We start from the raw sequence: 72,089 nt of genomic DNA, 5'->3' as shown, positions 1-72,089 counted from the left end.
GCTTGTCTGAAAGGGTAAGTTATCTGCGGTTAATGATCTGGACATGTATATATATGGTGTGGATGAATTGAGAATTACAGTTGAGAATGATCTTGAAAGAACTGAAATCTGGTTAGAGAATATTATCGGGATTGTAAATGAATTATTCTGATCATCGATTAAATGTTAGAAGGGTATGATATTCCTGTTAAAAGATTCAGCTTACCAATGGTAGAAAACATTGATTATGTTGTGATTAAGAAAGGGTTATTTGAAAGTTTTCTGAGATGAGTTCTGAAAGAAATATATATATATCAGTCAGAGATTTCTTGATCAGAAACGTATAGAATTCTTGAAGCTTAAACAGGATCATATAACTGCAACTGTGTATGAAGGGAATTTGTTTGATTAAATAAATATATCAGAGGGTATATTCCGATAGAAACTGTATGATACAAGTGGTTTGAAGATGGTTTAAAATGAAAATATAAAGTCGAAGAATGTAGAAAAAAGAGCAAAATATGAGTTAGATTTGATTCTTCTGATCATTATCTTAGTGATTGATTGAAGAGAGTTGAAAAATATATTATTTAAATTTCAAGGCAGAATACTACAGTTATTAGAGGTAGATTACTCTGTAACCCAGAAATGCGAGTGGTAGTTGAAGTGTGATAAAGGATTTCACTATAAAATCTGGAGAATGAATATCAGTCAGGGCATATGTTAATTGTATATAAGAAGATGTTTCTCTACCGGATATCATTATAGGTATTTCCTTCTTTATCGACACTAATATGATTATTTTAAATTGATATTGGTTTGACTATTCCTAAGATTACATAAGTTCAGTATCTATTAAAGATTTGCCTGTTGGGTTTGCTGAAATTTTTGGGTTGAAGCATTAAAATTTTCAAATTAGTATTTATGGGCTGATAAGATCTACAAGAACTGTTTGATAATGAAACTACTGTTTTCTGATCGATTTGATGTTCTTACTGTTTGATATAATCTCAATAATGGAATGGTTAATTCTGCATGATATGGTGGTAAATTATAAGCAAAAGTACATTATACTGCAAGGATAGATTGATGAAATGTTTTGTTAAATCAGAGAAAATTGAGCTAATTGTCTATTGTGATATTGAACATGCCAACACAGATATATGCCGGAAAGGGGTCATAATATTTACCTTGTTTATGTATTGAAAATTAAAGTATTTAAGTTAAGGTTTAAATCAGTGGCAATAGTGCAAGAGAATTCTAATGTGTTTCCAGAAGAATTGCCTGAACTACTGTTGATTGAAGAAGTTGAATATGCTATAGATTTTGTAACTGAAATGATAGTGAAAATATATTTGAAATCAGAGGTTTTCTAAAACTAGTCAGTTATTACAGAAAGATGTGGAATTGGAATGATCTGATAGACGTTAGCAAGGTTTTGATTAGTTGAAAGCTCAGTTAATTGAAGTATTTGTTCTGGTTTAGTCAGAAATCCGATGAAGACACTTGTGATTTACAGGGATAGCAGTGTTTTGATGCAAGAAAGAAAACTAATGAATCATGTTTTGGAGAGTTAGAATTACATGAGAAGAATTATTTGATGCATGTTGTCTTTGCACTAAGAGATCATGATTTGATAATTGAATATCATCCAGGAAAAAGCAAATGGAGTTATGAATACTCAGCATTGAAAGTTTTGCTTTGTGTTATGAACTATGAACACTCTATTGTCATTATCTGATGATCGCTCAATTCTAGTCGAAATAAAGGTTAAACTTATTTCTCTACAACAGGTCTGCAAAGTTCAGAAATGTGGTAATGAGTTATCGGTTAAATGGATATACTATACAAATGATTTCTGATTAAAAATATTTTGGATTGGATATGATAGTTGTTTGCAATTTAGAAATAAAAGCTAAACAGAGAGATTCAGAACATATACAGGAGAATTTGCATGAAATTATAGTAGTACTATGTCTATGCATTCTGGAAGAATAAGATGTACAGTGATTGGAGACAGATGTATTGAAGACTGGGAAAAGAAAAGCAATACTTTGAATTTACATATAAATGTTTATATCAAATACAAATATCTTCAAAACTGTTACAGCTAGAAAGGATATCATAATGGAAGTGGGATATAATTTCTATGGGTTTGAATTAGAATTATCTCGATCTTTAAAAAAAGAAAGACGGTATTTGAATAATCGTCGAAGGTATGGTAAAGTCTGCAAATTCTATTCAGGTATGAATAAATTTCTTAATAATTGTCTGAAATATAGGTTTCTGAGATTATCAGATTTCATGGTATGGTGGTTTCTATTATTTTTTTTATTGAGATACGCGGTTTATACTCTGATTATAGAACAAGTATAAAAAGTTCTGGGTACGTAATAACAGTTTTCAGCATTGTATGAAGTTCTGAATGATTATGATGTAAAACTGCATGAGATCTGATTAAATACAGTGAGAAAAAGAATATGCGGAATTGTTTAATTTGTGAAATTGAAGAAAAGTGGAAGTGATTCGAGATAGATTGAAAGCATTTTTGAGTTTTGACAGACAGGAATTATATGTGGACTTGAAACGTTAGGATATCGAGTATTTTGTTAGTGATATGATATTTCTTAAAGATTCAGTTTGGAAGAAAATTTTGAAGATCGGGTTGAAAAAGAAGTTGAGTTCTTGTTCTATTGGGCCATGTAAAATTTCAAAAAAAAAAAAGAGTCAGTTGAGATATTAGCTTGAATGGTAAAGTCATATCATCGAGGAAGCAACATGGGAACCGAAAGAAACAGTGAGATCACTAAACCCCCACCTCTCTTTTAGGCAAATTTCAAGGACGAAATTTCTTAAGGGGGAGAGAATCGTAATAACCCGAATTTTACCGTTACCGAAACAGTATATTTTCGGGTCTCCGTTTCTGAAAAACAGATTCGTAAATATTTATTAAAAATATTTACGAAGTAAAATGAGTGGTTAATTAAAGTTTAATTAAGTAAATTTAGCTTAATTAAGAGTAATTAGGAAAAATGACTAAATTGAATAAAGGATGAAAGTTAAATTGTAGATTAAAAGAAAATGAGGAGGACCAAAATGGCAATTATGCCATTTGTCCTAAGTGAGGCGGTATAAACATAAAAATCTAAGATTTTTATGTGTTAAAATATATATTAAATTATTATTATTATTTATTATAGTTTTATATTTAATTATTATTGTTATTGTTATTATTATTTAAATTGATATTATATTATAAAATGAATAAAAGTAAGACAAGTGTGTGGTAAAAAAAAATTTATATGTGTACCAATGATATACATACACTTGTAATACACATATATGTTTGCTTATTATATAAGTAGATTATATATTATTAAAAGTAAAGTAAATAAAAAGGAGAGAAACAGAATGAAAAGAAACAGAATGTGGAAACGAAACAGAGAAGAAACAGGGGAGAAGAAAAGAAAGAAAAAGAAAAAGGAAAATTTGGAGTTTCAAGGTTCAAAGTTAATTTGGTAAGTCAATTTAGCCCATTTTCTTGTAAATTTTGAGTTTATGGAATCCTAGAGATGAATACTACTTGATTTAAGTGAAAATTTTGAAAGTTGTTAGCTTTTTAGATATTGTTCTTTTTGAATAAAAAGATGAATTAATGGCTAAATTGATAGAAATTCAAGTTAGAAATGAAATAAGGATTAAATTATAAAGTGATTCATAAGTTTTATGCTTTAAGGACTAAATTAAAAGAATTTCAAAATTATGGTTTTATGATGAAAAATAGATAATTATGTCTAAGTTTGGTTAAAAATTGAATAGAAATGAAGTATGAATTGAGATAGAAAAAGTAAGTGAATCTAGTTAAGATTAAATTGAAATTAAAGTGGAAATTGAATAAAAATTGTATTAATTAGATATAAATTAGTAGTGAATTAATGAATATGAATTGTTTTAATTCCCGTAGCTAATGTTGTCTCGAGAAGTTTCGGCTAAGTAAGGAAATAGCAAAGTCGACGAGGAAAAGCTTGGAAAAGCTCAGAAAATACGGTTTGTATTTTTATAATCTGAACCTAGTTATTATTTGTTATATTTATATACATATGACAATTGTTAGTGTTAGAATTATGATGTTTTACTATTGAAATGGATTGATTTTGGTATGTGATGAATTTATCAAATATATATTGATTGAAATCATTTTGATTGAATTTATATTGATTGAATTTATAATATATATAATATATATATGATTTATGTAAAAATTTGAATATTGAATGAATGTTGTATTAAAAAATTATATTGATTGGAAATATGAGGGAATTGATATGAATATATGATATTTGTGATAATTGAATATTTGATATTGAAAAGTGAATTGAGTTGTATTGGATTATAAATTAATGTGAATAATTGAAATATATTTGTTGAATTGAATGAAAATGTATGAAATTGTGAAAATGTGTGAAAATATGTGATTATTAGAATGGTATATTGATGAAAGATTTATTAAATTGAGAAAGTAAATCAAATACTCTATTAACAGTATCGGACTAGATTGGATACAAATGGCATGCCATTGGATTTGTCATGTGATGAGGAGATTTGTAGTTCGGCCGAGAAGATGTTTCTGTTATTATATACTTCGGTTTATCCGAAGAGGCATTTAATTCCTTATTGGTGTGTTTGGGAGGATATGATATACTGGTGTGTTTGGAGGATTTATAATATTCCGAGTGTGTTTGGGTTGGATATTCTAGTGTGTTTGGGAGGAATCCACGTATCTATCAGAGTCCGAGTCTTGTTAATAGGGGTAAATAAGTGAAAAGATAAATCGGGTGAATTTGATTGATTGAGCTATTGGAATGAAATGATAAATTGAATTGAGAATTGAAATTGAGATATGAGATTGAAAATATGAACCAAAAGGTTCATGAAATGAGTGAAGTTCAAATGGATGATAATTGATGCCACTTGATGAATTGAAATGTGAATTGAGATATATGAATTGTATGTATTTAGTGAAAGCTATCTAGAATAGCACGTTGATATGTTATAAATGATAATGATTGATGTTAGAATGAATTAAAATGGTATATTGTTTAAGAAGTGAATTGTGAATATATTGTATAGAATTTATACGGTAAGTAAATGAAAAGAATTGAACAAATATGTTATTGTGTTTGTTATATGACTTGTATAGAATTTTTATAGTAAGTAAATGAAATTTATCTATAAAACAAATAAATGAATAGTTATAATTGTTATTGTGATTTTAAGTTTAATTGTTATATTATTAAGTGTTCGGATTATAGAAATACCACTGAGTATACCATACTCAGCGTACGGTTTGTTTCCGTGCGCAGGATTAGTAAAGATAGAACGTTGAATCAGCATCTCAGTTCGATCCCGAATTCATTAAGGTAAAGTGTGTTAATTATTGGTAATGGCATGTACCTAGGATGTCTTACGTGTGTGTCATTTTGAAATTGTAAATGTAAGGATGAAATGATATTGTATGGATTTAGTGAATAATAGTGGTAAATGAATAAATATGGCCTTCAGTAGTGTAACTTTTGAAATTCACCATAAATTGTGAAAATTGAATTAAGGGATGAATAAAATATGAGATTAAAGCCTGATGAGTCTAGTTTCATATAGAGGAAACGTGCATGCAATTGGATTTTATGTTATGAGATATTTAAATTGTTGTAAGACAGAGTCTGAATGACTTCGAGATCCTCTGTTCTAATTTTAGAAAATCATTAGAAATTATACAAAAGTAATTATGAGTTTTAATTTATATAGTTAAAATCCTTATCGAGTCTATTTTCAAGAGGGATAGATAGGAACATCATTCGTGTCTTGAATTATGAGATAAATAATTTTTAGTGAAGAGAGGTCAAAACTGGTGGACAGCAAAATAGGGGAAACTTTTAGAAATAAACTGTACTAATTGGCTATATCAAAAATTCTGAAAATTTTATGGTAGAAAGGTATATGAGACTAGTTTTAAGGAAAATTAACGGAACTTAATTTGGAGTTTTGTAGCTCCAGATATAAATATTTTAGTGACTGTTGCTCAAGAAGACAGTTTTGACATGAACATAAGAAAATAATGGAATTATGTGTAATTATTCTGTAAACTCCGGTAATGCTCCATAACCCTCTTCCGGGATGGTTTGGGGTTAGGGGGTTAGGGGGTGTTACACCAATATTTTTGGTCAAAACACAATGACACATATAACAGAATGTCCAGGTTCCTATACATGCCATAACTCAAAATACTTGAATTTATCAATACCTAAAATGATAGCTTGATAGTGTGATAGGATCTCCGGCAATCTCCAACTCGAGCAGGCTTCACGGCACTATAAAACATGGGAAAGGAAGGGGGTAAGCTATATAGCTTAGTAAGTTTGCATGTAAATAATAAGCAATTCTTACCAATCATTTACCAAGTTTAACAATATAAACACAAGGTAATATAAATTGTTATAGTCCTCACAATTATAATTTATTCAATCACATAGTTTGCTCTATCAATTTGCAAACATAGTTTAACATATTTTGACATTAGCCTATCAGCAGTAATCTCTCCATTAACACAGATATCCATAGTCAACCAATCATTTCTAACCTTATAATAAACATGCACATTACTCATTAGTATTCATCTCTCAAGCATATATTTAATATCTTTCACATGTTTAAAACTTATATCTCCTCATACTTCTATAATAGTCTTAATAGGAATTTATACCAATCTTTTCTTTTTCTCATATCTGATAAATCACATTTTGTGCGAATAAAACTTACTATGTCATAACTTAATTTTGGCCCAAAAGCCAATTACACATTTGCCAACCGAATTTACCATATATTTCGTACATCACAAGAATAGACCAATAATCACAAGGCTTTCACAAAAACATTCTTACGGAAACCATGAACTCAGCATATCATGAAATCAATGCTTATAAACTTATGTACATACCTATACAAATTCGTAACATAGTCACATACTTTGTCATCTTTGACATAATTTTTGGATTACCAGTTGAACACTTGGAATACTATCAGATACATGGAAAGTCTTGCACATAAGTGCTACATATGTAGCTAATGCTACCTCATATCTCATAACACATAGGGCTCACACACGAGCTAATCAATGGCCTGCTCACACAAGTTTTCAGTCAAGACGTAGCTACACGGGCTGCTCACACAAGCTGTCAGGCATCCGCAACACATGCCGGACTACCCAGCCACTGGTAGGATGTACATGACCAGCACCCGGATTCTCATAGATCACATAACACATGGTTTCCTAGTGACATATCACTTGTATCCTAAACTATTCCTAAGGTTCAACCGGGATTTTCTCATTGTCGAAATTTCGTTGAATATTTCCATAGAAATAATCGTACAATTTATGCAATATTAAGTAGTAAAAACATAATACAACGTTGCGTTATTTACACAAAAACTTACCTCGACATAAAAATGGCGAGAAAGAACCTAATCGTCAAATACTCGTTTTTTTCCCGTTCTAGTTCCAAACCTCGTTTTTTTATATAATATCACATTTAACTTATTTATTAATCACATTACTCAATTTAGTCCAAAAATCAACTTATGGAAAAATTACATTTTTACTCCTAAACTTTGACATATTTACATTTTAGTCCCTAGGCTCGTAAAATGAAATGTACTCAATTTTTTCAATACTCAAGCCTAGCCAAACCTTATACATGCTCGTAGCAGCCCATATTTTCCTTTTATTCACACATTTATACACATTTTCATAACTTTTACAAACAAGTCCTTTTGACATTTTTACTGAAAATCACTAAGCAAAAGTCGTTTATCTAAAATCTAACATTCATTTTCTACCATTAAACATCAAAATACACAAATATACAACATGGGTAAAATTTTAGACCTTGATTATATCTTAAATTAGTGGTAGAAATAACTAGATCATGTTACAAGGATTTCAAAATTGTAAAAATCATTAAAAACGGGGCTAGAACGGACTTACAATCGAGCTTGGAAGCTTGAAAAACCCTAGCCATGGTTTCTTCACGTGAATTTCGGCCAAGGGAGGAAGATGAACAAATTTTGGCCTTTAATTTGGCTTTTTAATTCATTTTAATTACCAAATTACTAAAATGCCTTTAATGAAAAACTTTGAAATTTTATCTCACCATGTCCATTTTTGTCCAAAAACTTAATCATTGGTCTAATTACCATTTAAGGACCTCCAATTTAAAATTTCATAACAATTAGACACCTCTAGCATGTAAAACTCAACTTTTTTACTTTTTACAATTTAGTCATTTTAACCAAATTGAGTGCCCAAACGCCAAAATTTTCAAACAAAATTTTCATGAAATCATTCCGTAAAATAGTAGCCCATAAAAATATAATAAAAATAAATTTTTCTTAGTCAGATTTGTGGTCTCGAAACCACTGTTCCGATTATACCCAAAATCGGGTTGTTACATGAAAACCATCCACATGGTGAATGAATGAGCCGATATTCATTTAAAAAATGCAATAAATTTTATCTCAAATTTAGTTAGTGAGTTTCTAACAATCAATTTTCATTAAGAACAAGCAACAAATGAGAATTCTTTAAATTAAAGAATCTTCTGATTCTTTAATGAATGTTCATAAGAATTCTCAATTAATTTTCGCATCATATATGATCCAAAATGGTCTAGCTGGTCATACCAAGTAGTAAATGTACTTGTATCAGTAAACTTCTTATTTACTTTAATATGTGTTTCAATTGTACTAATTTGTAACAAATTGATAATTTTACTACCATTCCTTTTACTTTGTATCAACATATAAGTACTATTGTGACATTTACTACTGGAAATGTCTAAATCAATGTGAAGTCTATAATACCACTAAGTCAATAATTATAATTTTTAAATAATTTTATGCAATATTCGCTTCAGGGAATATGCCAAAATCTTCAAATGCAAGGCATTTGGTCTAGTGGTATGATTCTCACTTTGGGTGCGAGAGGTCCCGAGTTCGATTCAAAATACTTTAAAAACCCTTTTAATAAGAGTTTTGCATAATCAATCAACTATCAAGAATGACTGCCTAGGTCATGTATAAAAATAAGCCTATATTAAATATATCAATAAAAGTCACATCTCAAATATAAAAATATGACACAATGAAAAACTAGCAATTTTTTTTCATAACCATCATCACAAACATGCATGAAATTTAATTCAAAACTCTACCATTCGTACTTATATAAATTTTCATTTAAAATTGCTCATGTCATTTCTCAAAATAATTAACAAATGGAATAATATAAAACGTATGAACTACTACTTTTAACAATTCTTTGAACTAAATCAAATTCGAGTAACCATAAAATTCATTGGTTTATTAACATAAATTTGCATGCTAGATATATTTTAATAAAATATATTATTCAATTATAAAACCTACTATAGCGACATAAATAAATTAGTTAATAATCATTTTCATGAACAAATGAGATGCTTAAAACAATATGTAACTCCTGTAATCAAAACTTAAAAATATGACCATCTCAAATATTTAAAACCATATATCAATTTGATTTAATATTTAAATATGTACCTTATTTTTTCTACATTGAGTCTTGATGATTTTATTAAGAAGTGAGAAAATTAAACTCTAGTAGTAGACTTTGAATCCAATCTAAATCTGTTAATAGCAAACTTTGAGAGTGGATCTTATTTTCCAGGTGTATAATATGTACATAACCAATAACTTTTCATACATAAGTTTCTCTATTACAAGTTCTCATCAGTAATATTTTTCTACGTAATTTTAATTGAGAACTTATTCTTAATCCTGTAGAGTTATACACATAATTTTTTTAAAAAAAAATTCAACTTCAGGTGCATCCAACTATAACGAGTTTTAGATAGAATTAGCATATTCTATTGCTCATAAGTAGATCTTTCATGGTCAAATATTTTGCTTTCAACCCTTTCACGGGGATGATGACAAAAGATCACAAAGATAGTCACAATTAATTCAATTTAATAAATAGAGTAATCAATAACTCGATCCTCCCTTTTTTCATCATTTCAAAATAGATATTTATAACAATAGTGATTCATATGAAATATAATCTTTCTTCATTTGCAATCTCAATATAATATCCATTATAATGAATATCTTTTAAAACTAATGCATTAACCATCACAAATTTTGTGCTTTTTAGATATTGATATATTAGCTCTTCTGGTGCTTTCAACTAATTTTTTATTATCAAATGTTGGAATAATATTTGTTTGTTTCAGTACCAAATAAGATAAATATTTTCTATTTGTAATGATAGAATTCATTATTACATTCTCAAGTCCTTCATCAAAGAATATTAACAAAAACAAAATATTTGGCATATACCACATATGTGGCCAATAATATTTCATATCACATTGATAACATAAGTTATCTTTACCATTTGAAGAGTTATCTTGAGAATTCTCATTGTTATCTTATTTATAACTATTTTCCCGCTTTTAGTGGTTCATGATTATTTCTTTTATTTTCTTTATATTTGCATTCACTTCGAGGAATACAACAAATCTAGTAAGACAGACTTCTAAATATCTCCATTAATTCTTTATTTCATAATCACCATCGCAAACATTCATGGATTTCAAATCAAAATCTATCTATTCATATTTGTCATGATTAGTCTCCAATTATAAAAATATGATATAAGAAATTAATCATAGTAAAATATACCTGAAGATCTTTAACATCATCGTCGTCACTTTGGTTATTATCACGAGGACTATTACAAGTACTAAAATAACCATGCTTTCATAAGAACATCCTACATATAAGTTATAGAATCTTATGCTAAAGCGGACCAATATAACAAAAACTTATATTTTGAGTCGATAATCAATGTAACATCCCGAAATAAGGCCTAGTCAGAAAGTGGTTTTGGGACCACAAATCCAACATCAAATATTTATTTTATGGTTATTATGAGGCCTAGAATATGACTATATGCATTTGTTAAAGTTTCATGAAGAAATTCTAAGTATAAGATGTCCAATTGGAAATTAGGGACTAAATTGAATAAATCAAAAAACTTGGTTTCCAGAAGCAATTTGTATGAAATTGCTTTAGATTATGAATTAGAAGGTCTTGGAGAGCAATTTGCCCAAATTCTAAATTTTTGGACAAAAATGGGCTTGCATGGATGAAAATTTAAAGAAAGGGCATAAAGGCATTTTGGTCATTAAGCATTTTAATGAAATAAAAAAGAGAAAAATGGAGCAAAAATATGCTCATCTTCTTCCCATAGCTACCGAAATTTGGAGGACACCATACCTAGGGTTTCTTCAATTTTCAAGCTCAATAGTAAGTGCTCCCGAGCCCCGTTTTTCATGTTCTTTGTATTTTTGAAATCCCAGTAGCTTGATCTCTCCATTTCTACCCATATTTCATGCTAGGGTTCATGTTTAAAAATTTACCCATGCATGAGTTGGTTTTGTTTTGATGGACTATAGAGGAATATGAAAGATTAATGTGTGTTAAACATATTTTTCTAGTTGATTTTCATGAGAAACCCTTATAAGGACCATTTTGCAAAAGATGTAAATGTGTGGTAGAAATGAGAAAATAATGGATAATGTGGGCTACCATAAGAAGGAAAAGTGTTCGGTTAGGCTTGGGTAAGATAGAAACTGCATGTGTTTCATTATCCGAGCCTAGGGACTAAATCGTAAAAAAAATGAAAGGTTAGGGGAAAAACGGTCATTTGGACCAGGGGTAGATATAAACTTGAAATGAATAATGTAGTGTATTAATGAGTTAATTTTGCTATTATAGACCCCGAAGAACAAATTTCGGAGGTCAATCGTGGTAAACGCAAGGTTTCGGAATAACCGAAACACAATCCTGAAAAGAATACCAGGTAAGTTCGGATAACTCAAATTAAACCCCTAATATACATAATTGTATGATTTATGAATGCATGATATTTGCATTTATTGATGGTATGAAAATGCATGAAATGCACTTTTGGTAATGACTTATTGATAACTGTCTCGATTGAGGTTAAAAAGGGAATTCGATGGATAAACCATGTTTACATGTGAACTGAGATCTTGCCTATGTTTTAGTAAGGATTTATCCTGGACGGGTAATCCGTGATCTCAAATATGGAAAGGAATCTAGCTTGGACGGGTGTTCCTTGAATGATCAAGCCTCCCGAAGAATATGTGTGCATTATGGATTTAGCCCGGACGGGTAATCCAATTAGGGTCTGAATTTAACCTGGACTGGTAATTCAGATCCGAACTCATTAAGCGTGTTTGTCGCTATAAGGGATTTAGCCTGGATTGGTAACCTCGACATCACCTTACGAGTTCATGATATGGAGGATTTAGCCTGGACTGGTAATCCTGCCATGGGATGTGAGGTTCGCGGGAGTGCATATATGTGAAATGATCATTCATAAGAATTGACGGATAATGGGTACTCCATCGAGATTTCCTAGAAACTCAACGGGATAATATGATGTATGTTAACAAGATGATGAACGATGAGCTCATCTATATAAATTACATGATGCTTTGTTATGTGACTAACTCATTGATTGAGTGCATGTGATAGGAAATCATTTCATGATTTAGATATGGATGTATGCTAATTACTCGGTAAGTTTACTTTCTGGTTATTCGAGCTTACTAAGCATGTGAATGCTTACCCCTCTCTTTTTCCCTGTCTCACAGAGCTCGAGGACTCAAAAGGATTGGAGGATAATTGGAGAGTCAACACACTATCAACTAAACAAGCTTTGGTATAAAGACTTTGTTTATTTTGTTAAATGGCATGTATAGTACTTTTGAGTATTTTATTATATGTGTCAGTTGATTTGCCAAGTAAAGGTATGTAGAAATATGTTTATCTCTTTGTATATGGCCATGAAAATTGGCTTAATTTAAGTAGGCTATGACCTACGATTTTATGCAAGCTTTTAATTACTAATGATGGGTTGCTATCAATTGGCAATGAGTCATATGAATGAGCCAATTTCGGATGGATTAATGTAACATGGGAACCCGTGATACTAAAGAGGAAATAACCATTTATGCATGAAACCAATGATATGAGGCTTCCATACAACTATTTTCATTAAGGTTATTTACAAGCGTAAAATTATGTTTTCTCTCAAACTTGGTAACTACTAAACACAAGTAGTAGAAAATGGTGACTAAAGGCTTGGAAAATAGCCTAATAAAGTCCACATGGTTGGACACACAGGTGTGTGTTTAGGCCGTGTATGACACACAGTTCCCTCCCATAGGTGTGTGCTATGGTCGTGTGTCCTCTGCACTTAAAATTTTAGCTCAAAGTTGTACACGGGTAGGCCACACGGGCGTGCATCATGGCCGTGTTAAAATGACAGTTTCGTCCACGGGCAAGCAGCACGGGCGTGTTCCCATGGCCGTGTTGATAAGTCAGTGTTGCCCACAGTTGAAGGGCATGGGCGTGTGAGTCCACACGGCCCAATCTACACGGGAGTGTGTCCCTTTATGTTAAGAAAAATTTTCTGAGAAGCCCAAGGTTAATCGAACGTGCCCGTATTTGTCCCGGATTACCTTTCAATATGTTGTAGGTCTCGAAGTCCTATACAAGAGACGTGATGTTCATGATTGAAAAGTTTTAAATTTAAATGAAATTTTGTGACCTGAATTAGTATACTGAAAGTGTAAAGTTCCGGTAATGTCTCGAGCCTTGTCCCGATGTTGGATACGGGTTAGGGGTGTTACGATTAATATATATTTAAACAATCATTTAAAAATAATATATTATAAAGTTTTATTAGTAAAACTTATGAACCCATCAATATTCAATAATATAAGTTAATAATTTGGTTAGACTTAAAACAAATAAATAATAATCATACCTCAAAAAAAAATGAAGCTCCTTACCAATTTAAATTGTGCTCTATAAATCCAAAATTCACGCTGGGAGGTCAAATTTTTTTTCGCCATCCAAAGCAACAGACTGCAGTGTCCATCTTGGTGTTGAGCCTCTTAGTGTATACTCAAACCTTCCATTCGGAGTAATATTCTTTTACGAACTATAATAAGAAGTAAAACAAGTTAATTAAAATAATCTCAAATTAATTTAATTTAATTGAAAACTAATCTAGATATAAAACACTAAATAGATGAAAACTTCATGCAAAGAGTTGCAAACAACAGTAGGCTAAAGACAACAAGTAATGGAGAATCAGGGAAGTAAGCACTCAATTTGAATAGCAACCGGCAGCAATAAATAGCCATTTGAAGAAGCAAATGAGGCAACGAAACAGAAAAGTAAGAGTAATTTTAGTGGTTAGAGGCTGAATTTTGGTATTATGGACGAGCTTAATGGTTCGCAAAGTTGCCGTTGGTTTAATCCATAATTAAGATAATTAAAAGAGAATCGTGCTAATAACGTGTTATAAAATAAAAGACGGAGAATAAAGAACAAAGAGAATGAGAGAGCAAAGAGAGAGCGTATTTTTATTAATCAATCGAGATATTTACAAAACTTTTCCAAAGTCTCTATTTATATGCATAAGAAGTATAAATGAAGTAGAAATCTATTTCTAATGACTATTAGAATTTAAAGTATATCAAAGCTTATCTTGATTTTGATAGACATCCACTTAATAAGATATTCATAACAATTTCTTCTTATTTCAAAATTTAAATGATTATTGTAAAATGGTGAGAAGGATAATATTTAGGGTTGAATAGTATTTTTGTTTTTTAATTAAACCATTAATACTTAGACTTATATAGTATTGAATTTATATAGGTAAAGTGCATCATGTTAAAAAATTCTTTTCAATATCAATATTGAGTAAATTGAGGTTTTTTAAAAAATAAAAAAATAGCTCTTTTAAGTTTCAAAAAGCGAGCAATTAAAGATAATTAATCATGATTTTCACATTTTTCATCAATTTATTCTATTTTTCATTGGTATAATAGTCATCAATGTTTACACATTTTATCAAAAAAATTTCTAATTCTAAAAAATTAAACAAATATAGCTCTCAACATTAGCACATTTTATAAAGTTGATCTTGATTTTATTTTATTTTATCCGGTGAGAGTAAATTTATTAAATTGTTAAAATCATGACCAAAATGATAAAATTTATAAATATTGAAGGTTAAATTTATTATTATACCAATTAAAACTAGGGTAAATTGGTGTAGGGATTAATTACTTAGACACTCGGCATTAGTCAAAACAAAACTCACCAAACTTGATATACGAAGTCTTGCTAGGTTTTTCTTTTATGACTTAGAATCCAAAACTTGATGTAAAGGAAGATAGGAATTCAATAAACTTGAGTTCTTTCCAACATAAAATTTGTACTTTTCCATTGGGGATTTGTTGAGAGGCCCAATACTATAGAAAGGCCAAGGCCTTGCACAATATTAATTAGCAAAGCGGAACCTTTTCATTTTCAGCTGAGATTTTTATAGTGTTGTTTATTCTTCGAGGGTTTTAGGATTGGCTACCTCAAACCAATTTGATCAATCGAATTTTCATCTCTCTCTTTCTTCTATCCTGCAAACCCTATAGAAATTTCCTCAAGGTAACCTAACCCCTACTCTCTATCATCTCCTCCGTCTATAATTTCGATTCCTTCGATAATTTTCTGCAAAACCCCTAATTTTTCTATGATGTCTCTATAACGAGCTTTGATGGCTATTCAAAATCATTAGATTTTCCGTTTTGTGATTTTATTCACTTTTCCTAATTAATTTATTATTGTTTAAGGTGTGCAGTGATTTTACGAGAATGTCTCGGGTCTATGTTGGGAATTTGGATCCTCGGGTCACTGAGAGGGATCTCGAAGACGAGTTTAGGATTTTCGGCGTTCTCCGCAGGTATTTTTATTTTTATTTTTTGTGAATGAAGGGGAAAAATTGTATTTTGATAGGGACCTGGGTTTTTTTTTTGGATTAAATTTATTTGCCACTCTGAAGATTGTCAGGTTTTGCTAGCTTTAATTGATTATTTAGTTTGTTCGTCAATATCATACAAGATAAAGTCTTGCTTTCTTCCATTTGAAACAAGCTTTAAAATAATTAAAAAAAATGCTGATTGTGCTATTGATTGATTTATGTTTTGATGAAATGAATCCAGTGTATGGGTAGCTCGAAGGCCTCCTGGTTATGCGTTTATTGAGTTTGATGATCGCAGGGATGCTATTGATGCAATTCGTGAACTGGATGGTGTGTATACTCTTTTTTCTAGTGTTTATTTCTTTCATTTGTTGTATTACTCTTACATGCTTGAATTATGGTGGTTCTCTACTCGAATACCCTTATATAAGTTGCCATATTCATTAGTTTTTGCTTGATTATTTATGTTGCCTTCACTTATTTGCTGCATATGCTTCTAATTTGGTGAGCGTTGAGCTTTTCATTTGAATGTTAGAGAGGTCTCCTAGCCGGTTTAAGTAGTTTAATGATTTTCTTTTATATTTCAAGAAGTTGCTATTGTTTCCTGGTTGTCTGCAGCCAGTTGCTTTAGTGGTTTGATGCAATCTGATTTTTTATTCCAAAAAAATAATTCTAAGTTTGCGCATTTGGCTCTTAGTTCTTTTGTTTCCTTAGATTCAAATAACATTTCTGATCTATGTTGCTTTATTGATCATTTCTAGAATTTTCTAACCATATCTTTTTTCTCACTTAAGGAAAAAATGGTTGGCGAGTGGAACTTTCTCATAATTCAAAAGGTGGTGGAGGCCGTGGTGGGCGCCGTGGTGGGGGTGAGGATTTAAAGTGTTATGAGTGTGGTGAACCTGGTCACTTTGCTCGCGAATGCCGCTCGCATTATGGATCACGAGGCCTGGGAAGTGGCCGGCGTCGAAGCCCCAGTCCTCGTCGCCGTAGGAGTCCAAGTTATGGGTATGGGCGCAGGTGGGTTTAAGGATTCCTTTTCTTTCTCTCTCGTTATTGGAGTGTGTAGAGGAGGCTAGCTCCTACTGTGATCTTTTTTGTAAAGGAGCCTATACAAAGTGATGGTACATTATATATCATGCCTTTTCCTATGCTATTCAAAAAACCCCATTCCCCCTTTTTGAAATTTAGTGGCTAGAATTGATATTTATGCAAAAACAATGTCTGACAATTTAGGACTGTGTTTACCTATATGTCCAACTGGTTTTTTATTATACTGACAAGAAGCATATATCTTTTTATTTGAATGGATTTGATGAAGGCTTTTTATTTTAATTAAACTTGATTTGGCTTCTACTGATTGGTCCTCTCAACAAGAATATGCAGACTACTCAGAAAAAATTACTTGCTATTTTATGTGGCACATAAATTCTTTTAATCTTGTGGCAGGAGCTATAGTCCACGTGGAGGAAGATCTCCTCGGCGCCGCAGCATAACACCTCGCGGTGGTCGGAGTTACAGCAGGTCGCCTCCATATCGTTATTCTCGTCGTGATTCACCTTATGCAAATGGGTAAAGTCGTGTGAACTTAATTACTTGAACAGTCAGGAATCTCATTTATGATACTTTCAGTGTTTATCCAGTCTGATATGCATTTGCTTAAATTCCTTTGCAGAGATTAAAGTGGGAACTGAAGCAAAATCTGAAATGACAGCACCTATGGCAAACAAATATTCAAATACTATAGTTTCAAATAGGTTCAGTGAGCAAAAAAGGATTTAGGTTACTTGTGTTCGTTTTGTGACGGTTAGGTTGTTAGAGCTTGTGGTTTTGCACGGCTTCCACTCTGCAAAGTGTTAGGGTTCCTTGGACCCCCTTCTGCGGTAGCTTGCTTACTGTCTTCAGCGTATGAAACTTGGAGGTCCTGTTTCTTACTTTATATGGTTATCTACTTATTATATTGTTAACTGTTATGTTTAAAATTTAGCTCAGTTACTTTGCTATTGTAAGCTTATTTATCTGAAGGATTTTAATGTTTTGTGTTGAGGTGTGAGATTTGGAAGTAAGGGCAGAGCATCCAATCCTTTGGCCATTTTAATGCATCTTAGTGCACCACTTGAATCAGTTGATCTACTTAGTCATCGCTCCCTGCATATTGTAGAAGCTTGAGTTACATGTTGAATTCGCATCGCATCGTATCGAATCGCTAGTAGTAACTATCGGATTTTGGTTGCCACCTTGTGTTGGTGCATGTATCTGCAACAAAGCTCTTCTAATTTCTTTTGCAGATGAAGCCAGATAGTTTTTTGGTTACACACCAGAAAACAAAAATAGAAGCATTGCCATCAAAGTTTTTTTATATTGTTTCTCTGACCTTGATTTTAACTATCTTTGTTTTTGATTTGATAAGAGGTTGGTTGGTTAGGGAATATGAATTTTTTTTTTTAAAATTTAAAAGATTTTTGAAATGAAGTTATTTAATATACTTCAATTCAAAAAATTCAATGTTTGTAATTGTGTAGGTAAATGTTTCTTAGAATTATTTTTTTTTTTCTATTGGCTTTAACAGTGTATAATTTTATTTAGACATTTTTCATTTTTTTAATATTTTCCCCCAAAATTACCTATTTTGAGATAATTTTTTGGAAATATTTTTGAAATATGAAACGACTATTCATGAGGTATTGATCTTTAGTCTGATGTGATATTTGAGAGGTTAGATAAAAATTAGCTTGAAAAATAAGTGAGGATAAGAGAATTAGGTATATTGAAAGTATTGTTTGGGCTGCTTCAGGTTCTTGCTCAATTTAGTTTAGCACATTTTTAGCATTTCAATATATTATTTTAACTTTGTATGTTATCTAATTCATCTCACATGAAAATATTATAATAATATATAGTAGTTGAATGTAAACATTAATAAGAACTTTAATCAAATAAAATAGATAAATATTATTAAAATTTATGTTCTTAAATTTTCTTTCAAGAATATAGGCATGCCTAAGCTGAATTGAGTTTGGTCAAGTAACATGATTTAACATGATTTGACCTAAATTTAATTGAGCTCAACTCATAAACACCTCAATGTTTAATTTATGCAAATTTGGTCAAGTAACATAATTTGACCTAAATTCAATTGAACTAAGCTCATAAACACTTCAATATTTAATTTATGCTCATAAAATGATTGCCCTTAATTCGATTTTGCTATTCAATTCTTGCATTTCACTAGTGACATGTTTTATGCATTTTTATTTAGACATTTTATCTTATTATCTTTTAATTTGGGATAAACGGCACCATTAGTTACTTAAAATAAGATTGTTTTTATTTTGTTATTTTTTTTTATTGTTTTCATTTTGTTATTTTTTTTGTCAAATTAGTCATTCTTTTAGAAAAATTTCTCAAAGTGTACACTCAACCGTTATCTTCATAACAAAAAGTTGATTAGACATATCATATCAACATTTCTTTTCACCTATTTTCCACATAAATTAAACAATTTTTCTTTTAAAATGACCCAAACTTATCTGTAGGATCGCCTTATTCGGCGTTGTGACCGGTTCTTCTCTGGCCAAATGCACAGTGCTGTCGTGCCCGTTGGTGGTGCGCTCTCCTCTCCACCATACAACTTATCGTTTTCGTTTTTATTTTCTTTCTAAAAGCTTAGGCATTTCCTTCCAAACAACCGCTGCCACTGGTACCGTAGGTGCCAATCATCGTATAAAATTTTCTCAGCCAGCTGATTTGACCATGTAATCATAAGGTTCTTTAATTTTTCTGGTCTTGGTAAACCAGACCCTAAAAGATATGCTTTTCAAATCATGCATACGCAAAACATATATATTAGGATTATGGGGTCAATTATATTTAATATATGCAAAAGATATATTTTTCATAAAAAATTTTGAAGTTATTAAATTTTGTATCTAAAATGCAGGTAATGAGTATATATTTGGTTTCAGTGATACTTTTTAGGTTGATTAAGTAATATGTATTTATTTTTTGTTTCTTAAGTTTGCATATGATATGTTTATAGTAGAATTTTGGAATATGCATACTTTTTATTTTTGTGATTTTTAGTTTAATGATTTTAATTTTTGGTAAAAGAATTTTAATAGCACATAATTTTATTTTTATGATATACATAAAAATTAATTAAAGATTAAAATTTTTAATTTTTGATGCGCCATTTAAATTATCTTATTTTAAGTTATTTAAAAAATTTTAGCGTAATAGATTTTCTTTTGACATTTTAAGCTATTAAAATTTTAAATTTGAATATTAATATAATTTAAAATAACTTAATTGAAACAATAAGTTATCAAAGTGACTTATGTGTGAGCTATTTTATTTTAAAACATAACAAGTTTTTTACATGTAACTTAAGTCATGTTAATATTGGTCGGCCCAAAGGAAGGTTAATATTTAACAAAATTATATGTGCATTTATGATAATAACCATGTGATAGTATTTGATTTTACGTGTGAGTAATAAATTGATCTAAATAAATATTAATTATTTGATATGGTTTTATTGTCAGTGTTAGATTACTACATCAAAAAATCACTTACAAGTTAATATTTTTATCCAAAGATGAAGTATAATGGAGTCTGATATCTTGATATATGATTTACCTTTATCCATAGGGTTAAATATAAAATTAACAACTGAACTTATTCATTTCACCTATATTGATAATTTTTTTTGTCCTAAAATAGTACTCAAATTTTTTTTCCGCCCACTAATTTGATGCTTGAAACTATGTGTTACTTTTTTTTGACGTGACAGCGCTGACCAATACTATTTGGCCTTCTTTTTGTTTTTATTTATTTATTTATTTTCCCTCTTATTTTTTCTTTTTTTTTTCTTTTTTCTCGGCGTGCCTCTTCATCTCCCATTTCTTGTCTTCAACTTTTTCCTGTCTTCTTCATCTTTCTTCTTCACTGCCTCTTCATCTCCTATTTCTGAGCTTCATGGCCACCACACCATTTTCTTTCACTTTCCTCCCATCCAAACACCGACCACTTCATTACCACTTTCAATGTCATGAGTACACGAACTTAGACACCTTTTATAATTTTGTTAAATATTAACCAGCACTGACCAATTCGCTGCAAACAGCAACTGATTCATACAAGTCCCTTCAACTGTATAAACATCTTTTCCTTTCAATCCTTTCCTAATTGCCTCGAACTTTTTATCGTTCAGCTCATTTTTCGGCGAAAACATGCCGATAAAAAATCCATCAGAACCTTTATAGACAACCCTTTCATTCTCTCTTCACTACCAACATAATTCAACCGATTATCAACACTGATTCTGTTATTCACACTGAAGATTTGAACCGTACCATTCCAATCACTATCCTTACCATTCAATGGGGCAATCAATTCGATTTTTTTTCTTTTATCATTAGACACTCCCCAACAACTTTCAAGATCTTTTGCTGCTTTCTTAATGCCTAATTCAAGAGGTGAAAATGCTTCTTTTATGAACCGAATCCAATTCAGATTCGATTCAAGCAGATCAATTTTCGACATCATTGTCTCTATAAACACACAAAAAAAAAACATAAAAATCAAGAGCCAAAATGACAGATTATGTACCAAAAAATATAATTGACAAACACCAAACCTTCAGCCAATTCAAAGGGTAAAGATAGCTTCTTTTACAACACAAAGGTAAAACAAAGCCTAGAGCATCCAAACCCAAATAATAATAAACAAAAATGGGGTTAAAGGGAAAACCCAAGTTTCGAAAATTCAACGGTATAAACAAAAATGGGGGCTAAAGGGAAAATCCAAGTTGAAGAAGACAAGAAATGGGAGATGAAGAGGCAAGCCCAGAAAAAGAAAAAGAAAAATAAGAAAAGAAGAATGAAAAATGAAAAAAACAAGAGGGAAAATAAAAATAACAAAACAAAAAGAAGGCCAAATAGGATGCCATGTGGCTACACGTGATTGGTCAATATTACCACATCAACAAAAAAGTAACTATGTTAGTCTCAGGTACCAAATTAGTAGACGGAAGAAAAATTCGAGTACCAATCTGAGAGAAGTGAACAAGTTCGAATACTAATTTTATATTTAACTCTTATTCAAATTATTTTAATTCAGAATTGAAATTTTATGTGAGCTTGTTTTCATTGATTTAGCTAGTACAATATTTTCCAACAGCATTGCATACTTTGAAACATTCATGGACACCATGTGCCACGATTAAGGAACTAATAGTCAACACTGAAAAAATGTTTACAAACAATGAAAAGGTTGAAATTAATATCTTCTTAACAAATTTAATTTCAACGAGGTATATAAAGAAAAATAAAAAAGAAAAGTTACATATACCACGTTACAAAAGAAACCATGAAATGAATTAACTAAGGATGATTGTTTCTTTTGTGGTGTAACAAGTATACTTCTTATTTTTGCTTGTTCTTAGGTTAATTTGATTTCAGTACCTAGATACACTTGGTGGATAGATTTTAGTGCAATAACTCACATTAGTGTGTTTATGCAAGGTTGTCAGAACTACCAAAAGCCTAATAATGGTGAAAGATACATCTATGTAGGCTACAGTAATTCCATAGAACTTGAAGCAATAAGGACTTTAGATTATTATTGTTAAAAACTAAATTTTCTTTGGATTTGAATGAGACTTTTTTTGTACCGTCTTTTTGGCAGAACTTGATTTCCATTTCAACATTGAACAAAGTTGATTATTCTTGTTCATTTGGAAATGGAAAATTTACTCTTTTTCATAATCCAAAATTAGTTGGTAGTTCTCTAATAGGTTATGATAATATATATTTATTTGATACTATTGCTTAATTTAATGAATCCTTACATACTACCATAATAGGTAAGAGATATAAATTTACCACCAAGAATTCAACTTCGTTGTGATACAAAAGATTAGGTTATATCTTCAAAAAGAGAATTGAGAGATTTGAGTCCGATGATATTCCTAATTCCTTTGGTTTTTAGGATACCCTAAAAGATTTAATGATTACAAATTTTATGATACCACTACTAAGGCTATTTTTAAGATGGGTGATGTCAATTCTTTGTGGATGTTAAGTTTGGGAAGGGGCCGGAGAAAGAACTAATGCCATTGTCTTTGAAGAAGAATATGTTGATATTCCTCAACACATTCTTTTAATTGTTATTGATAAACACTAGGAACAATTTATTATGTTTGATAATGTTTAAATAACAGCTTTGGATCTAGACAATGTCGTAGAATCTCATAATCAAGTAGCAAATTTTACAATCTCAAGAACTAATACTATTAAGAAGGTCCACTAAAGAAAGAATTATAATGATTTTAGTGGCATATTTTGACCTTGAACTACATTAAATGGATGTCAAGACTATGTTTTCAATGGTAACATTGATGAGACAATTTATATGGTGCAACCAGAAAACTGTGTTCAGTGATACAAAGTCAATGGTTTGCAAATTAAAGAAATCCATTTATGGGCTTAAACAGACATCCAAAGTCAATGATTGTATATAGTACAAGATCAACAGGAGTAAGAATAGTTTCAATCAATGCCCCAATAATGATTTTGAAATTACGAAAATGCATAAAATTTCCTACATTTCAGAAGTGGGAAATCTAATGTATGTTCAAGTTTGTCCGCGTTTGAGTATTGCGTAAATTATTGGGATGTTGTGCAAATATTTGAGCAATTCGGGTATGGATCATTGGAAAACAACTAAATGATTCATACATTATCTTTAGAAAACAAAAATATTACATGCTCACATACTAAAGGTTTGATAAGTTAAAGATCGTCATGTATACAGACTCTAATTTTTATGGAATATAGATACAAAATTTTGTCACTAAGATATGATAACAAATTGCAACCCTTTAGTCGAACAATAACAAGAACACATTAAAGAGACACAGTTTTTAAATTCTTAATTGTTAAATAAATAGTTTAGAGTACTTAAGTGCCTATAAAACATATTGGGGCAAACTCCATTATTGTGGATCCGCTTACTAAGGGACTATACCCATGGTTTTGATGGGCACATTGCTTATATGGGTGTAACGTCGTTTCAGGATAGTTGATTTTAGTGGGAGTTTTGTAGTTTTAAATGCTTTTATGTTACAAAAGCATTTTCAGTTATTTCAATTTACGAATACTAAGATTATTTTCTCCAAAAATAAGGTTTATTTGATTTAATCACACTCTAATTTTGGTAAAGTTTGATCCCACTAAGGTTAAGGAGGGCCAATTAGAAATAGACATATTTAGATTACATTGCATATAATTTCCATACTATATATCCATACTTGATCTATGTCATTTTGTTGTGTTAATATATGTGATTAGGGATGGATTTAGTTACTATATATGTAACCAAAGTTGCCTTAGTTCTATGTTAACATAATTAATGGACGAGATTGTTCGGAATACCTTTTTGATATGATAGAAGAGTATTGAACTCATGAGGTTATATAATGACACATAATTATGAGATAATTAATATATATATATGGTTCAAGTGGGAGATTGTTAGATAATATGAACATCACATACATATAATAAGAATAATTACATGATATTATTTACTACCATAAAAGGTTAGTCCAGATTCAAAGTGATCTAATTTGGTTAAGATTTATTGGGCTTCAATTATTAAATAAAGTACGAGTCAAATATGTGTAGATAACATAGTAGCTAATTTCTAATTGATGATGGTCTAATAAAAAAATAAGGTTAATGTGCAAAAGTTATATATTAGGGTTATAATCTCAAAATTATAAATACGTAACTTGTCTAACATTCCATCTTCAAAAAAAGAGGGAGCCATCGACTCTAAAATACTTGTGTGTTAATTTAAAAGATCAAAATCACAAGAATTGAAGATTTGAAGATATCAATAGATTCAAGTATGCTTTTACATCTAGTTTTGTTTTTATTTATTTATTTTTGATGATTTGACATGACAAATCTCGATTTATTATATTTTGAATGAGAATTTTATAATTCTTTAACACTATCTACTCTTCGCAAAATTAAATTAATTTTTTAATTCAACAAATGTATATATATATTGGTGTAATAGTTCTCTTTCTTTAAAAATGAACTTAAGCTTGAATTAAAATATATAACTCGTGGAATGAACTAAAATATAAAACAAAATTGAAAATATGCCTCATTATATTTATATAAATAAAATAAAATAATCGTAATTTAAATATTATAAATTGATCAAAATTTATATAAAGCGAATTATTAAGATAATGAAAGATTATATGAATGTGTAATATTTTACAGAAGAAAAAAATAACACAAACACTTCGTTTTTAAAATGGACCAATTATAACAAATTATGTAATATATGTTATGAATTTAAACACAATAAAAACGAGTAAATTAAATTTTAAATTGAATTATTATGAATGAGTAATAATAAAAAATAATATAAGCATGAAATACATAAACAAATCTAAAATCCAGGGAGCAAAACCAAACACAGTCAATTTCATTGAGACAATAAATTAACCCAATTAAAAGCCTAAAATTAAAAGAAGAGTTGTTTTAGAGTATAGATTTTGGGTTTTCAATTTAGCAATATCATTTTGGATTATAGCTTGCATCATGCGTATTGCTAATTTGAGTCACAAAGTAAAATACAAGGGATGACGAATTAGTGGAGATTACTAATTACCCAAACTTAGCGTGAACGTAATGTATACTTAGGTTAGTAGGTGATTAATAATAATGATGGTTAATGATTTAGTTAAATACTTATAAGATAGATTTTTATTAAAAAAATACTTATAATATATAAATCAACTTAATCACAACTTGGTACCATCCAAGGTATTATTTGTATTTGTATTTTTTAAGTGTTATTAAATATATTAGATTTTGGTTCCTAGATATTCCAACTTTGTGATTGAGGAAGTTACTATTTTTCAATGATCCGTTTTTATAACTTGTGCTGTTGGATAGCATTTCAGCTTTGTTGTTGTTTTTATTCGTACTAAGCCACCGTCACGAATGACTATAACAAAAACAACCTATGTATACTCATTATTCAGATTCAAAGACATGACAATGATGATGATACGTCAAGCAAGGTTAAATGGTCCCTTCATTTCATCAAATATAGTTCATCTCTTGTCCTCTAACACTTAGCCCGGTAGGGTTTGTAATAAACTGTTGTTTTATGGTAAACAGCACTAGAAATTATAACTCGTTCATGGTGTTGGTTTATGTTTGAAGGATAAGATCTGGAGATGGACCCGGATGCTCTTAGATTCTTGCAAAAGAAGATAACCTTGTTCTTTGAGATGCTCTTTTATGCTTAAATGAGTAAAGGAACTTTTAAATGGAAAAAAATTAAGGAAATAAAATTCTCGAACGCGAAGAGAGGAGGGACATGACCCCCACGAGGGAATTAATACCTATGGCCCTTATTTTTGGTCCCTAAGCCTGTTCTTTTATTAGCTGGTCTGTAAAGTGATTTCCATTGTACTAACTACCAAGTTAGGCTAATAGTGCTTGATAGGGAAGACTTGGACCTTTGCCTAACAACATGGTCTCTCCCGCTGACGATATATTCCAGGTGTGTGTGTAAGAAGAGGTGTTTGGAGTTGTCAAGTTATAGTTGGACCATGTAAAGCACTACGAATAAACAGCAAAAAACAAAATGACATTGACAACCATAAAGTTTAGGGTGCGATAAGAGGGTCCAAACTTCTGTTAAGTACTACTAAAATGCAAATGAGATGAGCTGACGCTAATATGTTCTGATGGATGGATCAGCAGAGTTATTGGCATATATACTGGAGATCCTAAGTACGTTTTTCGGCCGGATGGGGGCTCTTATTTTCTTAAGACATGAAAATACACAACCTTCAAAGCTAACTTGATCCTAATATACTACGTACTTCCAAAAACACAAACACAAAGTGAAAGTCAAACAAAAGCTGAATGATCCTAAACATCCATGACAATATATTGCAAAAATGATATAATAACACAAACATGTGAATCTGATAAACGATGGCAAGAAACAGCCATTTATGTCTCAGCTAAATGACAATATTATCCCTTGTGGACATATATCCTTCTACAACCATTACCTCAAATTCTCTTCCTAAGCGAGACAAAAAAGAAAGTGCATTATCTAAATTTCCAAATCCAAGGTTCGTTGCTACACTGGGCCATCAAAGCAAAGGATGATAACTAATGCTCACCAATAACTAGAATTTTGTTCTAAAGCTTCAAAATTTCCACCCTTAAGGTTTTGATTCAATCACCTTCTTTGCAAAGGATGGTAAACAGAAAGCAGCCGAATGAATCTGCAATCATAAACAAGCAAATGTACCAAGTTTTCAAAATAAGATTTTAAGACTTCTGGAAAAGCGTTAAATATGTGACTCAGCATTATTATTTTCACACGATTATAAAGGATTTAGAGTGGAACAAAGTTTCACCTCAGAGTTGTAAAACTTAAGGGGTCGTTTTGATTTGCAGCAGCTCTCATCTTTGTCTATAGGATTCACCGGATGCTTGAAGTCAACAAGAGGCCCCTCAGTTGAGCAAAGCATGAAACCAATCATGCCACTGTAAATTAATAAATAAAGTCAATGATACGCAGCTTTTGGCAACATGTATAATAGTAAACCAAAGTCATGCAAACACAATGGAATGCACCACATGATGATGCGGTAGCAAAGGAAAACCTCCATTGTTTTAGAAGGTATTAACAACATAAATCAACACAGAAAATATAGGGGGTGGGGTAAAACAATTAAATAAGAAAGCAGCAGTTTGTCACAAGGTGAAGGAAAGGTTATTAGTATATGCCTTGGGTATGTAGGAACTGTAGTCCAAGCATAGTTAACAGAGCCTTTGAAGATTTGACGGCAATTTGCTACAATATCCTCAATGATGTGCATATGTAGCCAGATACTTTCTGCCTGAGTGCAGACGACTCCTCCAGGACGAAGAGCCTTTGCCACAGACTCAAAAAAGGGCTTCTCAAAGAGTTCTTGAGCAGGACCTGAGATGTCAAACAACGACCCAATTCTCAAATATGAAAGATTACAAACCATTAATAACAAAGAAAAACAATACCAAATTTCCACCAAAAAGCATTACCTATAGGATCAGAAGAATCCACTATAATTGCATCATAAGTACCTTCTGGAACAGCCTTCAAAAATGCTACTCCTGAAACACAAAAGGACATTAATGATTGATATCATGCAATAGAGTATAAAAACACACCCCAAAAAAAAAAAACAAGTTCACCATACCATCACCAATATGAAGTTTCACACGGGGATCATCATAACCAACAGCTACATCAGGAAAATATTGTTTAGAAACCTGGCACAAAAAAGTGCAAAACGTTACTACGACAAGGTTCCACCAAGGGATGGTTGGACGATCCTAGCCAGTTGGCCTGCTGAAGTTGTAGACTTACAATTTTGCAGAGCCATTTCCTATGCTTTAATACATTTAATCTAAAAGTAACTCTACCCACTTTCCATCAATCAATTGCAACTAATTGTGAATCATAAAGAAAGTGTTGAAAGCAAGAAAGAGATTACTAACATCAACGACCATCTTGTCAATTTCACAGATGTCAATCTGCTCAACAGAAGAATGACGAGAAACTTCCCGGAGAACTCCACCATCACCACCACCAATGACCAAAACCTGGTAAAAGAAACAGGTAAGTGGGAATCGAAGTGGGAACCGAAGAAGACAACGGGTGCCTGTCAAGTCATTTGATCTTTTTGGTAAAATACCATTAAAAGAAAGCTCCCAAGAGAAGCCACATTAAATGGAAACAGATTATAACTAAAGCATGTTCAACTTCCACCCAAAACTATTGAACACAAATAGTTCATTGCTGTTAAATATCAGCAGTTTGTATTCTTTAGATTTTATTGGTTTTCATTTCTAAATGAGGGAGTTTCCTTCAGGAAAAAGAGAAAAGAACATGTAAAACTTCTGTTGGTTTAACAGCAGATATGAAAAGACCACATTCACCAAAAACTAATAAAATTAAAAATAATCCAAATATGGAGTCAAAACAATAAACAAAATCATTTCCAGTGGATCTCAGTAATATTATATGGCTCCTTCACCATACTTAGCGAAAATTAAGCATTTTCTTCAGTCATTCTCTTGCAGCTAAATGTAAAAAATGAGGACTACCTTAATATCCATCCAAGCCTTAGTGAATCTAAAACAAGGTCCACTTCAAATGTTTACTGAGAAATGCAAATCGGGTAGAAAACAGCTCTTGATATAATCAGTAATATAGTAGCTGAAATATACCTTCTTAGGATTTGGAATGGAGCAAAGTGGAAGATGAGTGATCATTTCTTGATATGCACATTCATCTCTCTCTGTGAGCTGAATCACACCATCCAAAACAAGAACCTTCCCATATGTTGATGACTGCAAGAGTGCCGTGCTTCAAAAATTAAAAATTTAAAAGAAACTAAACAAGGAGAAAAAAGAAGCAAGATAAAATGGGACCATGAAATACCTGAAAGACCATAACATTCTGGTAATCAGACTTCCCTTGAAACAAGACCTTTTCAACCTTTAAGGAATGCGCCTCTCCTGCATATTTCATATAAAACAGAGCCACTAAAGATGTTTTTCTTCTCAGATACTAAATAAAAAGAAAGTATCATTTCAGTGAATTATTATGCTACTTCCTCCCTTACATCTTTCTTAATTTCAAGTAACCTACAAAGCCTACTGCATGGAAACCCCCGTGCACACTAAAAAGACCCTAACTTGCAAAAGTAACACCAGCCTCATACTCCACAACTTTCACAGTAACTACTATGAAAGAACCCATAAATCCAAGAATCAAAATTGGAAGCAATGGATTAACACATTGAATTATGAATGAATATAGATCAGACGTCGCTATTAAACTAATAGTACACACTCCCAAATAAGAAAAATACACACAAGTGACAACATGCAAGCAGTATGCACTTCGAGATGTCAATCATATAAACAAGCAAATGTGCACAAAGAAGCGTAAACGCTTAACATTCAATGAAAATGTAGTTAACTAGAAGTTAGACATATAAAAATAAAGCTTTTTTTTTCCTTTTCCTTTTTCACTATAAAGAATCACAAACAGACCCACTACACAAGCAGAAATGACAACCAAGTTACATGAGATGTCCAAAATAAAAACATCCTCAATATGGGAGATGGGACCATTTGAGAACCCCTTTTTTCCCTAAAGAAGAGCCAAAAACAGAAAATATCAGATAAGAACGCACATCAGAAGTGACGAATAAAAGGGGGAACGAAGTTGAAAAGAACCCAACCCATGAATTCAATCAAAATAAGTAACGCCCTTAGATGGAACCAATATCTTACACAATCAAAATAAGCACAATAAAATAAAATAAAATAAAATAATTTTTTTTTCATTCAAATCAGTTGAAAGCCAAATAAAAAGCACAGAAACTTGTTCACCCATAATCTAAAACAAATCTATAACCATAAAAAATATAAATAGATTAAAACATGCATCGAAAATCATAAAGGAAAAAAACCCAGATTTAAGAAAAAAGCCCTCTTTGGAATCGAAGCAGAGAAAGAAAAAAAAACAACACTTTACATTCTTTTCTCCAAAAGGAAACGTAAAGAAAAGATTAGGAGAAATAATGGGGAATTAGGAGAGTTGAAAAACGAACCAGGCCACATTGGGCTAATCTCAGAGAACCATCCAGGAATAACAGAGGAAATCCCATCAGCTTCCTTGGAAGTATTATTGGTATCAGCTTCCATTTCCATGGCAACAGCAGCAGCAGCAGAAGAGACCCCGTTTTCTTCGTCTTCCCTGGGCCTTTTAACGGGCAAATCAGCACAACTTACAGGGGCACCGCTCTCTTCTGCCATTGAGACACCTATTTGTTTCTGTTTTAGAAATACAAAAAAAATTGGGAAAAAAGACCTAAAAAGAATCGGAAAATAGAAAATCTCGGGTTGGCTGGATACAGGTCACTGAAAGATAAAAAGAGGCCACACTAGCTTGGTCTTTGGTCTTGCTTTATAGTAGCATCCAGACGCCTGTTGCTGTAAGGGCTGGGCTGTTTAGGCCTTCGCCAAATAATATATTAGTATAATATAAATTAAAAAGCAGAAAAAAAAAGAATATTTGAGGAAGAAAAATCAAAATTTCAATTTATATCGTCATATATGGATTACGAAGAATCTGCTTGCAAACGACGCGTCTTTTGTGTGTGGACTGAGATTGTGACTTGTGAAGTTGTGATTTTCTTCCTCCTTTTTACTTAATTAATAATTAGGGTCGGTTTGATAGGGGGAAAATATTTTTCGGAATTAATTTTCCCCATTTTTCAGTGTTTGATTGGAGGAAAATATTTTCCTCACGTAAAATCAATTACAAACACGGGAAAAAGAAGCTTTTAATTTTGGAAAATGTCTTACCGATTTGGAATTAGTAAGACATTTTCCGATTTTTCCAGCGTTCTCCCTTCTCTACACTCTTGTTCTCCCTTCTCCTCTCTACACCGATCTGGTTTCGTTCTCCCGTTCGTTCTCCCTTCTCCCTTTCGTTCTCCCTTGATTTGGTTTCGGGCTCCTTTTCCCCCTTGATTTCTTCTTCTTTTTATAAATTGATTTGGGGATTTTCTGCTTGTTTTTGTCTGAGATCTTGCTTGGGTTTTCTGCTAGTTTGGTTGTACTGTTTGGCTTGTCTTGGGCAGACTTTCTTCACAGACTTGCTTTAGAAAGGTATATTTTCTTCTCCATAGTTTTGTGAATCGGTTTCTTGTCCATAGTTAGAAAGATTTTGGCCCCTGTTTATGTTAAATGTCACCTCTGCTCTCACTGATCTGTGCGTGCTTTTTGTTTGATTTTAAGTGTATTTTTAGCAGATCGAAGCTTGTTTCGCTGTTTTTTATCAAAGTGTTTTTTTTCTTTTAATTTTCGGTTTTTGATCGAAATTCTGTGTTTTTCTGTTTGTTTGTCACTATCTCGTTTACTAACTGTTCATGCAATTCTTAAAGAGTATTATATCATAATGGATTCTTTTTAAGTCTCTGTTTGGTTGATAGGAAAATTCTAGAATTATATGAAAAAAGAAATGCAAATTTAAGTTTCGTTCAGAAAATGATTTCTACTTCGATTTTGTTTTATTATTCTGTTTTGCACGTTCTATTTCGTGCAATGCTTCATCGTATCCATATTATGTTACTCGTACTCAGATTTGTATATATGTATATGCATCTAATAATAATATGTTCAAAGAATTACAACATTTGATGTTGAAGAACAAGGAATTAGCTTCTTCATTTTCTTTTTTTTTTTTGGTTTAAGTGATTCTGTTTTAAGTATATGTTTTACCTTCTGCAGCCATTTCATATCTTTCAAGCCTTCCTTCCCAAAGCAGGCCAAGTCTTTGACTGGTTGTGAAAAGTGAAAGAAAAGCTGGTAAATGATTCTTGTTATGCTTTAAGTCTAGCATTACGTAAGCAGGGTTTGTGGTTCATGTTTTTAAGTATCTGCTTTACCTTTGTTCTCCAGAGTAGTTGAATATTTGTTTCACAGCTACATATATAGGAATTTGTGGTTCATGTTTTTAAGTATCTGTCTTACCTTCTGCTGCCATTTCATATCTTTCAAGCCTTCCCTCCCAAAGCAGGCCAAGGTGAGGATCTTTGACTGGTTGTGAGAAGTGAAAGAAAAGCTGGTAAATGAAACTTGCATTTGTGCCGTAGAGCCTCATTTGGAGGCATAGCTTTTAACACGCTCTTATATAGAAAATAGTCATAATTGAGCATAATGCAATTTCAGTTCAATATTTCATTTCATTTATCAAGGTTTTAGTTTCGTATATGGCGGTGCTGCATTGTTGATATTATCCCAATTAAGAGATATTATTCCAATGATGCTAAAAGAGAATGGGGTAGAGCTAACAAGAACAAATTCATAGCATGTGGATGGTTTTAAATAGTTGTGCAAACGTTTTGAGTGTAAAACTGCTTCATGATATGGTTGTGGAAAGATTGTGGGTTAAGCAAATGGCACAGTTTTTGTTTTAATGTAGTAGGTTGTACATTGGTTTTGGTTGCATTTCTTGGTGGATGCCGTTTGAATAATAAATTAGAATAACTAAATTTTTTCTTACACCGATTTTAATTTTGATTCGTATAGTATACACTGACTAAAAAATTTCACACCGACTAATGCACGAACAATACTAAAAAATTATTTTTTACCAACTTTATGGATAATAATTTAATTATGGATAATAATTTAATTAAAGATACAACATAATGAAATATGGATTATTCGTTTTTCTTTATCTTTTTTTTGTGAATTTATTCGTTTTTCTTTATTTACAAGTAATCGATATCAAAATCTTTTACGAAAAATCTGATTAGTATATTCTCAAACTAGAATCTATATCAAATTGGTCTCTATAATTTAATTAAAGATACAACCAAAGTTTTTTTAGTTAAAAGTAAGAAGCATAGAAAAATTTGGCTTCAAAAATTTTCTCAGGGTTGAAGATATTGATACATTTATGTGGTGTAATATTATACACTTGGACAATGCTGTTACTATGTGGTGTACTACTAAGTATGTATTTGGATAAATTATTTCTAGTACTCATTGTGGTTTCGAAGCAATTTATAATTATTCAATATTATTACTAGTACTCATTGTGGATAATATTTTTTCAATTTTTAACAATCAATATTGTAGCTTAATAATTGAGTATTATTATAAATAAATCATTGTAATATATGTAAAAGCAATTTAAAATATAAAAAAATATTAATATATGTAAAAATAACTTTTCCGGAAAATATTTTCAGGAAATCTGTCAAACAGCAGAAAATATTTTACACAGATTCAATCAAACACTAGAAAATATTTTCCAGTAAATCATTTTACAGAAAAGTAAAACATTTTCCAGAAATCATTTTACGGAAAATATTTTACTGGCAATCAAACGGACCCTTAATATCGAAAAATACTTTTTATAAAATTTTCAGTTATTAAATTAGACAAAAATATTTATGTATGAATTTCAATGAACAACGCACATTATTTTTTAATAATGCCGAGTTGGATTCTGAACAATAAAGATTTTTCTAATTTAGTAAAATTGAATCAAATAAACAAAATCATTACTACTAGAACAATGATAATAAATGATAAGGTTCTCAATTAGGGTTGGGATTGGGATGAAATCATTTTCGTTGGGATTATCAATGAAATTTTTATTTAATGATAAATATTTTTTTGCTTTATGTCAGTGTGAAAAGTTGGGGAATATCTAGGCGTAATAAAGCTACTGTTGGTGGATGATGCCGATATTTGTTAGATTTCCCTTTCTTTTTTATTTATTTGTCTGTTTTTGTTGCCTTCTCAAAATATAGAAACTATAAATTGCTCTGCATGTGGGTTGGATACCATGGAATATATGGGGTTGTAGACTTCAATCTTTATCATCTTTACTATTTCATTTGGTCACGGGGGATTTGTTGTATTTATTTTTATAAATTATTATAAAAATAAAACATGATTATCCAAGTGATATGGAATGCTCAAAATAGCTTATTTCAAACCTTCATCTTCCTTTGTCATGCATTTTAAGAAGTTGCATGATTAAGAAGGTTAAGAGTAAAGATGAGAGAAATGAAGGAGAAACGTGGTATTATCACTTCGGTTGTAAGACGACTAACTAAATGATATATTGGTAGAGTTTATTTATGAGTAGGAACCTTATATAAGACATCTGAAAATAATTGTTTGTGTGTGGTTTTTTAGCGACTAATTTTTTGTATTTCTAGGGAATACATTGTTGAGTTTATTATACTTTGTTACTTCAAGTATTTTTGGAGACGTTATACTTACAAGTGAGGCTATTTAAGAGATAGTGAGTGTACATCATTGGGTGATATTAAGATTACGATTATCCAGTCAGTATTGGATAAATTGGGATTAAATCAAGTGTTGTATTGAAAAAAAATATTTAGAGGATTCATTCTTTTAGTAAGACTCTGCAGAGGTAAGATTGTTTAATCCACACAGCCCCAAGAATTTTCGTCTCTCAAATTTTTTTGCTCCCTTATTTAACTTGCAAAACAAGTCTATTAAAAAACTAGTTACTAACATTTGATTCAACAACTTTTTCCAACAAGAGTCGAAAACATCTTAAAAGGCCAATGTTTGTATTTTCATTTGAATGTTGATTTGAATTTTATCAATGTTAGTATTTGGAGATTATTAACTAGCTTATTAAATATATGGTCAAATCTGATCATGACACTAGAAAAGCACATTATTTAACATAACGAATATGTTGAAATAGTAAATCAAACAAAGTAGAACACTCAAGCTGATGTCGATCCGATTTTTGTTGAAAATTATGTTGCAACAGAAAATACAAGTGAAGGTATGTTTATCCTTCAATAGACTTTTAGACTGATTAAGCTCAAATTTATAAGTGTTAAATATAAAATTAGTACTTGAATTTGTCCACTTCTCCTAAATTAGTATTTACGATTTTTTTGTCCCAGATTGGTACCCGAACTTATTTCCATCTACTAAATCAGTACTAAGTCTAACGCTGTTAAGCTTAGGAGACGTGACATAATAAGATTGTGACACGTGGCATAAATGATGTCATGGTGATCTAAAAAAATTTAAAAGAAAAAACTTCTTTTTTCTTTTGACTTTTCTTTCCCCCCAAATTTTTTTAAGGTTCCTTTTCTTTCTTTATTTCGATTCATCCCTGGAGTTGAATACCTCATTCAAGAATTGTTTTTGATCCAATCGTAGGAATCAATAGAAAAGGTAAATCCCTTATAATACACTAGATCTGGCTCGGTTATTGATAGAGTGAATAGATTTGCCATTCTTGAAATCTCTCTTCTGATTCAAAATCGTGGTGTAACGTGTATCCGCTCCTGTTCTGGTCATGGAATAGATGAAATAAATAAAAAAAAATGGATTCTTCTTTCTCCTTCAACCCAAGTTGCTGCCTTCGTCGTTGCTGATGGTTGGCCTCCTTTTCAGCCTAAAAATAGCACCGGAGTGTCAGTCAACAGTTTTTTTATCTTTTCCAACTTCATCTCCTTCCAGACTTTTCAAATCAAAAAAACTTTTAAGTTTTTTAATCAAAAGCTTATCTGTTTCTCTTTCATGTTTCTTTTAAGGGAGGTGAAGATTGGGCATTAATGTTTGTGAAAACAAATCAAAGAAAATGAAAGAGGAGGAGGAAAAAGTTGACCAGTTGAAATTTCTCCCCAAAATAGCTCTTCTGTCTTCCAAATGTATCTATCAAACATGAAAAATTGAATCGAAACATAACAGTAGTTTCAAATCTCTTGAACTTTGTTCATCGTTTTTCCTACAGATTCTTAAAAACTTCAAGAAAATAAAAAGGAATATTCACGATTAGTTACCAAAAGTAGCAAAAAAACATTCTTCCAATCTCTCAAGTGTATCTGCAAAAAAGAAAAATTGAAAATCTAGCTTTTTTTTCTAGAGAAACAAACAAAAAATAAATAAATGGAAGGGAACGGTCTTAAGGTTGAAGAAGGAAAAGACTAGTGAAAAAAAATTGTTGACTGTTACTACCAAACAAGAAGAAGAAACTTGGGTTGAAGGAAAAAGAAGAAAAATAATAAAAAAGGAAGAAAAAAAAAGGAACTCAAAAAAATTGGAGGGAGGGGAGAAAAATCAAAAGGAAAATTTTTAATTATGACATCACTATGATGTCATTTATGCCACGTGTCACAATCTTATTTTGCCACGTGTTTTAAACTTAACATCGTTAGACTTAGGTATCGGTTTAGTTGATAGAAAAAAAAAAGTTCGAGTATCAATCTGGGACAAAAAAACCATAAGAACCAATTTGGGAGAAGTGGACAAATTCAGGAATTAATTTTATATTTAACCTTTATTTATAACGATGAAACGGAAAAAGCCTTTGCTCAACTATTAAAAGTGCAACACAATGTCAAGAAGGTCATATTTGTTAAATTTATTTATGACTTAGAGAAAATGACACGGTAGAGAAATTTTCTTTAGCATTTTTGCCAAAAAGGAGGAAGAGTAAAAGTTATGGACAACAAATGATAATATTTTGAACTTGGTGTTGTGGTTATGCTTCTTTAGTTTTTTATGTTAATATTTTGAAGTTGACTTTTGTTGCTATTATGTTATAACTCTATTGACTACTAGATGATTGTTCTATTAGTTATTTCAAGATTATTATCTTGGAGATGTGATGATTGCTTCATACTCTCTGCTTATGCATAATTGTTGCTGATGAAAAGTTCAAACTATCATTTTGAGTATGTTGATGATGAATCTAGTTCTTTTTGTTTAGTTTTTAACTTTGTATCATCTATAGGATTTTGTGTGCTTCATTTGCTGCAAAGTTATATTAAAATGCCAAAGGGGGGAGATTGTTAGAAACTTTAGCAGTCGAACTTTTTGTTACAACATGAGTTTTAACAACCTTTTTTAATAATCAAAGTATTTTATTGAATTGACAATTTTGATTTATAATATTTTAAATGACGTGTTTAAATGTCGAGATAGGCAACAAATGCAAATTTTTGTTGTTAAAAGGGAACTAGATTATATATTGATAGAGTCCATTTTCTAAGAGAAACCTTTGGAGAACAAAGAAGAGTTAAAATGTTATGGCTTTATCTAGTTGAGTTTAATGGCCAAATCTGATAAGCTTTTGAAGATGTTGATAGTTTCAAAACTTAGCATATATCTAGCATCTTTTAAATTCAAAAATCAAGTGATTAAAGGCTTACCTTCATAAGATAAAATGTGCAGAATAAGGTAGCCGAAAATCACAGTTTGGTTGTGGTTTATTGGGGAGTGTTTATTTGTTCTTGGGAATATTTTGTAGTTTTTTTTTGTTGGAGAGGTTATACTTGTAATTGAGGTTATTTGGGGAGAGCGAGTGCAAACAATTGAGCAACATTGATGCTGCAATTATATGTTTGAGTTTTGGGTAGGTTGGGCTTAAATTAACTGTTGTACCAAGAAAATTATTTAGTGGATTCATTCTCTAAGCAAGGCTCTGTAGAGATACGATTGTTTAATCTGAATTGCATTAAGAATTCTAGTCTCTCGTTATTCTTTTACTCCCTTATTTAACTTGTTAAACAACTATGTTGAAAAAACTTGTTACAACATCTGTTTTGACAACAACTTGAATAAAGGCAAACTAAATTGCTTTTTCAAATATCATTTCAAGCTCTAGCATCTATTGTTGTTCTTACTACTATAATGGTGTTGCATCTGTTTTATGCATATTGGCCATATCTATGTGATTTCAAATGAAAGTTGATATGAAACATCCTCACGTCAATATTGTAACATATCCTAACCCTAAACCATCGTCAGAACAGGGTTATGAGGTATTACCTGACATATCAAATCAAATACGAAATTTAAACAGATAATTTACATACATCTCATAAATATATCATATGTACTATCCAAATCAATTCAATTGATTTCATTCAATCCAATTCAAATACCATTCCAAAATAACCTAAACATGCCATTTCATAATCTTAACATTTCATTTATATTGTATATAACCATCCAAGGTTAATTTATAATACCATTCACAAACATATTTCAAAATGACCTATACAATCAACCTAGGCACATGCCATTTTACAAAAGAGAATATACATAACCACTTTACTGAGTTTGGGATTGGTTTGGATGCTGATCCGAAACTTTTGACTTCAACTAACCTGCACACAGAGACAATCGTACGCTGAGTATATACACTCAGTGGTATTACTATAATTCAAAATTTTAAAGCAAATAAAATAAAATAAATATGCACTAAACTTTCAATTCTTAACAATAGCTATTTCAAATAACTTTTCTCCATTTTGATTCACACATTATTTCATTATATCAAAAATCCATTCCATGAACCCATGGTTCAAACATTTCGTTTTCAATCTCAATTCAATATCTCATTCCAATTCATATACAAAATCATACGGTTTATCAATTCATTTAATACCAATTCTAATTTCCAATTCGTTCATTTACCCCTATTAAATTGACTCGGACTTTCACGAATAAACAGATCCAACCAAGCACACCAGTACTGCACCTTGTGCCTCGTCGGCCTTGCCGAAGTGAATCCGTACTTAGTACCTCATCGGATTTAATCCGAAGCAATAATACAACACATAGCGCCTCATCAGAATTACCCGAAGCAATATTACGACACATATAGTGCCTCATCGACTTGAGGTCGAAGTATCCCTGAACACTTCCAATCCTATGGCATGCGAACTATATCCGATTTAGCCCAACTAGTTAATAGGGTTTTCAGTTCACTTTCTCAATTCAATTTCAATCAAATTCACACCAATCACAAATTCTCATATTTTCAATTCAATATCACAATAACTTATTTAATTCAATTCAAATCACTTTCAATTTCCAACCAATATACAGTCAAATATCCACATAATTCACAATTCAATATCATTTCTTACCTCAATTCCACTTACCATACACATTAATTAAAGTTCAAAAATAAATAATAACTAAATTCGAATTATAGTAATACAAACCATAATTTTGAATCACTTATCGTCGACTTTTTCCTTTCCTTTCTTGGTCGATATCTCCGGTACGATGTTAGCTACGAATATTGAATAAGTTAAAATTATCAATACAACATCAATTCACATCAAATATTTAAATTTTCTATTCAATTTTTACCTTAATTTCAATTTAATCCCTAACCAAAATTATTTTCATTTCTATCACAATCTATTCCTTATTTTCACTTAATTTCTACTTATAACTTAACCCTCAAATTTTCATCACAAAACCCTAAATTCAAATTTCTTACAATTTAGTCCCTATTACACAAAACTTATTCCACAATTTAATCCTTTTCCCAATTCTAATTTGAAATTTCTATAAATTCAATCCCTAAATTCATTAATTAATTCAATATAAACTATATCCAAAAATCTACTAACTTTTAAAATTTCAACATATACCTAATTTTATTTTGTTCTAGGATCATAAAAACTCAAAAATCACAAGGAATTAAATTGACTTACCAAATTAGCTTGGAACTCTAATTTCCCCCAGCAATTTAGTCCTTTTCCTAGTTACTCTTATTTTAAGTTAATTTACCTAACCAAAACCTAATTAAACACGCAACTAGCTTCGTAAATATTTTTAATAAATATTTACGAATCTGTTTTTCTAAAATGAAGATGTGACAACTCACTTTTCCGATGCTCGTAAATTTTGGGTCGTTACAAATATCATATTATAAGTAGTATTATCAAATGTATATCTATGGTAGGAGTCATTGAATAAGTGATTTATAAATAACTGGTTGTACAAGAAATCAAGATCATTTTTAGAGAAATTGACAAACACAAAGTTGTAGAGAATTATTAGTTGAGATATTTGGATTAGACTAGAAACTTGGAAAAATTTTAGGGATTAAATTGAATAAGGTAAAAAATATAAGGATTAAATAGAAATTACTCATTTTTATGGAAAAGACTTGAGGTAATTTTATCATTACTTAAAAAATAAATAGTTTTATGATAAATTTTAAACGATATTTTTATTAATTAATAATTTTTTAATATTTTATTTAAAATAATATTATTTTATTAAAGTAATAAAATATTATATGTAAAGAAAAGATGACATTTTCTTCATCTTTCCTTTTTTATGTTCAAACCTAGCTAAGGAAGAAGAAAAAAAAAATACTCTTTTATCATTTTTCTTCAATTCTCAAGCATAAGGTATGGTTTTTGTTCATCTTTTTCATAGATTTTGAATCTTTGAAGCCTGTTTTACTTACATCTACTATTAGTTTTTGAAATGATCATGTATGGTTAAAATCCTCTTTGATGGAAGCTTAAGAAAACTTAGATAAATAAGTTAGTTTTTGGATGAAAAATGGTTAGGAGATGATTATTTAGTTGTTAGAAGTGAGAAAATGAAATAAATAGATGGAAAACCACATTGTCATATTTGACCTTGGTGAAGGGAATTAGAAAATGTTGATGATTTTGCTTTAATTTGGTGTTAAATGATAGCTTGAGAAGCAGTGAAAATTGCAACACCCCAAAACTGACCTAGACATTATGGCTGAATCTGGGAGTGTTACGAAGAAGGGTTTTAAAACCGATGATACTTCGATAAATCAATGTTTAGTTATTTGATAAAACGTCGAAGTTTTATAAAACATATTCATTTATCTATATTAATGAAACCGTTACATGTTGTTATTTAAAGTTAATCAATTATTTTGCAGCAGAAGTTTGGAAGTCGTTTAAAAAAAATACGCTCGTGTTTTCAAAAATAACATTTGTTCGCATAAAATCGGTATTTTGTCGAATCATCATAGTTTAGAAATCATAACGCTCTCAAACCCAAAAATTCAAACCAAACAGTCCAAAAAGTCCGAAGAGTCCAAAAATTACAAAACTCTTACGGAAATAAAAAATTTCAGTAAAACCATTAAATAATAATAATGAAAATAATTTTTGTCAAGTGGTCACCGCTACGCCTCCGTCGGATTGACCCGCCTATGTCTTTGGATTACCTAAACAGAACAGACAAACCGATGTGAGTTTTCATAAACTCAATGTGTAACCCAATAGAGATAGTCATGCAACATACACAAAATTTCATATACAGTCAGATACAGATTCAGACCTAAGTCCATAACAGAAACAGATATCAGAATCAAAAAACAGATCAGGCGTATAGAATCCTACCCACATCCTTTACACACCATCTCCGTCCATCCCATCACACTATGTGGGGTTAAAAACACCTACCCATCCCTACACACCATATAGTGTCGATACGAAAAATAATAGATAATATGCAATCAAGCTGCCAGAATATAGGCGAAAGGTCATCGTACAGATCATTTCCTCCACATATACAAATCTCAACCCAAACATAGATACAGAATACAGATGCAAAAATAATAGAATAAACATGCTTAAGATGCTCGTAAATAGATAAATACATATGTAACAGTACAATCAGACATAAACATCAGTTTCCTACTCAAATCAGACTATCAGAGTATCAGATCGCATGAAATAGGGTTTGGTTAGCCATTACTAACCCTACAATAGGTCCACAGCTAATCGGAACGACTCGTGCGAACCTAGGGAAATATTCAAAATTTTGGGCCCACATGCCAAATTTGGCCTAGCTCGTGTGGCCCACACGGCCATACTAATGCTATCACACGTGTAACACCCCTATACCATGTTCGACTCAAGGAACTTGATATAAGAATATTACATTTGGTGCCAAAGTAATTCTTGGCTAATTACTATTATATTTGAACATAAAAATGGACAAATAATAAATTTAAATAATTTATATTTAAATCCATTACTACCACTTGGGACATACTTAATTTTTCTAAGTACATGCCATTCTATTCAAAATTTTAAAACGTACCCTTTTGTTGTTTGAAGATATGATGAGATGAAGATTCGTAATCTCAACTTTTCAAAATTTCTGTACCTAATCTGCGCACAAATAAACCGTACGCTGAGTATACACCCAGTGGTATTACTATAATTCAAATACTTAAGGTAAAAACAATATATATACATATTAAATCTTACCACTATTTTACCTTCAAAAAATCATTTATGCATTTAAACTTTTAAATTTTTTCTAATAATATATATATCTTAAATAATTTTTCTTTATTTTAATTTATATATTGTAACAGCTTGATTTTGGACTTTGTCGGAACAGTAGTTTTGAGACCACCAATCTAAAGTCGAAGAAAGTATTTTATTATTATTTTAGAGTTATAGCATGTTTATATTAGTGCATGAAAAATTTGGTGAAGTAATTTTAGCGTTTGTGGGCTTAATTGTAAAAAATGACTAAATCGCATAAAGGGGAAAAATTGTGATTTGCTAGCAAATAGTGTTAAATGTCCATAAATTATAAAGTAGGAGTATTTGATGTGAAAATAGGCCAATTTTTTTAGGTATATCCATCCATTGAGACAAAGAAACTCAAAAAAATCAAAGGTTGTTGGCATTAGGTGGTGTATTTGACTAATAAATAAAATAAAGAGAAAATGTTGTCATCTTTTTCCTACTCTTTCTTCTTCCACCAATTTTTCCTCGAAGAAATGGCCATGGGAGCTTGAAACTTTCAGCCACTTATTCCTCTCTCAAGTAAGTGATTTAGATGGTTATTTTTGGTGATTTTTGTGTTTTTGGAACCCCTAAAGCTTAATTTAGTTTTGGAGGGGACTTTTTTGCAAAATGGTTAAGAGTCTAGGGTTTTGCCATGAAAGCATATGTGATGTTACCTAAAATTTTATGGAAGAATATAAGTTATAATTGTGAAATAAACAACTTTTGTAAAATGATTTTCATAGAAAACACCTAAAAAGACCATTTTGTAAAGTTTGTGAAATAGATAGTAATATTGTGAAATCTTTGGTATTTGGGGTTGTCATAAGAGAGATAAAGGGTCGGTTAGGCTTGACTAATTAGGAAATTCGATAAACATTAATTTTCGAGCCTAGGGGTAAAATAGTCATTTTGTGAAAGTCTAAGGGCAAAATGGTCATTTTGCCAAAAATGTGAACTTATGATTGCTTAAATTTATTTAGAGGTTAAATGAGTGAATTATTATTATTTTAGATCAAGAAACACGAAAACTGGACTTGGACCGGGGGAAAGCCAAACAAGTTGAGTAATCGTCTAACCACCTACATTTTGTAATCCGAGGTAAGTTGTATGTTAATAATGCAACTATATCTTTATAATGTGTATTTGAGTTGATATGGCATAAATTTTCTTGATTTTGAATATAAGAATACATGCCAAGAAATTTACGTAGTAAAGACTTTCGTTGAACATTTGGAATAGACTTAGATATTTGTATCGTGATAATGGGTGATATGTGTGCTAGTGTAAGACATGTCTGGGACATGCATCAGCCACAGTATGAGAGCCAGTGTAAGACATGTCGGGGACATGCATCAGCCTCGAGATATTTAAGCTAGTGTAAGACATGTCTAGCACATGCATCGGCATTGAGACGAGAGCTAGTGTAAGACATGTTTGGTACATGCATCGGCCTTTCGATATACAAGCTAGTGTAAGATCTGTCTGGGATATGGCTTCACCTTGTTGTGTGTCAGTGTAAGACCTGTCTGGGACATGACATCGACACCGATAGATGAGAGCTAGTGTAAGACTTGCCTGGGACATGGCATCGACCACACTATATGGAAGCCAGTGTAATACCATGTCTGGGACATGGCGTCGGCATCTTAACCCATGTTAGGGCTATTGAGTATCTGGTAGAATTCCAAATGGTTCAACGAAATATTTATGATTTATATCGAGATGAGAAAGTTATTGTTATGTGATGAGTGGTACAGGTACCTATTTGAAATGTATGAGATGTGGGCTAAATATATGAAATATGAAATGTAATGGATCACGATGAGTAAGTTGTACCTTCCTCTGTTTATGGTATTCATGAATAAGCTATGAAAGGTTATGAGCATATTGTTTTATAATGATTAGTTGATGTTTATTTTCATGCAACTTACTAAGCTTTATGCTTACCCTATTTCCTTTCCATTTTCTTTTAGTACCGTCAAAGTAGCTCGAGGATCATCGCTCACGTTGGAGAAGCCAGTCACACTATCATCTGAAGCACTTGGTATAATTAGATCTTTTATTTTGATTATGGCATGTATAGGACCTTGACTTTTGAGTTTGGTGTCAATGTTAATTGGCCAAATATGTTGATTTACTTTAGCATTTGATTTCTTTTGTATAAGGCCATGGAAAATGGCTAATATTGAAAGTTACTATGTGAATGCAAGCTAGCCTTTCATGAATGTGAAATTGTTGGCATGGTTGATTATATGTAAAGTATATGGGTCTTAACTATGGTTGTTTGGTTGAGAAATCATTTTAAGTAAATATTTGATGTGTTAGTTGATGTTAGATTCTGTTTCAAGGTGGCAAAGGCTTGGTAAATAGCTCTATGTTGTCCACACGGGCGTGTGTCTAGGCCGTGTGCGAAACACGGCCAGCCCCATGGGCGTGTTGTCCAGCCGTGTGTCCCCTGCTCGTGTAAATTTCAAGTCAGTCTGCATAGTAGTAAACACATGGGTAGAGACACAACCGTGTGTCTCAGCCTTGTGAAGGACACGACCTAGCAAATGAGCATATGCCTTGGCTGTGTGATCCTTAAGGATTGCTGACGTTAGAAATAGAATGTCAAGATTTTTAGACATGGGCTAGGACACCGGTGTGTCATGGCCGTGTAGCCCGTGTGAGAGACACAGGCCATAAGCACAGGCATGTGTCAGGCTTTGTGAAAACCCCTGTAGGTTCGAATTTAGAATTTAATTTACACGGGTATGGGACACGGGCGTGTGCCTTGATGCTTAGGTCGTATGTGTCACACGAGCCATTAGCACGGCCATGTTATAACAACCACACGGGCGTGTTGCCCTTCCACATGGACGTGTGCCCTGTTCCAAGAATCATTTTTATTTAGTCGGTTTAAGGACCCGAGTTTGTTCCAAATGGTTTCCAAAGAAAGTTTGAGGCCTCGTAGGCCCACTTTATGGAGTTTAAACAGAGTTCGAAAGAGTTTTAGATTTGATCAAGTCTTGGTGACTCAGAAACGATTGTATGCATATGGTTAAGTATGGTAATGCCTCGTGCCTAGTCCCGACCTTGGACTCGGGTAAGAGGTGTTACATATATCTTCTTATTATATCAATATCCATTTTCATGCATTTCATCAATAACCATTTCATAATTATTTCATTTCTATATCCTAATTCAATAACTTATTCTATTCCATATCTAAAACCTTACAACATTAGTCTTTCAATAATTATTTAAACCAACATTTTTAAATAAAAATAATTATAACTAATTCATAAGATTATATTCAACTAACTCATACACTATTTCATTATTTCCAAATCATTCTATTTTCATTTTTTATTTCGATATCTCAATTTCAATTCATAATTTCACTTTCTTATACTTTCAATAGTTCAATCGATTAATTCATTTGATTTTCTTATTTCATTTATTCAACTGATTTCAATATCAATAATTCGATATTTTAGCATATTCATAAACCTTAAGTTCTTGCTTCAAATCTCACATCTTAATTCTATTCACAAAATCAAGTCACATTTTCAATTTATAATCTACTTTCTCATTTCTTTCCAATGGCTCAATTGATTCAATTCAGTTGATTTAACTTTCCATTTAATTACCCCTATTAACAGACTCAGACTTTGACGGATACGCTGATCCAACCAAACACACCAGATTGGCACCCAGTGCCTCATCGAAAGGTTCGAAGCAAAGTTGACACCCAGTGTCTTATCAACAGAGCCGAAGCAAAGTGATACCCAGTACCACATCGAATCTATCCGAAGTAAAATAGTGACACCTAGTGTCTCATTGACTCGAGGTCGAAGTATCCCTAAACTTTTCCAATCCTATGGCATGCCAACTATATCCGACTCAGCCCGACTAGTTAATAAGGTCTCCAAATTCACATTTCAAATCACTTTCAATGTCAATTTCACTTTCAATTCAAATTCACAATTCAATTCAATTCTCATTCAATTCAAATTCACTTTTCCACTTTCTAATCAATAAACAATTCAATACTAATACATATTTCATATAATCACATATAATCATATTTCGATTCAATTCAAACCACTTTTCAATCAATACACAATTCACATATTCACACATATTCATAAACTAATTCATTTTTATTTAATTCATATTCTTAATTCATTTTCCAATCAAATTCAAATCACTAATTACTTTTCAATCAATATACATTTCAAATACTCACATATTTTCTTCATTCAATTCAATTTGATTCAATTCAAATCACTCTTAGTTTCCAATCAATATACTTTCAAATATTCACATAATTCACAATTCAATTACTTAATTCAAATCACTTTTAATTTCCAATTTGTTCATATTCAATTTCAGTAGCCATAAACATTTTTGAATCAATTTCATTCAAATCAATATTATCATCTCAATTGCTTACCTAATTTTACTTACCATGCATTTTAATTAAAATATAACAATTAATAATAATAGATTTAAATTATAGTAATACAAACCGTGATTTCTCGTTTTTACTCCTTGTCTATTTTTTTCTCTTCCTTTCTTCACGAATGCCTTAGGTGCAATATTGGCTATGAAAAATTAAGATAAATTTCATAATCATTAATACAATATTAATTTTTATCTAATAAATTGAATTTCTATTTAATTTTCTACTTTAATTTCAATTTAGTCTTAACTAAATTCACTTACTTTTCTATCTCAACTCATACTTTATTTCTACTCAATTTTCAACCAAACTTAAACATAACTATCTAATTTCATCATAAAACCCTAATTTTAAAATTCTTGCAATTTAGTCCTTACTATGTAAAACTAATAGTTCTTTTACAATTTAATTCTTTAATCAATTCTAACTAAAAATTCTATCAATTAAACACCTAATTCATCATTTTGTTCAACATGAATTATGTTTAAAAACCTAAGAACTTCCAAAACTTCAACTTAATTTCAACAAAACTTTGTTCTAAAGCTTCTAAGACATCAAAATTAAAAGAAAATGACTTAATTGTTACCTATTTAAGTTCCAAGCTTTAAAATCCCTATTTCTCCCTTTTTTTTCTTTTCTTTTCTTCTTTCCTTTCTCCCTATTTTGAAAGCTTCTGTTTCTTTTCTCCTTTTTGTTTCCTTTTTTTTTATTTTACTTTCTTTAATATATATATGTGTTAGTTAATAATATTAATAATAATAATACATTATAGTAATAATATAATATAATAAAATTTAATTCATAAATATCTTTTACTAAAATTATAAGAAAGTATTTTATTTTATTAAAAATGTATTTATATATATTTTACACACGTACCATTAATCATGATACAATTGTCTTCATTTTACTTTATTTTAATAATAATAATAATAATAATAATAATAATCATAATTTAATAATTTAATATAAAACTATAATAATAGTTATAATAAATATCTATTTAATAACAAATACATATATCACAATTGTACATATAAATATTTTTACATTTGTATATTATCATGACCCTCCATTTGTCTTTCTTTTATTTATTTATCATACAAAAATCTTATAATATAATTATTTAATTAATAAATATCTTTTAACTTAAATTTTAAGTAAATAATTAATTATAATACAAGTGTATATATATACATTATTACACTTGTATCATCTTATCACCATACACTTGTCTTAATTTATTTTATTTCATAATATAATAATATTAATAATATTTAAATAAAAAACCATAATAATAATTATAATAATAAATTGATAACAAAATCTCAAGATTTAGCCCTTTTAAGTTTTTCTTTAATCTATAATTAATCTTTTACCCTTTATTCAATTTAATTCTTTTTCCTAATTTCTCCTAATTAAGTTAAATTCACCTAATTAAAGCCTTATTAAACACACTACTAGACTCATAAATATTTCTATTAATTATTTATGAATTCAGTTTAATAAAACGGAGGCCCGATAATGCATTTTTTCAATGCCCATGAATTTTGGGTCATTACAACATGGCCGTGCCTAGCACACGACCACATCTACGACATTCACATGGCTGTGTCTCACACATGGGCTGCCACACGACCGGGAACACACTGTTTCATCGACAACCCCATTTTTCGGCTTTCGTCGAACCTCGATTTTTCGTGTTTAGGGTACACACCTAGTTCAATTTTGACGCATAAGCAATCGCGAGCCCACTAGAACTTAAAAACAGCATTCCAAGAACTAGTTTAGCAACCAATTTACGAATTCATCAAACTAAATTGAAAAATGCACACACACTTACCGCCAGCAAACTTGCCCACACACACGAATCAGGTCGTTAGAGCAAAATCCACTGATATACCACCTACTCAAATGCAACTTTTTACAAAAATTAAACCCCCAAATAAGAACACCCACACCTAGACTAACAAAGAAATCCAACCAAAAACAACTCACAGACTTACCCACGACGGGCGAAGAACAGATGGAACGCCGATCCCCCACAATTAAAACGACCAATTCATTGAGTGAAGTAACAAAAGAATAACACGAAAAGAAAAGGTTATAGAAAGAAAAAAGAGAAAAAAGAAGAATAAAGAGTAACGTCAGAATGTGAAACAGAAAGGGAAATTTTAGGAAAAATAAAATAAAGTAAAAATAAAAAAATAATATCAAATACTATCCCAACATCCTCACTAACCACAAATCACTAACACCCTTATCCCACCAAATCCGACACACTACTCACCTCCAACTACCTCAAACTCCTAACTCCATCGAACCTCTATCAGAAAACTGAAACAAAAATATCATCTACGCTCCTACGGGGTATCAAACACAAAACCTCAGAACAAGCTAACACCTTACCACCTGAACTAGCAGGCTCATTTTGATATGAGTTTACTAACAAGAAAATACAACCCAACCCAATAAGGATAAAGCTTGGATAAAAAATAACTAAATTCACCAAAAGTGGGACTTGAACCCAAGACCTCAAACACACGCCCAAAACACTTAGCCACTAAAGCAAATACATATTTATGTCAAGATTCACAGAAACAAGATTAAATTATTCAAGGCATTACAAAAATACTAGTGAAACCAGGATTGAAAATGATTAAGTGAGGTAAAAGTTATGCGAATTTTGGATTATAGAACCTTTAGGTAGTCATAGTGAAAACTTGCATTGTAAGCTTATTATTATGTTTGATTATGATATTAGAATGAATAAAGATTGTATTTGTAATGAATTCTTTCAATCGTAGATAAAACAAGGTTGACACTTTGACTTGTTGTAATTTGATACGTCAAATTAGGCTATCCAATACACTTGAGGAGCTTATTCTCAAGCAATTTAAGTATCTTTTATATGTTTTTGTCGATTTTTAATTTTAATCATTAATAAATGTTTTTGCTTAGTTTTGCTCCTTTTGAGACCCTGATTGGTCAAACGGTGTCATGAGGAACCAAACGATATGATTGAGTTAGTGTAGGGAGATGATAATGGTCCAACCTCGAGGAAAACATCATTCATAGTGTAACAACCCATTTTCAATGAAATCGAAACAGTGGTCTGAGGACCACAAATCCGATTCCATAAGAAAAATCATTTTAAAATTATCTTATGGTCTACTGTATGATAGAAATATCATATAAAAATTTCGTTAAGAAAAATATTATCGATTACATGTTTAATTGGTAAAAGGATCAAATTGTATGAAATGCAAAAGTTGAGTTCTAGTAACTATAAGTATCAAATAGCTATGGAATTCAAAATTTGAGGTCCTTATATGACAAATAGGCCATTAAGGGGAGTTAGCAGATAAGTATGATAATTCATCCATAGAAAATTAAATAAAGAAAAAGACTAAATTGGAAAGTAAAAGATAAAAAGATGATAAATAATAAAATAAAGAAAAAATCATCATATTCTCATCTTTCCTAAATTAAAAAGATGGAAACTCTAGTTATGGAGACCTGAGTTCAAGCAAGTTATTTTGGCTCAATTTGGTGAGTATTCAAGTCCTGTTTTTAATGATTTTTATGTTTCCGAGGTTGTAAAAGCTTAATTTAGCTATCTCGAGGATTAATTTGTAAAGTTATTAAAGTACTAGGGTTTTTCCATGGATGATTATGCATGAATTATGAAGTTTTATGGTAGAAAATGAAAGGGTTTTGGTAGATAAATAATTTTTGTAAAGGAAATTTTGATGAAATCATGATTTAGGGACTATATTGAAAAGTTGTAAAATTCGTGAAAAAAATTTGTATTTTATGAAATACATGGGCTTCTAATGTTACATGTAAAAATCTTCTAGGCTTGGAATAAGGATTAAATTGCATGAATTTCTTTTTGGAGCCTAGGGACGAAATCAAAATTAATAAAAAGTATAGGGGCAAAATAGTAATTTTTCCTAAAACGTTAATTGAATGAAATAATTATGTAAGGATACTACGGATTAGTAGAGAATACAATAGATACACGAACACTTGTTGAGGTAAGTTCGTGTAACTAAATTATATACATTTATATGTTTCAATTGAATGTTGTATATGTGAATTGTATAAATTCCATATGTACACAATTGATCACATATTTGATAATGCCTGATAAATAATAAGTCTCGGCTGGATAAATAAGATTTGATGGATACAAGGTTCCCGAATTGGTTGTAGTCCTGCTTATGTTGCAGACAAACCATAGCTCAAAAGAGTGTCCCGTTATTAGATCTCGTGAGCATCTCGATATTTGGCCTTCTCAAGCTTCTCATTATAAGGTTCTTGCGAGCTTCTCGTTAATAGGTATTTGGAGCATCCCAATTGGTTATGATTTCGCATGTGTTATGGGCACACCACAGCTCTTATCAACGTCCAATTATATGACTCTTGATTAATGGCTCTCCGGAGCTTCCCGATATGACTAGCTTCAACTTCCCGATATGAGGCTATCCGAAGCTTTCTGATTAATAGCCCTACAAAGCTACCCATTATTGGCTCGCATGAGCTTCTTGAATATGGCTCTTATGAATTTCCCATTATACAGCTCGGATAAGCTTCCCGTACATGGCTCACATGAGCTTCCCGTTATATGGCTCAAGAGAGGACTTCTCGTTTATGTGCTCGTATGAGCATTCCCAAATATGAATTGATGGATTACAGTTTGTATATTTCAAGTGTACTACCTATGTATCCATTGATATTTCAAATAAATTCAACAAGCAAATTTTTGACATGGAATAATCTGAACTTGAGATGAATTATAATGGAAATTTATATGTAATATGAATATATGATGTGAAAAACATATTTATATGAAAATTGTTATATGATGAGCTCATCTTTATTTCTTGATATTCACATGAAATACATGAATAACATGTTTCTTGAGGTTATAAGTGTTTAGGCAAATTGCAAAATTTCTTTGGATAAATATTTGCATGCTTACCTTATGTGTGAAATAATGGTAAGTTAAATTTCATTTTATACAAACTTACTAAGCATTAAATGTTTATTCTATTTTATTTCCTCTATTTTATAGTAATTCGGAAGCTCGTTAGATTGGAGGCTAGGCGGAGATATCATCACACTATCCATCAACTCATTTCGGTATACATAGTAATTACATTTTTGGTTATAATGGTATGTATAGGCTAAAAGTGGTCATGTATGATATGTATGTGTTTGGTATGGCTAGTAATTGGCATGTTTTGATATGTCAAAACTGACCTTAATATGTTGATGTGTGTTTAAAATGGGTAAATGATGGAAATTGTATAAGACTTAGTTTTGGCTTGCTTTGAATGTTTTATATTGGCTTGTGAAAGTGTTAAAGTGTTGATGTAGGTGGAATACAAATTGGATGATAAATAAGGCTTGGAAATGGCCTGATTTTGTCCATACGGGTAGAGGCATAAGCGTGTGCCTCAGCCGTGTGTCACACATGGCCTAGCACATAGGTGTGTGACTTGGTCGTGTGTCCCCTGCATTTTCAAACTTTCATAACAGAATGCTCAGAATTGATCATATGGCCTGGCACATGGGTGTGTGGCTTGGCCGTGTAACCTCAGCACCTAATTAATGCAAGTCAGTATGCTCACACGGCCTAGCACACAAGTGTGTGGCTTAGCAGTGTGACCAAGTTAGAAAGTTACACAGGTATGGCACGAGCTGGGACATGACCGCGTGTCCCTATTTCGAATACCCACATGACTTGAGGCATGGGCGTATCACTTGGCCATGTGAGCCACATGGTTTAACCATACGGGCGTGTGTCCCCTGCACCTCGATAAAATTTTGAAATATTGTGAAAAATTTTCTGAGTACTCGGTTTAGTTCGTACTTGTTTTTAATGCATATTTTAGGCCTCGAGGCTAATTTATAGGACAATATGATTCATTATGAATGTTAAATGTTATGAAATTTTTTTATTTGATATGTGAATTTCCATAATGCTTCGTAACCTTATTTCAGCGACGGATACTGGTTAGAGGTGTTACATAGAGTGGGTTTCAAGACACTAATGTCATCGAAGTTGCAACACCAAGTCTTTTCACTTTGAGGATGCAAAACTTCAATGCAAAATCAACATGGAGCTTACTGTTGTGGGAGTCACAATATTGAGGGTAGGATGTTGCGACACCAAGCCAAATTCGTAACACTGTGCCTCTAAAGTCATAATACCTTGAAAGGTGTTGAAGTGAAGAAATTAAGGCCAACTTCATGATGTCGCGACTGTATAGGGTATTGCGAAACCGAAGCCTAACATGGAGAAAATAGTTGTAGAGGTAGTATTGTAACAGTCTGGTTTTGACCCTAGTCGGAATAGTGGTTTTGGGAACACATATCCGAATTAGAAAAATATTTTAATTTTATTTTTCAAACCTATTATAAGTGAATTGACTTATGTGAAAGTCTCCTGTGGACATTTAACTGTTTGTGTGCTTAGTGTGCAAAAAGGATCAAATCGCGTAAAATGTAAAACCTGTGTGCTAGATATTAAAAGTGCCTATTTGACTTGGCTTTGTTTATGAGAGTTCCTTATGTGGTTACTATGCCATCTAAAAGGTTAATGAGCACCAATGACCTTTGTAAAGTGGTTTGTTAATGTTTTATACTAAGGGCAAAATGGTAAACTAATTATAAATGAATTATAATTAAACTAAAGGCATGAAATAAACCATTTCATGCTCATATTTGACCGAAAATTCAAGGAAAGAAAAAGGGAAAAACTAATCTAGGGTTCGACTATTATTTTTGGTGATTAAGGTATGATTTTTAATCTGTTTTTGATAATTTCTACGTTTTTGTAATCGTTGCTTCGTATATTATCGAACCTATGCTTCAATTTTTGATTTTAATGGTGATTTTGAAATGTGCCATTGAAATAGCACTAAGTGTGCAATATCGACTCAGTTTCGATTAATTGAAATAGCACTAAGTGTGTGAAAATCGTTCTAGCATTTGGTAACCTTTAAGCACTAAGTGTGCGAATGTTTTAAGCATTGACGATACTTGAAAAGTGTTAAAGTATTCGAACAAGAGGTGAGATTGAAAATGAATGAGTATGAAAATGTCAGGTAAGTATGATACTTATGTGGTAAATGACATTATGTTTGTAATGCTCCTTGAATTGGTAAGAATTCATGGATTGAGTTGGTATAGATTTGATAGATGAATTGAGAAATTATAAATACTTAAGTGTTGATGATTTATGTTTTATTTATTATTGATAATTTTAGTACGAGCTTACTAAGCTTTTGAAAGCTTACATTGTGTGTATGTTTGAATTGTTTTATAGATATCGAAGCTGCCGCAAGCTCGAGGATCGTCAATGATCATAGCCCACTATCAAACCTCATTTTGGGTACTTTTGAAAATGTACATTTTGAATTATGTTATGTATAGGCTAGTAGTTGAGCAAGTAGGTTATGTGATGTTAATATATTATTGTAGTATGTTTTAGTTGGACAAAAGAAATGGTAAATGTTGGTAAGTTTTGGTAGGTTTAGTATGAGTTTGGATGATGAATAGAAGAAAATGTTTTGGTATGAATATACGTTGTGTTTAACATGAATTGGTAAGGTTAATGAGTAGAGAAATGGTTGATATTGTTATGTTATAAATGATGGATGCTATAGCATAAAAATTGGCTGAATTGGAGGTAGAATTATACTTGTTTACATTGCTTGTAGGAATGACCCAAAAAGGGGTGGCAAGTTGGCTTAAACCAAGCTTGCATTATGCCACATGGTCAGGGAACACAGGAGTGCCTTGTGGCCATGTATGTAAAGCAGTAACCTCTTAAGATCACACGGTTAAGACACATGGGCATGTCATATGGCTGTGGACTTAAGTCAGTAGCTAGCTAAGTATCACACGGCCATAGCACACGAGCGTGTCTGTTGGTCGTGGGGAAAAGTTAGAATGTATTCTCTGTTTTGCCATGGCTTTGACACACGGTTGTGTTTAGGCTGTATGAGGCACACGACCTGTTCACATAGGCGTGTGACCTTTTAAACAGAAAAAAAAACTTTCTTATAAGTCTGGAAACTTTTGTATGTTATCAATTTGATTCCGAACGCATGTTTCAGCTTTGTACACTTGATTTTTATGTGAATATTGAATATGAATGAATGACTTTTATTAGTAATGAGATGATATTTGATGGATGGTGGTTCTGATTTGAGTTATAAGTTCGATAATGCCTCTTAACCTATTCCGGCGACGGTTAGGGGTTAGGAGTGTTACAAGTATTTTGTCCAACATCATCTCTAATCGAAACACAGCTTCAAGGGGCATTCTTGTCAACTTTTTTGGGTGTAATCAAAATTTAAACGCCACTTTTGAATAAGAACTAAAGGAGCCAACATTTTCTTTACTCTTCTTTCATCTTTTAAGTTTAGTAGCTAGTCTTCTTCACCATTATTAGGGTTTAGTTCTTAGCTTTTTTCCCCTAGTTTTAGTTGTTAGTTAGTTAGTTTTTATTCTAACTTGGTGTTATTTGCATTTTGGTACTCAAACTTCATTTTGTAGTTTCTACTTCATTCAACGTTTTTAAATATATCTCAGCTTTATTTTCTTTTGAATGTTTAAAACTCTAAACTTTATTTGTATTTTTCACCTCGATTGTTGTTGCCAACATCTTCTTCAAGCAACCACCAAGAAATCTCCAAGCTTTCATTAACCTTATTCTTGTTGTTTGTAGGAAAATGGTGTTAGGTTACTAAATTTATGGTGGTTGGTTGATGGAAACGTTGTTTGGTTAATTTTTGGTTCATGGATTAAATTGTAAAAATTAGACTAAATCGAATGAACTTCAAAACTTAGAATTGATGCCTCTAGGTGAATATTTGATAGGTGAGACCGATAGGAGATCCTATTGAGGACCAATTTGGTTGCCCGAGGTTAGTTTGGTGAGGTCAAGATATAAACCAGACTAAATCATCTATTTTGGTAAAATGGTGACCGAGAGGTAAAATTGAGCGAATTAAAAGTTTAAGCCTTTTACATCCCTAATCCAATGAATAATCAGTAGCGTTGAAGTTAACCAATCTCTTTTGTATATTGGATTGTTAATTGTATAAGTTTGATTATTTTACAATTCGATTCTTCTTACTGTTAAGTAGCCGATTAGTGTAATTTACTCTTGATTATGAATTGTCGTAATGTACTACTTAGCGTATAATTAGCTAGACTTCTTATTTGCATACTTGTTGCTTAGGAATCACTTTGTCCTTGGAATACTTGGAATACTTGGGTGTTGAATTGTAACTCAATAAAGATAACAACTGACATTTCGCACTTGCAGTACATCGCTAGATTATTATTTGTATTTGTATTAATTAATAGCCTTGATGCACGCACACTAGGGCATGATCAAGTTGTCACCCCGTTGCTTGGGATTTGTGTGTGATTGAGTGATTCAAGTAATTAATGCATGATGGTTAGAAATATAATTAAAAAAAGTTAAGTTTATAGATACAATACTTTTCTTTCTTGTGTTTGGTTGTTTCTTTCTGTCTGAGGTATTGCGATTCCGGGGGGTGGGTATCGCAATACCACTACGTAAAAATGAAAATTTTCACTTTTGAAATTCTAGGGGTATCGCAATACCAGGAGGTAGATATCACAATACACAAAACATTTTGGATCCCCTCTTTTGAAACTATCGGAGGAAGCCTGATATCCCCCACTGGATATCGCAAATCCATTAAAATCATCCCAAAAACACTAAAAAATTATTGATTTTCCTTTCAATCTAAAAAAATCCAACCTACCAAATCTAAAATGTTCAAAACATCTAATTATTTACAAATAAAAATCCTAATCTAATATGCAGAAAATAAATAGAATCTATGTTCAAAACATCTAAATATTTACAGATACTTGTTTATTCACCACAGACAATGAGTTAAAAAGTCAACTCGTCATTTATTCAGCATCCGACCAAGGTCTATTGGGATTCGTATTTTCTTCCTTTTCCTTGTTCGTTTTAGGATTCTTTTACGTAGCCTGCAAACGTAACACCCTAACTCATATCCATTATCGAATTAGGGTTAAGAGGCATTATCAGACTTATCAGAACCTTTTTCAATCATTTCATAAACATATTATACATCATCATCATAGCAATTCATACTCAAAGAGTCCCTTTAGAAGGTCAACGAGACCTTAAACATGCTTTAGAAAGGGGTTGGCACTAAACTGAGCTCATACAAAATTTGTCGAAACATAAAAATTTTTCAAAGTTACAAAGGTCTAGACCGTGTCTAGACCGTGGTAAAATAGAGCATACATACAAAGTTATCTACACGGCCAGAGACAGGTTCGTGTGGCTTGGCCGTGGTCAAAACTAACTTGGGTCATATGGTTGACCACACGTCTGTGTGTCTAGCCTGTGTATCCTTCAAAATGGCCACACATGCCCATGTACCAAAGCTGTGTGCCTCACAATGCCACCAGACATCCCCGTGTGTCTAGATCGTGCTCGAGGTTGACTTAAAATTGTAGGACTACCCCAGGGGACGCACGGCCGTGTAACATAACTGTGTGTCACACACGGCGAAGACACACGCCCGTGTCTCTGCCCGTGTGGACAAATATAGGCTACTTGAAAATCTATTCTGCCACCCTATGTAACAGCACGATTTAGGGCCTAGTCAGAATAGTGGTCTCGGGACCACCAATCTAAAGTTAGAGAAATTATTTTATTATTATTTTGGAGTCATGGCATGTTTATATTAGTACATAAAAAATTTGGTGCGTTAATTTCACGTTTGTGACCCCTATTGCAAAAAAAAGGACTAAACCGCATAAAGTGCAAAAGTCCTAAATTTATGGCTAAAGGTTTCAAATAGTTAGAGAACCAAAATTGAGGGTCTTTAAAAGGCAATTAGCCCCTTTTAAAAGTGCTTGGCTGGCCATAGAATCAAAGAGGGGACAAAATCTTTAAGTTTGGTATGTTAGGTGACTTATTTTGACTAAAATAGAAAAAGTTGTCAACTTTCTTTTCTTCTCATAACCCAATATGCAACGAAATCATTACCAAAACAAGCATCACTCATACTTCAATATCATTTCCATACATAATTCCAACTCAAGCATACTAATTCCATGTACCTAATTCATACCATGAACACATGATTCATATCACATTTATAACCATTTCAATATCATAACTGTAACACCCTTCGCCCATGCCTGATGTCGGGATAGGGTTTGAGGTGTTACCTGACTTAAACTCAATCAATTGCACGAAAATCGTGCCATAAAATTTCAATCAATTTAAAAAAAAATTCACATGCAATCTGTCCCATATATGGGCTTACGAGGCCCAAAACATACATCCGGGGTGGTTCGGGACCCAACCAAGAACTCATGAAAAACTTAGAAAGTCTCTTGCATCAAGGCTTCACACGCCCGTGTAGGAATAGAGCAGACACCCGTGTGCTAGGGACACGCCCGAGTCCCGAACCCGTGTCCAAAAACCTGGACATTCTGCCAAAACCACACGACCAAAGCACACACTCGTGTCCTATGATCATGTCCTTTACACGGCTGAGGCACATGGCCATGTCTCTTGCCCGTGTACTACTACCATGCATACTGACTTGAAAAACTTACGTGCAGGGTACACACGGTTGGACAACACGCCTATGGGGCAGACCTTATGTCAAACACGGTCTAGACACATGCCCGTGTGTCTACCCGTATGGACAATCACAAGGCTATTTTCCAAGCCATTTGTCACCCTCACAACTTGTGCACACATACTTATCCAATAACATACAACATGGCATAAATGAGCTCTTAAACATCTACAAACATGTTATGCTCAAGTTATTTTCTTATGCAATAAATACCATAGAATTTGCTCACATCATTATCACATACTAGTCATAACTATCATTACATCACAAACCTCATGTCCATCACTAAGCATACATAATCATTTCCACAAACCATTCATGAGGCATTATTAACTATTTACCAATCACCTAATCTTGCATCAGTTACTAACTCATCAATGAATCTCATTTCAATCTCTAGGCATACATGCTATAAGCCACATCACAAGAGATAGTATCATACATATATATGAATAAACATTTAGGCCTACAACATCATTAGCCAAAATAGGCCAATTCACATGGCTACAACACTTTATCAATACAAGCCAACACCTTTGGCTAAATCGTAATATCACATACTCAACATTAAAACCCTATACATGCCATAGACTCGAAACACTAGGATTTACTTACACCAATAGCGTGAACTCGACAGTGTGATAATATCTCTGATGGCCTCCAACCTGAGCAAACCTGGCAACCCTAGAGAACATGGGAAAGAAGGGGGTAAGCTTTACACTTAGTAAGTTCATATGAAAACAATTAGCAGCTCATTTACATGTTTTATCAATGTTTACAACATATACTCAAGTTCACGACAAGCTGTCTTCCTGAGCAACAATCACTAAATCATTTATATCTGGAGCTACGAAACTCCAAATTAAGTTTTGTTAATTTTCCATAAAACTAGAATCATGTACCTTTCTATCATAAATTTTAAAGAATTTTTTGTTTAGCCAATTAGTACAGTTTATTCCTCAAATTTACCCCTGATTCCACTAACTGACAGTTCAAACCTTTCTGCATTAAAGTTTAATTATCTCATAGCACATGACTCAAATAATGTTATCATCTATTTCTCTGGAAACTAGACTAATTAAGGATTCTACGAATATGAATCATAACTCATAACCATTTTTTCACAATTTATAATGATTTTCTAAAATCATAACAAGGGATCTCAAAGTCATTTTGATTCTATCCCCTACAACTTCGAATATCTCATTATAAGAAATTCTTTGCTTACACGGTTTCTTTTATAAGAAATTAGACTCAATAAGAATTATTCTCATATTTTATTCAGCTTCTAAATCATTTTCCACTATTTTTAGTGTATTTTCAAAGTTACACTACTGCAATAACTCAAATCTGTCAAGGCTAAGTTACTCATAAGCTTAGTGTACCTACTTGTACAACTTGTAACTACTTGTACAACTTGTAACATAACTCAAGTACATACTTGTACCAACTCGTATCAAAGTATATAATCATACAATCTTTAACATGCCCTCCTTAGGGCTTTCATCACATCATCCATTTCGTTACCCGTTGAATACTCGGGATGCTAAAGGATGTTCGGAATTATCATATGCCGAATAGAATGCCCAAGGCCATGTCCATCACATGGTCTTACATGGATCCACATATCATTGCCATATCCCGGATATGGTCTTATACGAGGTTTCATGTTAGTGCCGATGCCATGTCCCGAACATGGTCTTATACTGGCACACATATCATCAGATTTTCATTGAATCCTCACAAGTCAATTCCAATAGAGGCATACATCCACATTTTGTACAATATCAAGTATTAAGCACATCATAATGAAATTGAGCATTACTGTCATACAAACTTCTAATATTTTAGGCCATGCACTTGATGCCCTAACAATAAAGAATTTTAATTCAAGCATGATATTGCATTATTGTTACCATACGAACTTACCTCGATACCACAAAGGCGAAAAGGACGTAATCATCCCCAAATCGATTTCTTTCCGTTCTAAGTCCAAATCTCGATTTTCAACATCTAAAACATCACATTTAGCTTATTAAAAAAATGTACTAATCAAATTAGTCCATTGACACACTTTGGTAAAATTTACGATATTGCCCCTCTATTTTGCCAAAATGACCAAATTGCCCCTAGGCTCGAAAAATGATTTTTATTCAATTTCTTTACTTCTTAAGCCTAGATAAACCATTTTCATAACTATGGAAACTCACAAAAATCATTATTACACACACTAACACCTTATCTTTCAACTTGGCAAACTAGCCCTTTTTAAGGTGTTTTCATGCAATTTCTTTCACAAAAGTTGTTTATTAGACAACTAGGACTCATAATCTTCCATAAAAACACAGCAAACAACACATTTACTCTCATGGGAAAACCCTAGACTCTTCATCATTTTGCAAACTAGACCCCTCGTATGAAAGCTCATGCTTTAAGGGTTCCAAAAATGTAAAAATTATCAAGAAACAACCAAAGATCACTTACTTGTTAGGGCTTAAAGTGGCTGAAAACTTAAAACTCAAAACCCCCATTATTTGCTTCCATTTTCGTGAGGAAGAAGAAGAAATGAAAGAGAAATGACATTTTATTTCTTTTTCCTTATTTTATTACAAATTAGTCAATTAAAACACCTAAAAGCCATAAATTTTCGCTTTTTGACCAATTGGTCTCCCCTTGGCCGGCCACACACTTAAAAAAGGGTCTAATTGCCCTTTAAATGCCTCCAATTTTATTTATCTAGTCTATTAACACATTTAGGCATTAGCACACAACTTTTACCTTTTATGCGATTTAGTCCTTTTTCGAAATTGGACTAGAAATCGCTAAAATTAACTTACCAAAATTTACATGCACTTATAAAATTATATTATAACACATAAAATAATACTAAAATAATTTTCTCTAGCCTCGGAGTAATGGTTCCAAAACCACTGTTCCGACTAGGCCCAAAATTGGGCTGTTATAATAACAACCTAACCAAATCAGTCATAAATCATACCGTTTCAACCACACAACTAACTTACCAGAAAGACCTTTCAATAGGCCATATATATACAAACATTAACATCATTAACAAGCCATCTTCGCATGGCTACATAAATACAAATCAAAATGAACCATATCAAAGCTAGCCTATACATGCCATATAACCAAAAACTCAAAGCTTTTATTTACCGAAGCGATAACCGGATAGTGTGATGACGTCTCCAACGACTTCCAACCCAAGCAGATCTCCATAAATCTATAAACATAGGAAAACCACATAGAATAAGCTTCGAGAGCTTAGTAAGCCATAAGCAAATAAATCTTCACAAGATCATGTATGTAATTCAACTTGAATAAGCCAAATTTAGTTAACTTCATACACCTAGTCAATCACTTATCTTATATAATTCAACATCACCATATTAAGTAACTTCACTAAGCTTGTTTATCGGTGAACGTATAAACCAAACTTTCAATTTCAAATAACGGCCATTAGATCATTCATATAAATTAAACTTGCACAATTTCGTTACATAATTAACCGAAAATGGTCAATTATTACATTTCATGCATAGAAGATACCAATTTCTTTTTATGCATTTCAAAACCCGAATAATCATAACAAATCACACATCCAAACCATGTTCCATTTTTCATAATGCTCATGCCAAAAACATAGGACACAATTCCATATAACGAGCATATATAACACATTGTTCATTGTTATATATTTCACATTTCTCATATAATTCATTTGATCATAGTTCACTTGCTAGGATCCACATCTCATTTTCACATAGATCATATATCAACTAATCAAAATCATACTAACTTTCATTGCATAATTTCATATACATCACAACATACCTAATTCGGATACACATTCATATACTCATTTAGCTCAAATACTTAGAACCATTTGCTTATATGTACTGAAATGTACCTGAAACGGATACACATCTCATATTTTCATTCTTTTCTCAGAATGCCCTTTGAACCGTTCAGAATCAAAAAGGATACTCAGATAGCACATAAGCTCATACAATTTCAACGTCCCAAATGTGGTCTTACATGTAATCAAATATCGATGCCACTGTCCCAGACGGGGTCTTACACGAAATCATATACGATGCCAATGTCCCAAACATGGTCTTACACGTAAATCACAAATCGCTGCCAACGTCCCAGACGTGGTCTTACACGATAACACATATCGGAATCCTATGTCATGACATATGTATCCTAACCATTCCTATAGTTCGAACAGGCCTTTTCAAACGATGTCACATTATCGAAACTTTCTCAATTTCACCTACTCGAACAATCCATGACCGAAGTAGATTCTCTAAAGCTCGATTCAGTTCAGCATAAACACATATATTTATTACAATTCAATTCAACATATATAACACATATACATTTGAATTTAACAATATTTATTTACTTATGAACTTACCTCGTACTAACACGAACGGACCGGAACGACTATTCGATAATTTTTTACTTTCCCCGATCCAAATCTAATTTTCTCATTTCTTGATCCGAATTAAGCTTCCTAAGTGCCCGAAACCTAAACAACAACCATGGCTTCTTTTCTTTACAACATTCGGCCATGAAAAAGATGAATACTCCATTATCTTTGTGTTTTATTTTATTTATTTCATGTTAATTAAATCATTTACAATTTTAACCTTTGTAATTTAATATGTAATCATTATAAATTATGCCCATTACCGTCCATGCTAAAGTTCAATGGATAAATTACAACATAAGGGCCCCTCATAATAAAAGCCATAGCAATATAGTACTTTAACAATTATCAAGCCACTTTTACAGTTTATATGATTAAGTCCTTTTTCACAAATTGGCACTCAAACGATGAAATTTTTATACGAAAATTTCACACATATCAATTCACATACTTTAAGCACAGAAAATAACATTAAAATATTTTTTTGACTCAGATTTGTGGTCCAGAAACCACTATTTCGTTTAGGGTCTAAACTAGATTGTTACAACTCTTCCCCTTTTAAGGATTTTCGTCCCCAAAATTCTTACCAAAAAGTAGATTAAGAATTAGTTTCCATATATTACATTTCAAATTCACACATAGCCTTGGATTTCAATCTCTTTAATCTCACAACTAAAATTCTGATCTATCTTTCACTATACGTCATAACAGGCTGAAACTGTTTATAACTGTATTGAATTACTTACATCTTTCGCTCAATTTTTCTGATGGCATTAATCCTGTGAATTATTTTCTCACAAAGCACGATCTTGAAACAACAAAGTTCTATAACTGCCACATACGATACCGAATATAATGTCACTTTTATACTCATCTGATAATTTATCAAACAGCAACAATCTTTATTATTTACTTTGAAACTATAAAACACAGTAACGAATTAATATTTCGAGAATTAGATTTGTGTTCTTCGGTTTCTTAGCAATCTCATACTCACAGATTACTATAATTTCCCTCAAAATTATCATATGAGTTTTAGATCTTAATCCAAAACAACAATGACTGGCACCGTAAGCAGACTTACCATCATAGAAACAGATAACTCAGCTATTTTATCAAAAGAAAATATCTATACGTACTGAGAGATATCTTCAAATACAAAATTTCGATACAGAATTCATCCACACTCTATTTCTATAATCAAAAAATTCGGAAATATCACATTTCATACTCGATCATCGATATCCTATCTCGGACTGTTATGCATCTTATTAATCTCATTTTGATAAACCGTAATTCATACATATTTTTATCCCATGCTTAGCACATTTTATGGATGATTTTTCCTGAAAATTGGTAAATTTGATGCTTCTAATGCCTTAACTTCATGTTTTACACTTAAGTGAGCATAGGAGAGTGAAAGGAACGAGAAACGGGCCAAAAACGGAGAAAATAGGCTGACGTACAAAATCAACATGGCCTGGACCTTCTCACACGGGCAGACCACACGGTCGTGTCAATTTCGCAGAATCGAAGCATGACTCACATGGGTGGACCACACATCCGTGCCTATTTAACAGGCTTGACCACGGCCTTAAGCAAACGCACACGGGCGTGTTCCTGCCGAGCCCAAGTTTAGTCCAAATCCAAAAAGGCCAATTTTGAGGGTTCTTAGGCATTCTAAAGCGTATAAATACACCCTAGAGGAGGAGGAATAGGACACATAGAGAGGGAAGCAAATAACTGCTCAAGGAAAGCTGATTGATCCATCTCAAAAGTCGGATTCATCATCAAGACTGAAGAACTCCCCTCAATTTCCCTTCAGGAGTTTTGGGTTTTTCTTTATGTTTTGTATTCATTATTCTTCTGATATGTTTACCTTTTTAGTTATGAACTAAAACCCCTAAATACCTAAGGGGAATGAAACCTAAAACAGATCTTGTTATTATTATCTGAATTGTATGATAAATATTTGACTTGTTCTTAATTATGTGTTCTTAATTCTTGTTTTGATATTCCAGGATATTGATTCACGTTAAGCTCTTATTCAGAGGAGGAATAAACCTTGTCTAAGAGTACATTTGTCATAATTAAGCAGAGTTGGTTGCACGCCTAGAAATAGGGTGACAAGATCTTGTCGGATTAGGGTCAAACCTAATAAAGGGATCCATAGATCGAGTTAATGCAACCCTAGGGAGTTAATTATAAAGAGATTTCAATTATTCAACCTAGGGTTAGATGTTGTTAGTCTCGAAAGAGATAATAATATAACTTAGGGATTTCTACGGATCAAGTCAAATGAATAAATCTTCTGATTCAGAGTCAAATAACAAGTGAAGTCTAGGTGGATTTTCCTTAGGTATTATCTCAATCAATCAAGTTTTCCAAAAGTAATTCCCCAATTCTATTTTCTATGAATTCTTAGTTTAGTTAATTGGCTAGTTAAAACAAACCCCATTATTCTTAGGCTAGACAATAAAAAGACAGTCATTACTGGTACTTTTAGTTTCTTTGGGTTCGATAATCCGGTCTTACTAAAGCTATACTACTGTACGATAGGTACATTTGCCTTAATCGTGATAATAGTTAATTTCAAGAATGATTCATTATAAATATTTAAAACCTGTCACGAATATCACGTATCAAGTTTTTAGCGCTGTTGCCAGGGAACTAAGATATTAGGAACACTTGATTTTTATTACTTTAGCCATTTACTTTTACTGCAATTTAAATTTTATTCTAATTTTTATTAATAATTCTTTCTTTTTCCTTTTTCTAGCAGGTTCTTATAGTTTATGACTAGAAGAAACCTGTCAAGACCATTACTTTTTGATAGTGAGATCGATCACACAGTTCGCAGAAACCAAAGAGAAATAATACGAAGCTTAAGATACACAGTGAACGAGCAAGAGGATGATATTCAAACCACAACCGAGGAGATGGCTAAAAACCAAGAAAATCCGCTACCTCCTGCAATTGCTGTTAATCAAAATCCTACTCCGCGCACTATGTATGATTATGCTAAACCTAATTTAATAGGAACTGAGTCAACTATAGTTAGACCTGCTATTGCTGCAAATAATTTTAAACTGAAACCTAACACAATTCAAATGATACAACAGTTTGTTCAGTTTGATGGTTTGCAGGACGAGGATCCTAACGCGTACTTGGCAAATTTTCTAGAATTTTAGATACCTTCAAAATTAAAGGCGTTTCTGATGACGTCATTCGCCTTCAGTTGTTTCCTTTTTCGTTAAGAAATAAGGCTAAAAAATGGTTGAACTTGTTACCAGGAGGGTCAATCACTACTTGGGAACAAATGACCGAAAAATTTTTATTAAAATATTTTCCACTGGCTAAAACAGTTAAATTACGTAATGATATCTCTTTTTTTGTGCAGATGGATTTAGAAACACTCTATGATGCATGGAAGAGATACAAGTACCTTTTAAGAAGATACCCTCACCATAGGTTACACCTAAGCTCCTCTCTCTTGCGTTTGTTTACTCATTTATCTCAATCTTCTTCAATTATTTTGCTTCTTTCATGATTTCTATGCTCTATTTGACTATTTTACGTGCACATTCATAGTTAGAATAGTAGATAAATGTATATTTTTTTTTAAGTTTTGTTTTGTTTTGGTCAGTGTATTAGGCTACATTCATTCATGGTTATTGTTTCCATGGGTTTCATGCTATTAACCTCACACAAATTCATTCTTTAGATATCTCCATTACTTATTCTTATAGGGTTATTTGGCACATTTACTTTGGCTGTTATAGCATAGGTTAATATGTAAGCCCCACGGAAAGTATTCACATTCCACTTCAATGTCCATTACAGGTACACCATGTCATCTTTACAAGGAAAGAAAGCCACCGTCCCTGCTTCGAAGAAAATGAAGGAAGCATCATCTTCCTCAGATCCTACCACAGAAATTCGTCACCCTTTCCTACAGTTCCCCATTGGGCCCCAAGAAGAACTTTTCCATATTCTACGGGCCCGACCCTTGGAAGTGGGCCGCTGTATAGATTGGGCTGCGCTAGAACAAGCCCAACTCACGGATGCAATTCAAGCCTTCCTCACCATCGATCTTTGGGGGCTTTTCTTTGCGATTGTTGAGCCGACATATCTTGAACTCGCGATGGAACTTTGCTCAACGTTCCATCTTTAGACCGTGATGGTCCGCTTTGATGACCCGGGGACAATCCAATTTCGCCTCGGCGGTCTAGTCCGCCAGTTGAACGTTTCAGAGTTCGGAACCGCACTGGGCCTTTACACTGATGAGTTCATGGAGGAGAATGAACTCCACGCTCTCAATCGCCACATCCATCACTCTCCTTCACGGTGTTGTAACGCCCTCGCCCCTGGCGCTGCCTCCTACAATCCTAGCCGCTCCAAGGCATCGGCTCTCCCTCCATCTCTGAGGTACTTACACGCCATTATGGCTCACACATTAACACGAAGGCAAGAGAGCACTGGCATCGCCAACACTCACGACGCCAACTTTCTATGGTGTATGTCGCACGGGCACGTCATAGACCTTGCTTATTTCATTGCACTCGGCATTCAACATCAGACGAAGCGGCATAGGAAGGGGGTTATCTCCATTGGGCCCTGTGTGACACGGTTGGCTCGGCACTTCGAGCTCCTCAACACAGCAGCCCAATCATCCTCCCTCACTCTCATGGGCCAGATGTCTCCACAGGGCATCTCGAGCATGCTAAGTATGAGGATGATCGAGAAACGGCGTGGCACCTACCCTTCTCAGTACCGTCTCGCCCAATCCACCGAGGAGGAGGCCTCTGAGGACATTACTGATGATGTTCCTCCACGTCACGAGGACTCACCGTCTTAGCCACCACCCCCTTCTCGTCCAGTTCATGCGGTAGCTTCATACGCTGACATCTCTGAGCACCTTACCCTGTTCGAGCAACAGTGTTTTCAGCGCTTCGATAACATTGATGCTGCTCTATAGCAGATTTGTCAACACCTCCACATCTCATCGCCACCCCCACCTCGCGAACCATCTAGCGATGAAGATGTTTAAAAACTTTTATTTATTATTTTATGTTTTTACTTTTATTTTATTTTTAGACTACTTTTTATTTTTCTTTCACCTTATTTTTATTAGGACTTATAAATATTATTTTACAATTTTTAATTTCGGCTAATTCATATTGAGTACTTACTCTTCCTTATATATTTCCTAAAAGAGTTCCTGATTCTATCACAATTATAAAGAGCTCCAGAGCTCACTATTACTCAGGAACTTGAAACTTCACTAGGAAAGGTTCTCCACGACTGCCATGTCCTCCTCAACCACGACCATAGTTACCACCAGATATAAAATTCTTTTGGCACAGGACTTATGGACTAATGAACCTCTACCACCGCCAGAGTATCCTCCTCCTCCCTCACGCTGATTATTCTCTAAAACTCCAGTTCAAGAAAATTCATTTATCACTCAGGAAGTTTCACTTCTCTCCCTATCTTATATTTATATTATTTTCTATATATCTATCTTTGTACATTAAGGGCAATGTACATCTTAAGTGTGGGGGTATTCATTTCACTATCAGAAAAATCCCTGAATGATTGTCTTATTCTCTTGAAAAGCTCTCATATTATTTTAGGATAAATTTTGATTGATTTATGACTTTTATTGATATATCTTGAATTAAAACATAGAAATTTATGCATTGATTGTTTAAACTTTAAGACATTAGGGAATCAAGCATGATAAGTTGATTTTTGAAGAATTAAAAACTTTTAGGTTGTTTCCCTAAGTTTAGGTATTATCTTGAGTTGGAATTCACAAGTTTAAACATCAAAAAGCCATAATTTTTGTGAGATCATGAGCCTTTAGAGCATCTATTATTTCTTTCACGCTCACTTTCATTATGAGTGCGTCAGTATTGAATTGTTATTCTAGAACTTGCTTGATTATGCATGTCAATACCACACCATTTGATATGTCAAAATGATAAAGGCACTTAGGTTTAACCCACTCACTCCATAAAGGCCTACCTTTACAATTAACCCTTAGTGAACCCGCTTGAGCCTAACAACCCATTCATTGATTTACCCTCGATATTAACCCATAACTCATTATTGTTGAAATCCCCTAAATTAATTTGATCCCTATTTTTGTCGAGATTTGAGTTGGAATAATTGCTTAGCTACGTTTTATTCTATTTTGTAATTTGACTTGTTCTGAAAAAAAAATGCATGTATACATATTAGTAGTAGTGATCTTCTGAGCCAAAGAAGTTAAATTCCATATTCTGAGAAAAATCTCTGTTGTACGCAATTGATGACTAGTCATTTTTCTAGTTAGGAAATTTTTCAATTCAATCTCGATTCTAACCCTTTCTTTCAGTTTGTGACCACACCCTCTAACCAAAGCCGCATTACAACCCTCTAAAGACCTTTTGATTGATGTTTCATCTCAATTTATAGTGGTGGAGATTTGATTTTCATGCAAGGCTATGGTAATGACTCTTCATTATTGACTATTGAGTGCTTCATTTATTGTCCTTAAACAACTCGAGTGATTTGAGTGAATCTTTAGTGAGGATGTGAAACTCTTTGATATTTTGAATCAAAGGTAATTACTTAAATGAGAGGAGACACCTATGTTTTCAAGATAAAATGCTCAACTTGGAATGTTTGAAATTTTAATGTTCTTTCAATTGAATTTTCAATGTATGATTACCTATGGATTATTTTGAGATATTATCGATAGAAATTATAAGTTGAGAAGAATTTATTTTGATTATGAGTTGAGAATTTTGCTTGAGGACAAGCAAATACTTAACTGTGGGGGTATTTGATAAACCGTAATTCATACATATTTTTATCCCATGCTTAGCACATTTTATGGATGATTTTTCCTTAAAATTGGTGAATTCGATGCTCCTAATGCCTTAATTTCATGTTTTATACTTAGGTGAGCATAGGAGAGTGAAAGGAACGAGAAACGAGCCAAAAACAGAGAAAATGGGCCGACGTACAAAATCAACACGGCTTGGACCTTCTCACACGGGCAGACCACACGGCCGTCTCAATTTCACAGAATCGAAGCACGACTCACACGGGTGGACCACACATCCGTGCCTATTTAACAGGCTTGACCACGGCCTTAAGCAATCGCACACGGGCGTGTTCCTGCCAAGCCCAAGTTTAGTCCAATTCGAAAAATGCCATTTTTTAGGGTTCTTAGGCATTCTAAAGCCTATAAATACACCCTAGAGGAGGAGGAATACGACACACACAGAGGGAAGCAGGGAACTACTCAAGGAGAGCCGATTGATCCATCTCAGAAGCCGGATTCATCATCAAGACTGAAGATCTCCCCTCAATTTCCCTTCAGGAGTTTTGGGTTTTTCTTTATGTTTTGTATTCATTATTCTTCTGATATGTTTACCTTTTTAGTTATGAACTAAAACCCCTAAATACCTAAGGGGAATGAAACCTAAGACAGATCTTGTTATTATTATCTGAATTGTATGATAAATATTTGACTTGTTCTTAATTATTTGTTCTTAATTCTTGTTTTGATATTCCAGGATATTGATTAAAGATAAGCTCTTATTCAGAGGAGGAATAGACCCTGTCTAAGAGTACATTTGTCATAACTAAGCGGAGTTGGTTACGCGCCTAGAGATAGGGTGACAAGATTTTTCCAGATTAGGGTGAAACCTAATCAGGGGATCCATAGATCGAGTTAATGCAGCCCTAGGGAATTAATTAGAAAGAGATTTCAATTATTCAACCTAGGGTTAGACGTTGTTAGTCTCGAGAGAGATAATAATATAACTTAGGGATTTCTACTGATCAAGTCAAATGAATAAATCGTCCAATTCAGAGTCAAATAACAAGTGAAGTCTAGGTGGATTTTTCCTTAGGTATTGTCTCAATCAATCGATTTTTCCAAAAGTAATTCCCCAATTCTATTTTCTATGAATTCTTAGTTTAGTTAATTAGCTAGTTAAAACAAACCCCATTATTCTTAGGCTAGATAATAAAAAGACGGTCATTACTAGTACTTTTAGTTCCTTTGGGTTCGACAATCCGGTCTTGCTAAAGCTATACTACTGTATGATAGGTACACTTGCCTTCATCGTGATAATAGTTAGTTTCAAGAACGATTCATTATAAATATTTAACACCTGTCACGAATATCACGTATCACATATGAACAGATAAACTACCATTGAGAGTTTCTTGTAGCAGTTTTTGTATATTCGTAGAGCTTTTTTCGAAATAACAGATAATCTCGATACCACATCTAAGGTTCTAAATTAGAATTAATTTATGCTAAACCCCTTTTTAACTTATAATTCGCTGACACATTTCTGAATTTCACAACTTCACTAAATAAACATTTATTTAACTTCTAATTCAGCTAACATATATTCATCCTATGATAAGATCAATCACGTATTCATAGTTTGAAAAGCACACAAAAGTTTCTTATTTAAATCATTCGAAACTATAATCATTTCCCTCAGATAATAATATTTACTTACAGACTCAAAATTTTTTCGACAATTCAAGCTAGTTTTGTTGTGCCAACTTCGGGTCTCGCTCTGCTATTTCAAACATTTTAAACTCTTGTAATCATCAAATATGTCAAATAACTCTTAATTCAACTCAGGCGGAACCAGAACTGACATTTCAGTTGATAATGTCTTCGTGCAAAAGAAAGCTTCAACATTCAAACTAACTTTAATTTACCACAACATTTCTTAGATAGAATTGTTCCAATAGATATAACTCTGTTTTAAATCTTCATGAATACAAACTAT

At 32.3% G+C, this 72,089-nt stretch overlaps 2 protein-coding genes, 1 long non-coding RNA gene and 1 other non-coding gene across 5 annotated transcripts; 2 read left to right on the top strand and 2 right to left on the bottom strand.

The window, feature by feature from the left end:
- The first annotated feature begins 15,329 nt into the window (after positions 1-15,329).
- Positions 15,330-18,032, top strand: LOC107886612 (serine/arginine-rich splicing factor RSZ21). 2 transcript variants are annotated; one of them, XM_016810637.2, is made up of 6 exons: positions 15,330-15,627; positions 15,821-15,922; positions 16,182-16,270; positions 16,735-16,960; positions 17,390-17,512; positions 17,616-18,032. In XM_016810637.2, the coding sequence occupies exons 2-6, from the start codon at positions 15,834-15,836 to the stop codon at positions 17,620-17,622; spliced, it is 534 nt and encodes a 177-aa protein (XP_016666126.1). In that variant the 5' UTR covers positions 15,330-15,627; positions 15,821-15,833; the 3' UTR covers positions 17,623-18,032. The 2 variants fall into 2 exon arrangements, with proteins under 2 accessions (XP_016666126.1, XP_016666127.1); XM_016810638.2 differs by having other exon boundaries at positions 15,332-15,627; positions 15,813-15,922.
- An 8,873-nt stretch (positions 18,033-26,905) lies between these two features.
- LOC107886614 (spermidine synthase 1) lies at positions 26,906-31,067 on the bottom strand. Its single transcript, XM_016810639.2, has 9 exons — positions 30,663-31,067; positions 29,483-29,559; positions 29,269-29,391; positions 28,537-28,641; positions 28,236-28,308; positions 28,078-28,149; positions 27,784-27,979; positions 27,411-27,540; positions 26,906-27,275 (listed from the first exon to the last, which is right to left on the bottom strand). The coding sequence occupies exons 1-9, from the start codon at positions 30,865-30,867 to the stop codon at positions 27,213-27,215; spliced, it is 1,044 nt and encodes a 347-aa protein (XP_016666128.1). The 5' UTR covers positions 30,868-31,067; the 3' UTR covers positions 26,906-27,212.
- Positions 31,068-31,074: 7 nt separating this feature from the next.
- Positions 31,075-33,059, top strand: LOC107886615 (uncharacterized). The gene is made up of 2 exons (XR_001680806.2): positions 31,075-31,725; positions 32,347-33,059. It is a non-coding gene; the product is annotated as an uncharacterized lncRNA (long non-coding RNA).
- A 33,584-nt stretch (positions 33,060-66,643) lies between these two features.
- Positions 66,644-66,750, bottom strand: LOC121226952 (small nucleolar RNA R71). Its single transcript, XR_005924648.1, has one exon. It is a non-coding gene; the product is annotated as a small nucleolar RNA R71 (small nucleolar RNA).
- Positions 66,751-72,089: the final 5,339 nt, after the last annotated feature.

Source organism: Gossypium hirsutum, chromosome A03, assembly GCF_007990345.1.
Source record: "Gossypium hirsutum isolate 1008001.06 chromosome A03, Gossypium_hirsutum_v2.1, whole genome shotgun sequence".
Classification (NCBI taxonomy): domain Eukaryota; kingdom Viridiplantae; phylum Streptophyta; class Magnoliopsida; order Malvales; family Malvaceae; genus Gossypium; species Gossypium hirsutum.
The sequence above is the reverse complement of the archived record's forward strand: the minus strand, read 5'-3'. Positions and strand labels throughout refer to the sequence as shown.

What these genes read in the sequence shown, in the direction of transcription:
- LOC107886614 (XM_016810639.2), bottom strand. Translation starts at nt 30,867, where the DNA reads ATGGCAGAAGAGAGCGGTGCCCCTGTAAGTTGTGCTGATTTGCCCGTT. An exon ending in CCATTCCAAATCCTAAGAAG is followed by an intron (nt 28,642 to 29,268) that starts GTATATTTCAGC and finishes TTCTTTTACCAG; the next exon opens with GTTTTGGTCATTGGTGGTGG. An exon ending in ACAGTTCCTACATACCCAAG is followed by an intron (nt 27,541 to 27,783) that starts GCATATACTAAT and finishes ATTAATTTACAG; the next exon opens with TGGCATGATTGGTTTCATGC.
- LOC107886612 (XM_016810637.2), top strand. Translation starts at nt 15,834, where the DNA reads ATGTCTCGGGTCTATGTTGGGAATTTGGATCCTCGGGTCACTGAGAGG. An exon ending in ATTTTCGGCGTTCTCCGCAG is followed by an intron (nt 15,923 to 16,181) that starts GTATTTTTATTT and finishes AAATGAATCCAG; the next exon opens with TGTATGGGTAGCTCGAAGGC. An exon ending in TGCAATTCGTGAACTGGATG is followed by an intron (nt 16,271 to 16,734) that starts GTGTGTATACTC and finishes TTCTCACTTAAG; the next exon opens with GAAAAAATGGTTGGCGAGTG.